Consider the following 72089-nt stretch of genomic DNA (forward strand, 5'->3'; position numbering starts at 1 on the left):
CATGGCTTGTGTCCTTTTGGCCCACTGTTGTCTTGATGCTTCATGGCTCCTGCTGCCTTATGGTCCCACATTCTCATGATATGAGGCCCCCAAAGGCCAAAGGCAAGCAAGGAGGGTAGCAGGGGAAAAAAAGGTAGCAGTAGTACCAGGAGGAGTATAAATACGGCCAGGAAGTTGAGTTACCATTTTGGGAAGCACTAGAGAAGGGAGCAACAGATGCCCGCAGCTGAGGAGGTGACAAGATAAGCCAGGCTCTAGAGCTGCTTTGGATCATGAACGATTTTCAAGTTTCTGTTCTTCTATGAGGCCCTCTATGTAGCTGACTTTGTCCTCCTTATTTCCCTGTGAATGTTTCAATAAAACTCCATCACTCAAAATGAAGAAATAAATAAATTAAATAAAAATAAAACCAATATATTTTAATTTCTTAATAAAATTTCTATTAGTTTCTTATTCTTTCTTTAGGTATTTTATATTGCAACTGTGTGTAACAAATTACCTTTTCCCCCTAATAGTTTGCTGCTGGTAGTAGAAACTTTCAATTTTGTTACTTAATTTCTGACTGCCACTGAATTCTTTTTTTTAAAGATTTTACTTTTTATTTGACAGAGAGAGAGAGCGAGAGTGAGAGAGAGAGAGCAAGTAGGCAGAGTGGCAGGCAGAGGGACAGGGAGAAGCAGACTCCCTGCTGAACAGGGAGCTTGATGTGGGACTCGATCCCAGGACCCTGGGATCATGACCTGAGCTGAGAGCAGACACTTAACCAACTGAACCGCCCAAGCACCCCATGCCACTGAATTCTAAATAATTCTAGTTGTTTTACTTGGCATTCTTGTTTCTTTTTTAAAAAGATTTTATTTATTTATTTATTTGAGAGAGAGAGAGAGAGAGGGACCATGAGAAGGGGGAGGATCAGAGGGAGAAGCAGACTCCCTGCTGAGCAGGAAGCCTGATGCCGGACTCAATCCTGGGACTCCAGGATCATGAACTGAGCTGAAGGCAGTCATTAAACCAACTGAGCCACCCGGGTGATTTTTTTTTTTTTTAAGATTTTATTTATTTATTTGAGACAGAGAGAGAGGGCTTGCACAAGCAGGGGGAGCAGCAGAGGGAGAGGGAGAAGTGGGCTCCCCGCTGAGCAGGGAGCCTGATATGAAGCTTGATCCCAGAACGCTGGAATCATGACCTAAGCTGAAGGCAGACACTTAACGAACTGAGCAATCCAGGTGCCCCTGTATACTTGTTTCTTAGAAAAACAAGACTATCAGAGGCATGATAAATATGACTTTTCTTTATAATAATTACTTATTCCTTGATGAAGAAACATTTAGCACTTTTACTGTGAGTCCTTATATGTGGGAGCTTATTAAACATTCAGGCAGGGTCAGAGTTACATCAGCAAGATGGTGGAATAGTAAGTTCCAGCCCTTGTTCCCCCATAGAAACATTACTTAACAATGCTATTTGGACCAAAATAGCCTAATGAGAGTTCCAGAAAACAGCTACGAAGTTGCAGTACCCCAGGCAAGCACAAAGCTGAGAACAGTTACATTAAAATCTGTAGGAAGAATAATTTCCCATTACCCATGTCAGCCCCTCCTCCAAGCTTGCACAGATCAGCACCTAAGAGAGAACCCCCTGGCTTACAAATTCTACCTAGAGGAGAAAGGGGAGTGAAGCATGCATTCAAAATTCTGGCTTTGGAGGGCTGCCCAAGGCACTGGTTTCTGTCTTGTCTCACTAAATGTGCTGATGGAATTGGCATAGTTTGGATACTTGTGGACCACTGAGAACAGAGAAAATTGGTGAGAAGCTTGCTGTTGCTGGCACAGCTCAGTGTGATCAGAAAGTGTACAATTTGAGGCTTCTTCCTTGGTAGGGAGGGAGTAGAGTGGAACATACGTCCTGTGTTCTGGCTCTTCAGAGGGCTGCCAAGAGACTGGTTTCTGTCCAGCTTCATTCTCAAGCACTTAATAAAACCAGCATAGTTTGAATCCCTGAGGGCTGCTGAGAACAAAGAAGACAGGTGCGGGTCCCCTGAGTCGAGCTGGATAGGTACCAGACCAACCTGAACATCCACAGAAACAGCCTGAGATGCAGGAAGATACATCTGGATCTCTACAGATGAACATCTCCAGCGCTGAGTATTGAGGTACGAAGCGGGGAGCCGTGAAACCGCGCACAGATATCGGAAGATAAATGGAAGGGGGAGGGAGCCGCCGCGTTTGGGCACCGGGAAGCGGTAGCCACCTGCACGGGGGAGCGGGTGGATTCTCGGACCTTCACCTGTGAGAGAGCAGACTGAGACCGTGAGCCGGGGAACGCGCACCACCAGACTGAAACGGAGCTGCGGTGTGCTCACTGGAACCAGACTAAGACCGGGAGCTCCGGGAGCGCGCGGGGGTGGCTGGCGGCTGGCGGTGTTAGAAACAAAGGACAGAGACGCACCAGCCCTGGAAGTGAGGGCTGTGACGCCGGGTGTGGGGCGCACATCCCGGGACGCTGCAGGGTTGAGCAGCACCAACAGAAACAGAGTTAAAGTGGCCAGAAGACCCCAGTGGAGAGCTGTCTGCGATCCCGCAGTTCTGAGACAGAGGCTGAGATTCAGCCACTGCTGCTCTGACTCTCAGAAGAGGCACAGCAAACCGCCAGGGAAAGCCACCAGAGAACAAAAGCCTGGAAACACCGGCTCACAGTGTGCCCATCCCCATCCCCATCCCCCCTCGCAGGGGACACGGAGACTCTACCCAAACAGGGTTGCCTGAGTATCAGCGCAGCAGGCCCCTCCCCCAGAAGGCAGGCTGAAAAATCAAGAAGCCAACATCCCTAAGATCCCTATAAAACAAGAGCACACGGCCTGGGTCCCGGTCAATAATTTGGGCTCTGGACAACCCCGCAACCTCTCAGAATGACGAGAAGGAGAAATCCCCCCAGCAAAGAAAAGACAATGAGTCTGTGGCCTCTGCCACAGAACTAATGGATATGGATATAACCAAATTATCAGAAATGGAATTCAGAGTAACAATGGTCAAGATGATGTGCAGACTTGAAAAAAGTATTAATGAAAATGTTAATGAGAATATAGAATCTCTAAGGGCGAAATGAGAGCGAATCTGGCAGAAATTAAAAATTCTATGAGCCAAATGCGGTCAAAACTAGAAGCTCTGACGGCCAGGGTCAATGAGGCGGAAGAAGGTATCAGCGAATTGGAGGATGGGGTAGTAGAAGAGAAAGCTAAAATAGAATCTGGACTCAAAAAAAAATCCATGCTCAAGAATGTAGGTTACGGGAGATTACTGACTCAATGAAAAGTTCCAATGTCAGAATCATAGGCATCCCTGAGGGGGTGGAGAAAAACAGAGGTCTAGAAGAGATATTTGAACAAATTGTAGCTGAAAACTTCCCTAATCTAGCAAGGGAAACAAACATTCGTGTCCAAGAGGCAGAGAGGACCCCTCCCAAGCTCAACCACGACAAACCTATGCCATGTCACGTCATAGTGCATTTCGCAAATATTAGATCCAAGGATACAGTATTGAAACCGGCCAGGGCAAAGAAATTTCTCATGTACCAAGGCAAAGGTATCAGAATTATGTCAGACCTGTCTACACAGACCTGGAATGAGAGAAAGGGTTGGGGGGGGCATTTTTAAAGTTCTTTCAGAGAAAAACATGCAGCCAAGGATCCTTTATCCAGCAAGGCTGTCATTCAGAATTGATGGAGAGATAAAGACCTTCCAGAATCGCCAGTCACTGACCAATTTCGTAACCACGAAACCAGAACTACAGGAGATATTGTGGGGGGTTCTATAAAAGTAAAAAGGCCCCAAGAGTGACACAGAACAGAAAGTCACAATGTATAGAAACGAAGACTTTACTGGCAACATGGCATCATTAAAATCATCTCTCTCAATAATCAGTCTCAATGTAAATGGCCTAAATGCTCCCATGAAACACCACAGGGTTGCAGATTGGATAGTAAGACATGACCCATCCATTTGCTGTCTACAAGGGACTCATTTTGAACCTAAAGATACATCCAGACTGAAAGTAAAGGGATGGAATACCATCTTTCATGCCAATGGACCTCAAAAGAAAGCTGGGGTAGCAATTCTCATATCAGACAGATTGGATTTTAAACTAAAGACTATAGTTAGGGACACAGAAGGGCACTATATTATTCTTAAAGGATGTATCCAACAAGTGGATATGACAATTATAAATGTCTATGCCCCCACCAGGGGAGCAGCAAGATACACAAGCCAACTCTTAACCAGAATAAAGAGACATATAGATAAAAATATGTTAATAGTAGGGGACCTCAACACTCCACTAACAGAAATAGACAGAGCACCTAAGCAGAAAATCGACAAAGAAACAAGGGCTTTGAATGCCATACTCGATGAGTTGGACCTCATAGATATATAGAACACTACACCCCAGAACCAAAGAATACTCATTCTATTCTAATGCCCATGGAACATTGTCAAGAATAGACCATGTTCTGGGTCACAAAACAGGTCTCAACCAATACCAAAAGACTGAAATTATTCCCTGCATATTCTCAGACCACAGTGCTTTGAAATTGGAACTCAACCACAAGGAAAAATTTGGAAGAAACTCAAACACTTGGAGACTAAGAACCATCCTGCTCAGGAATGATTTGATAAACCAGGAAATCAAAAATCAATTTAAACAATTTAGGGAGACCAATGAGAATGAAAACACAACGGTCCAAAACCAATGGGATACTGCAAAGGCAGTCCTAAGTTGGAAATACATAGCCATCCAAGACTCACTCAAAAGAATAGAAAAATCTAAAATGCAGTTTTTATATTCTCACCTCAAGAAGCTAGAACAGCAACAGAGGGACAGGCCTAATCCACGCACGAGGAAGCAGTTGACCAAGATTAGAGCAGAAATCAATGAATTAGAAACCAGGAGTACAGTAGAGCAGATCAACAGAACTAGAAGCTGGTTCTTTGAGAGAATTAATAAAATTGACAGACCACTGGCAAGACTTATCCAAAAGAATAGAGAAAGGACCCAAATTAATAAAATTATGAATGAAAAAGGAGAGTTCAAAACCAACACCAATGAAATCGGAAGGATTATCGGAAACTTTTATCAACAGCTATATGCCAATAAATTAGGCAATCTGGAAGAGATGGAGGCCTTCCTGGAAACCTATAAACTACCAAGACTGAAACAGGAAGAAATTGATTTTTTAAACAGGCCAATTAATTATGAAGAGATTGAGTCAGTGATAAACAACCTTCCAAATAACAAAACTCCAGGCCCGGATGGTTTTCCTGGGGAATTCTACCAAACATTCAAAGAAGAAATAATACCTATTCTCCTAAAGTTATTTCAAAAAATAGAAACAGAAGGAAAGCTACCAAACTCATTCTATGAGGCCAATATTACCTTGATCCCCAAACCAGGCAAAGACCCCATCAAAAAGGAGAATTACAGACCGATTTCCCTAATGAATATGGACGCCAAAATCCTCAAAAAGATCCTTGCTAATAGAATCCAACAGTACATTAAAAGGATTATCCATCACGACCAAGTGGGATTCATACCTGGGATGCAAGCGTGGCTCAACATTTGCAAATCGATCAGTGTGATACATCATATCAACAAGAAAAGACTCAGGAACCATATGATCCTCTCAATTGATGCAGAAAAAGCATTTGACAAAATACAGCATCCTTCCCTGATTAAAACCCTTCAGGGTGTAGGAATAGAGGGTACATTTCTCAATCTCATAAAAGCCATCTATGAAAAGCCTACAGCAAATATTATTCTCAATGGGGAAAAGCTGGAAGCCTTTCCCTTAAAATCAGGAACACGACAAGGATGCCCACTCTCGCCACTATTATTCAACATAGTACTAGAAGTCCTTGCAACAGCAATCAGACAACAAAAAGGGATCAAAGGTATCCAAATCAGCAAAGAAGGAGTCAAAATGTCTCTCTTCGCAGATGACATGATACTCTATATGGAAAACCCAAAAGAATCCACTCCCAAACTATTAGAAGTTATAGAGCAATTCAGTAACGTGGCGGGATACAAAAATCAATGCTCAGAAATCAGTTGCATTTCTATACACGAATAATGAGACTGAAGAAAGAGAAATTAGGGAATCCATCCCATTTACAATAGCACCAAAAACCATACATTACCTTGGAATTAACGTAACCCGAGACCTAAAGGACCTATATTCTAGAAACTACAAATCACTCTTGAAAGACATTGAGGAAGACATAAAAAGATGGAAAAATATTCCACGCTCATGGATCGGAAGAATTAACATAGTTAAAATGTCCATGCTACCCAGAGCAATCTACACTTTCAATGCTATCCCGATCAAAATACCGAGGACATTTTTCAAAGAACTGGAACCAATAGTCCTTAAATTTGTATGGAACCAGAAAAGGCCCCGAATCTCCAAGGAACTGTTGAAAAGGAAAAACAAAGCTGGGGGCATCACAATGCCAGATTTCGAGCTGTACTACAAAGCTGTGATTACAAAGACAGCATGGTACTGGCACAAAAACAGACACACAGACCAATGGAACAGAATAGAGAACCCAGAAATGGACCCTCGGCTCTTTGGGCAACTAATCTTTGATAAAGCAGGAGAAAACATCCGGTGGAAAAAAGACCGTCTCTTCAATAAATGGTGCTGGGAAAATTGGTCAGCTATATGCAAAAGAATGAAACTTGACCACTCTCTCACACCATACACAAGATAAACTCCAAATGGATGAAAGTCCTCGATGTGAGACAGGAATCCATCAAAATCCTAGAGGAGAACATAAGCAGCAACCTCTATGACATCAGCCAAAGCAACCTTTTTCATGACACATCTCCAAAGGCAAGAGAAACAAAAGATAAAATGAACCTATGGGACTTCATCAAGATAAAAAGCTTCTGCACAGCCAAGGAAACAGTCAAAAAAACTAAGAGGCAGCCCACAGAATGGGAGAATATATTTGCAAAGGATGCTACAGATAAAAGACTGGTATCCAAGATCTACAAAGAACTTCTCAAACTCAATACACGAGAAACAAATAAACAAATCATAAAATGGGCAGAAGATATGAACAGACACTTTTCCAATGATGACATACAAATGGCTAACAGACACATGAAAAAATGTTCAAAATCATTAGCCATCAGGGAAATGCAAATCAAAACCACACTAAGATACCACGCTACGCCAGTTAGAATGGAAAAAAAATGACAAGGCAGGAAACAACAAATGTTGGAGAGGTTGTGGAGAAAGGGGATCCCTCTTACACTGTTGGTGGGAATGCAAGTTGGTACAACCACTTTGGAAAACAGTGTGGAGGTCCCTTAAAAAGTTATAAATTGAGCTACCCTATGACCCAGTCATTGCACTACTAGGTGTTTACCCCAAAGACACAGACATAGTGAAGAGAAGGGCCACATGCACCCCAATGTTCATAGCAGCATTGTCCACAATAACTAAATCATGGAAGGAACTGAGATGCCCTTCAACAGATGAGTGGATTAAGAAGCTGTGGTCCATATATACAATAGAATATCCCTCAACTAACGGAAAGAACGAGTTCTCAACATTTGCTGTGACATGGATGGCACTGGAGGAGATAATGCTAAGTGAAATAAGTCAAGCAGAGAAAGACAATTATCATATGATTTCTCTCATCTATGGAACATAAGAACTAGGAAGATCAGTAGGGAAGAAAGGGATAAGGAAAGGGGGGGTAATCAGAAGGGGGAATGAAGCATGAGAGACTATGGACTCTGAGAAACAAACTGAGGCCTTCAAAGGGGAGGGAGGTGGGGGAACGGGATAGACTGGTGATGGGCAGTAAGGAGTGCACGTATTGCATGGTGCACTGGGTGTTATACGCAACTAATGAATCATTGAACTTTACATCAGAAACCAGGGATGTACTGTATGGTGACTAACATAATATATTAAAAAAAAAACATTAAAATTAAGAAGAAAAAGAAAAACCCCTGGGGGGGGCGGGAAAGACAGGTGGGGAATAGTTTGCTGCAGTCAGTATGCTTTGGTTTAATCAGGAGGAGCATAACCTGAGGCTTTTCCCTTGTAAGGGAGGGAGAGAAGTGGAGCATGTGTCCAGCTCCATGCAATCCAGAAGGCTGTCTGACAGACTGGTATTTGTCTTACCTTAGGGCACTAATGGGGAGCCAGCATACTTGGGATGCCTCCTGGCCATTGAGAACAAGGGAGAGAGGATAGCTTGCTGCTATAGAACCAGACAACTTGCAGTACAACAAACATATACTAGAGTGTGTAATACACTCCTATAAAAGAAACTGGCAAGCCTCTCTAATTGAGAAATTGCACACATAGTCCCAGAGAAGTTGCACACCTACAAAAAAAGATTTCAGAGGACTCCAGAATCTCTCCCCAGGCTTATTGGCGATGGTCTTCTATATGAAGCCAGTCCATAAAGACTGGAAAAAGTGGTTGTCTTTTGAAATCATAGATCTGAACACAAAGTTATGATACATATAAAGAAATAAGCATGGCTCAAACCCAGGAGCAAAATAAACCTCCAGAAATTGATCCTAAAGGAATGGAAGTATATGACTTACCTAAAAAATAATTCAAAATAACCATCATAAAGACGCTTTACATGCTCAAGAAAATGATGCACAAACAAAATGAGAATATCAACAAAGAGGGTTATTAAAAAAAAAAAAAGAACCAAACAGAAATCTGCAGACTAACGAATATAATAATTGAACTGAAAAATTCACTAGAGGGATTCAACAGGTGACTTGATCAAGCAGAATAATCAATGAATTCAAAGATAGATCACTTAAAGTTATCCAGTCAGAGGAATAAAAAGAAAAATGAAAAAAAGAGTGAAGAAAGCCTAAGGGACTTATGGAATACCATAAAATGGACAAATATATGCATTATGGGAGTCCCAGAGAAAAAAGGAAAGAGAAGGGGGCAGAAAACTTATTTATTTATTTTTTATTATAATAATATTTTTTTATTATATGATGTTAGTCACCATACAGTACATCCCTGGTTTTTGATGTAAAGTTCCTTGATTCATTAGTTGCGTATAACACCCAGTGCACCATGCAATACGTGCCTGCCTTACTACCCATCACCAGCTTATCCCATTCCCCCACCCCCTCCCCTCTGAACCCCTGTTTGCAGAAAACTTATTTTAAAAAATAATGGCTAAAAACTTCCCAAGTTGGGGGAAGAAAATGGATGGCAGATTCAAGTAGCCCTGTAGATTTCGAGTAGGATGAATCCAAAGAAGCCCACACTGAGACACATTATAGTTGAGCCTTGAACAATGTGGGGATTGGGAGCACTGATCCCATCTTATCAACATACAGTGAAAAAAAAATCCATGTATAACTTTGACTTTCCTTTAAACTTAATAGCCTACTGTTGACCAAAAGCATTACTGATAACATAAACAGTGGATTAACAGATATGTTGTATGTTATCTATATAATATACTGTATTCTTACAATAAACTAGAGAAAAGAACATGTTATTAAGAAAACCATAAGGAAGACAGGGGTGCCTGGGTGGCTCAGTCAGTTGAGTGTCTGACTCTTGATTTCGGCTCAGGTCATGCTCTTGGGGTGGTGGTTTTGAGCCCTATGTTGGACTCTGCACTCAGTGGGGAGTCTGCTTGGGGTTCTGTCTCTCCCTCTCTCCCTGCTTGTGCACTCTCTCTCTAAAATAAATAAATCTTTTAAAAAAGAAAATTATAAGGAAGACAGAATACATGGACAGTACTGTACTGTATTTATAAAAAAAAAAAATCTATGTATAAGTTGACCTGTACAGTTCAAACCTATGTTGTTCAAGGGTCAACTGTATAATCAAATTGTCAAAACTCAAAGATAAAGAGACAATTTTGAAAGCAGCAAGAGAAAAGCAGCTTGTCATGTATATGGAAAACCCTGTAAGACTCTCAGCAGATGCTTTGCAGACCAGAAGGGAGTGGGATAATATATTCAACATGCTGAAAGAAAAAAATGCCAGTCAAGAACTAATATATCTGGCAAAACCATCCTTCGAAAATGAAGGAGAAATAAAGACTTTCCCAGAAAAACAAAAGCTGAGGGACTTCATCACTGCTAGATCTGCCTTACAAGGAATGCTAAAGGGAATCCTTCGAGTTAAAATGAAAGAATGCTAATTAGTAATATAAAAGCATATGAGGGGTGCCTGGCTGGCTCAGTTGGTGGAGCATGTGATTCTTGACCTTGAGGTTGTGAGTTCAAGCCCCACATTGGGTGTAGAGATTACTTAAAAAAAAAAAAAAAGCAAACGCAAGTATAAAGCTCACTGTTAAGTACATAGACAAATACAGAATATTATAAAACTGTAATGGTGGTACATAAATCACTTTTAATTCTGGGTATAGAAGTTAAAAGACAGACGTGTAAGAAAGTAAACTAAAATGTGTTAATAGATGCACAATATAAAAAGACACAATTCATGACATCAATAACAAAATGTGAGGGGAGAGAAAAGTGTTGAGTATCTCTATGCAACTTAAATTAAGTAGTTGTCAGCTTAATACAGATGGCTATAACCACAAGATGTTTTATATAAGCCTCATAATAACCACAAAGGCAATACTGATAGAAGATACACACCAAAAAAAAGGAAAGGAATCAAAGCATGACACTACAAAAAATAATTGCTGAAGCATAAAGGAAGATAGTAAGAGAGGAAAAGAGGGAGAAAAAAGACACAGGACAAATAGAAAACAACAAAATGTTAACAGTAAGTCCTTCACTGTCAATAATTATTTTAGATATAAATGCATTAAACTCCCCAATCAAAAGATAGAGTGCTGAATGTATAAACATAATCCAACTATATGTTGTCTATAAGACACTCACTTTAGATTTAAGGACACATATAGGCTGAAAGTGAAGTATGGAAAAAGACATTCTATGCAAATGGTAGCCAAAAGAAAGCAGGGGTGTCCATAATCATATCAGACAAAATAGACTATGTAAAAAATTCAAGCAGGACATAAAAATATAAAGTGAAAACACTTGAAAGCCTACTATCTTGTGATAATAATTCTTAGTATTTTTAAAACCATCTTTTATTTTTTTTACTTTTTTATTTTTGAGTTTTTAATTTATCTTTTATTGAGGTATAATTGACATACAACAGTATATTAGTTTCAGGCATACAACATGATTCAACATTTGCATGTATTGCAAAAGATCTAGTTAATATCCAAAACGTCCAGTTAATATCCATCACCACAGTTACACATTTTTTTTATTTTAATGTTTTTTATTATATTATGTTAGTCACCATACAGTACACCCCGGTTTCTGATGTAAAGTTCGATGATTCATCAGTTGTGTATAACACCCAGTGCACCATGCAATACGTGCCCTCCTTACTACCCATCACCAGTCTATCCCATTCCCCCACCCCCCTCCCCTCTGAGGCCCTCAGTTTGTTTCTCATACTCCATAAACCATCTTTTAACACATATACATGTAAATAACAGAGATGTGTGTATGTATTTTATACTTTTAACAAGAACTATACTTTTAACAAGAACTTCATTGGTTACCTATCCGTTTCTCCTTTGTACATACACCTTCACAAGTACCTACAGTCCCTCAATGTAGAACATGTTAAAAATCCGATGTACATATCCCACATCTTTCTCCACGTTTATAGTCACATATTTAAAAATACACACAGTTACATATTCAATTCCTATATTAAAATGTTTTTAATTTCATCACTGATAAACTAATACTTATAACTGACGAGGAATATATCAAAGTAACAGCAAACAATTGTGTAAATATAATCCAGTTTAAGAAATACAATACATAAAATAACTTTTTGTTGTTGTTAGAACAACTCAGCAAAATAAAATTCTGGTTTATTGTTGGATAACATTGTTCCACATATACATCAAACAGACCAAAGAAAATAAACAGAAACTTCATAGGCAAAAAAAGAAAAAAAAAACTTTTACCTTTGGCCTTTTCAACCATCTCATAGAAACCAACTACTTACAGTACAGCTAAGTACATACACACAAAAAAATTACTAGAACACTCGGAATAAGATTTTTTGCTGTTGTTTTGCTTTTTTTTTTTTTTTACAAGGTTTTATTTTCACCTTTGAGATTATAACGAATAGGGTCACACCACAAGAAAGTCAGAAGTAGGGCAGAGGGCGCTCACAAGGCTGGTTTGGCCATCTGAGATCACTAAAAATGGCTGACCTCTAACAATATGTACAAAAATATAATTATAAAATACAAATTTCCCCTTTTGAAATGCTTTTAAGAAAAAAAGCAGGGCCGTGGAAGTTTTGGTTCTTTTTTTCTTCCCTGTTGCAGATTCCTGTTGTGGTTTTGGGTGGGTGGTGGAGTGGTGTGTCATTTGTAGGTGGCACTGACCACGTGGGGCATGGGTGTGTGGGACTCTCCCCTTGAAAGTGACCACGTTCAGAATCTGAGATGGGGGGGGAGGGGTGAATAGGTTATGGTAGCCTTTGTTGTTGTTAAATTTAACTTTTCCTTTGTTGCTGTCCAGTCATCCTCATAGGTCTTCTTCATTTTTTTTTTAAAAGATTTTATTTATTTATTTGACAGAGATAGAGACAGCCAGCGAGAGAGGGAACACAAGCAGGGGGAGTGGGAGAGGAAGAAGCAGGCTCATAGCGGAGGAGCCTGATGTGGGGCTCGATCCCATAATGCCAGGATCACGCCCTGAGCCAAAGGCAGACACTTACCCGCTGTGCCACCCAGGCACCCCCCTCATAGGTCTTCTGTTTCTTGGTGTCGACATCATCATCCTCATCATCTACTGCTTGTGTGTCCGTAGCTGCCTAAGCCTCCCCATCTTCCTCTCCATCCTCTTCCTCGCCATCACCTTCCAATTTCTCCTCCTCTTCCTCCCGCCCCCTTTTACCTCTTCTTCATCTTGTTGGCCTCCTGCTCCCCATTTTCCTCATGAGCTTTTCCATTAAAAGGTGTGTCTCTTCCATTCTCTGCCTCCTCCACAATTCTCCTGTAAGTCCTTGGTGGTGATCTCGGAGCTGGTGTCCACGGCTGTCTCTGACATGACGTGGCACACCGGTGATCCGATGCAGCTGATTAAAAAGAAAGCAAGAGTTGGAGGACTCTGGCAATAAAGTTGCCGGAGTGTGTGGTGGTGGATGAGGTGCGCAGCAGAGGTGGTCACAGCAAACCGGGAGCTGGACACGGGAACAATGCAAAGACGGCTTTTCAGAGCAGCCAGTGGGGTCATGAAATAACTTTGAATCCCTTTGCAATCGTATCTTTTCATGTTTCCTCCTCTCTGAATTTACTACATTCCTGAATTTATTTACCACATCCTTGTTTTCCATTACCTTCCACTTAAGCACAAAGTATCATTTATTTTGCTTCTTTCTAAAATTTTATGAGTGGAACAGTATATATATATTTCTATGGCTCATTGCTCATCATATGTTAGATTCAGTAATTTTCACTGCTGTGTACTATTCTAGTGTAAAAGTATTCCACACCTAATTATCCATCCTACTTTTGATGGGCATGTTTCATTTCCAGATTTGTTACTACAGTGATATTAGTGAAACCAATGTAACTATGTTTTATGACAGGGAATTTCAAGGATTTTTACTTGTGATGAAACTAGTTAGGATGAAGCAAAAGAGAGACTTTTGGAGGAGAAACAACAACAAAAAAGGTCAGGAAAAAAACCTTTTTTTTCCCCAGGAACATTCGGGAGTTTCTTCTGAAATTGTGATAGAAAAGGAATTTTATCTTCTTCCCTAATACTACATCCATTAGCTCTTCATCTATTTTTATCTACCATTTCAGATCTGAAGAAAAAGTGTCAGAAATGTCAGAAGAAATACAAATATTTAGGTTCAAAATTGCCAACTGCAACAGAGGAATCAGGCACTGTTCAGGATATGGTAGCCTGGTTTTTGTTTACTCAGAATATGACAAAATGTAATTATCACTTTTTGAATAAGACAAGTAGTGTTCTGATAGACTATGCAGTCTCAAACAGGTTCCTTTCCTTGCATGACCTATAAACTAGGACATCTGATTCCCTAATTCTGGGGTCTGCTCTAATCTACCTGCTTCCATAAGTAGGAAATTATTTCCTTAGTCTAGGGTTTTCAAAGTTACCTGGTTAAGTACCCTGAACATTACAGAAGATCGGAAACCTACAGCAGCCACTCCATGACTGGACGTTACTTTGATTACTTCTTTCTTTTAAAATGTTGATTTGCATTCTTTCTGATAAAACAGCATTGATTCATGATAAAATATCATTTTAAAATCATATGGCAGATAAATTGCAAATATTTTTCTGCATCTTAAATCTGATACTCCAAGAAGATGTAATAACACTACTCTATTTTATAGATAATGAAACTGTGGAAATAATGAAACTCACTATCCTAACATAGTCACAATTATTCAGGCACATATAGTGACTGGCAGTCAGATAATCAAACTAACACATACTAAGCCAGATAACGCTGCACTGTTTTGTGTGTTTTTTTTTTTTTTAATCTCAGCTGGAGAGTGATCCCCTTTCATAATCACCATAGTATGCACACAAAAGAGAAGTCTATAAAAAAATCTCACAAATATTAAGTCGTCCTCGATTACTGATATTCACACACAATGTCATAGATCTCGTCTTTCCGTCCAAAGAGACCTTTGCATATGATCACAATATCAATTCACGACCACGTATTGTTGCTTTTCAACAGTGGTATATAATCTCCAACACAAACCGCCTTACACCTAAGGAAACAAAGATTCACACTAGCACAAACATCGCATGAATATAAACAACTCCATTTAAGGTCCCACTAACCGACCTGGACCCACAAACTCACCCAGAGGAAGACGCACCCATCTGTCCAACTGCCAGACCCTGCTCCAGTCTCTCGTAAACGAGGTAAGCTGGTGGCCTAGCTCAGGGTTATTCTCATGGACCTTACCTGAGATGTTCCCGCTCACTAAAGCCTAAGTCCCTGGTCACCAACTCCCCCCACCCCCTTTCCCATCTCCACCTTCTCTGGAGTCCAGAATGCGTTCCTCAGCCTTCCTTGAGAACCATTCATCAAAGACTACAACCATTCATCAAAGATGTTGTTTGACAGCAGCATAAAAGACAACTGAGCCGCGAGGCTCGCCGAGGCGGGACCTACTCTTGCAGCAAAGACTAGAACGAACTCCGGGTTGACTTTGGAAAAAGCGCTTTTGCTACGCGTAGCCGAGTTGGATGCTGGGAGCATTCTGAGAGTCCAGGGTCCCAGCTTCCGGGGATTTGCCAGCCGTGGACTACATTTCCCAGAAGTCTCCCGGCACAGTCTTTTTCTGGGCGGGGCGAGTTTGCCTCGCGGAGAGCTCTTTGGATGGCCAGGTTCCCAGCCTCCCAGGACTTTCCGGCTCTTATTTCCCATAAGTCTGCGGGTCCGTTTCCGGTGTCCTGAAGGTTCCTGGACTCGGCGCGGTGAGTTGCTCATGTCGGAGGAAGTAATCAGCGTCGGGTCAGAACCGGCAGCGAGGGTAGGGGTGTCTCCTGGAGGCGCCCTAAGTGAGGAGGCCCGGGGTGCGGACAGGGCGTGTCGCGTTCGGAGCCTCCAGCCTGTGTGCGCGCGAGCGGCTGAGAGGGATGGTGTGTGACAGACGGCGTGTCAGGGCCGGGGTGTGTCTCCGTGATGGTGTATGCAATTGGGAATGTGTGACGGGGTGATGAGGTGCGGGGCCTTGTGGTTTTGCTTTGGCGGTGTGCTCCAAGTTCCCTCTAGACTTTCTCTGGGCCTGCCCAAGTTAAGTGACCGCAAGAGAAGGAGTCATACACTAAGCCCTAGAGTGAACGTTTCACGCAAGAATGCATAGGTCCAGTCTTGGGATGAGCATTGTACATCCGGAAGTGTCCTCTTGACATGCTCCTAGGAAGACGTGATGGGGAGGTCCCGGAGGTAAGATTCCTAGAAGGGGAGCGTCTAGGAGCTCCTTGAGAGCCAGCTACCTGTTTCAGAGCCACTGCAACCAGACCTCTGTCCCCAGCAATTGCTGTTAAACTCAGATTCCAGCCTTCCTTTCAATTCCATTTGGTTTTGCGTGGATGAAGGCAGATACGCCTCTAGACGGCGTTTTGGTTTTCCGTTTTCTTTCTTTCTTTCTTTCTTTTCTTTTTCTTTCTTTCTTTTCTTTTCTTTTCTTTTTTTTTTTTTTTTTAGTTAGGTCTGTGTTCCAAGAAATGCTGGTGTGTCTCATGATTCTTTTTTCCCCCCGCTACTGCTGCCGGGTTTCTAAGAAGGACCCTGAGGAGGAGGAAAGAATTGTTGCATATTTTGAAATCAAGGTTCAGGTGAGTGGTTTTTTTTGTTTTGTTTTGTTTTTTCAGGCAGTTACTTCTGATTTTAGATCATGAGAATATTTGCTTTCCTTGGCCTGCAGTATCATTGGTAGTGTCTATCCTGGGTTTTCCTTCTGCTGAATGACCCACTCTGCTGATGTATCTCTATTCTTAGTGACCCTCTATTGCCCTTATTCTCAATGGCTAGCTAGCTATTCAAATGGCAAATTCTTCAAATCCTTCGGTGCATTCTCCTTTCTAAGTATGCTGATGCTGTAGAAATACACCTCCTAGAGATTAGTGTTAGAGTTTTACTTTAGACTATGATCACTTGAGGAGATTGGTATTTAGGTGCTATCATGTGCAGACTATTTTCTGTCTTCTAACGGTCGTGATTTTTAAATCAAGGCAAGGTAGAAGGATTGTTTCCGTTAATAAATGACAATGTTTTAAAGCTTTTAGGGGCTGGGAATGTGATTGGGCTTTGAGCATAGGGGTTTGCAGTTTGCACCAACAAGAACAGAGACTTTCAGATAATCTTTAGGTAGAAATCTGTAACATTGCTAAACATGAGTTATTTCAGGTCCCACTTTGTGAGTATTGTAGAAGCGGTGCTGTGTTATGGTTAAGAGTAAGGCTCTGGACCTAGAGCATCTGTATTCAAATCCTGGCTCTACCTGTCACCAGCTCTGTGAGTTTAGGTGACTCGGGCTCTTTGTGTCACATCTACAAAATTAAGACAAAATAATTCATACCTCATGGGGCTTATAAAGATGTAAAATGAGTCAATGTGTGTAAAGGTCCTTAGAACAGGGCCTGCCCCATGATACAGGCTTAGTGAATATTAAGATTTGTTGTTACATGGTGATTCTGGATCATTTCACATCAACTTTTTATGATTGAAATTTGAAGAGAAATATGAAGATGATTGAGATGGATGCTTGCAAGTTTAAAAAAGTAACTAGATGCTCAAATGGTCTAGTACAGGAAATCTTAACCTGAGGTCTTGTTCCATTTCTGAGCTTCCAGGTGGTCACAAACCCCTTGAAATTGAGGCAGAATTTTTGTAAATATTTGTAAATTTATTTTTTTAAGTGAGCAAAAGGTCTGTAATTTCATGAGATTGTCAGGTGTACCTGACCCAGAAAAGATCTAGCTTCATTGTTCTGGAATTAAGATTTAATAGCTGGGAAGGAGCTTTTGTAAAATTAGGGTCCAGGGATATGGAAACAGTTAAGTAAATTGCAGTATATCCTGTAATGGAATAATGTGTACCTAATAAAAATTATGCTTATAAAGAATCAGAAGAAGGAAAAATGTAAATAATAAAATATTAAGTAATAGTTGTAGTTATGAACAAAAGTCCCCAAGATTATTATGAGTTATATAAGAATCCCATTCAGTAAGAGAGAGTTTTGAAAGACATTTTTCAAGGATTGTATCCAAAATGTTCTTTAATTGATTCTTCAGTGAAGTAGAGCAGTGTAGCCACACTTGTGGAGCATCTGTTCTGTACCAAATATTGTTCTGTTTGTGTGCATATATTTCCTTCCTCCAACTTTGAAGGTGACTTACATAATTGGTGTTCATTATGGGGGAATCTTTTTTTTTTAAGATTTTATTTAATTATTTGGGGGTGGGTGTGAGCATCAGCCAAGGGGAGGGGCAGAGGGAGAAGAAGACTCCATACTGAGCAGGGAGCCCAATGCAGGACTTGATCCCAGGATCCTGGGATCATGACCTGAGCCAAAGGCAGACACTTAACCAACTGAGCCACCCAGGTGCCCATTACGGGGGAATCTTGATAGTGAAAGTGTCTCAGTGTAGTGGTGAGCTACAGCTACGATGTTCTTCAACAGATGGTGGGTGTACTTTGTTTCTGGCCCACTGATTTTCAGTGTTGGGTCTGTTTTTTCAGTTTTCTTTTTTTTTTTTAAGATTTTATTTATTTATGCGACAGAGATAGAGACAGCCAGTGAGAGAGGGAACACAAGCAAGGGGAGTGGGAGAGGAAGAAGCAGGCTTCCAGCAGAGGAGCCTGATGTGGGGCTCGATCCCAGAACGCCGGGATCACGCCCTGAGCCGAAGGCAGACGCTTAACGACTGAGCCACCCAGGCGCCCCATGTTTTTTCAGTTTTCTTAATGACTGAAATATGCCCCTTCCCTATCATTCAGTTTTTTACACTTGGAAATATCTTTATATTTCTGATTATGGAATTAATACAGGTTTGTTGCAAAAAATTAAACAATCCAGGAAACATATAGAGAAGGAAGTTAAAATTACATCCTCTAAAGTTAATCATTCTTAATATTTTGGTGTGTTTCTGTTTAAATTTTTTTTTTTTTAAGATTTTATTTATTTATTTGACAGAGAGAGACAGCCAGCGAGAGAGGGAACACAAGCAGGGGGAGTGGGAGAGGAAGAAGCGGGCTCCCAGCAGAGAAGCCCGATGTGGGGCTCGATCCCAGAATGCCGGGATCATGCCCTGAGCCAAAGGCAGACGCTCAACGACTGCGCCACCCAGGCGCCCCTCTGTTAAAATTTTTTTTTTCCTGTGAGCCTGTCTGGTTTTGTTTCTGCAGAATAAGGTAACAGTGATGGGTAATACAATTGAGTTGAAGACCCTCTAGCTCTTATTTTGAAGAAGAAGAAACCCAACCGAGATGTGGGTTTTATTTTAATCTTGAATATGTAGAAAGAAGAGGGAAGTGTCAGTGATTTCTTATTTAAAAACCTGAAGTATGCACAACTTTTAGGAATATAGAAACACCATTTAAAAATCAGTTACAAGGGCCACGAAGACAGACTTTCAGAATTAGATTATTTTAAAGGTTAGTTCCATAGAAAATAGTGATAATTTCCAATGTATATGTTCTGTCTTATGAAAATCTATTTTAGAGGGACACCTGGGTGGCTCCGTCGGTTAAGCATCTGCCTTCGGCTCAGGTCATGATCCCAGGGTCCTGGGATTGAGTCCCACGTGGCGCTCCCTGCTCAGCGGGAAGTCTGCTTCTCCCTCTCCCTCTGCTACTCACTCTCTCTCTACCAAATAAATAATAAAAATCTGAAAAGATGTTTAAAAAAAAAAAGAAAACCGGTTTTTTGTTTTTTTTTTTTAAAAGATTTTATCCATTTATTTGACAGAGATAGAGACAGCCAGCGAGAGAGGGAACACAAGCAGGGGGAGTGGGAGAGGAAGAAGCAGGCTCATAGCGGAGGAGCCCGATGTGGGACTCGATCCCACAACGCCAGGATCACGCCCTGAGCCGAAGGCAGACGCCCAACCGCTGTGCCACCCAGGCGCCCCAGAAAACCGGTTTTATAAATAATATTTGCAAGGACAGATACTAATACCAGAAGGTAGAATAAGAAGATTATAGTTATCAATATTCAAATAAACCACCAATTTGCACAGAACAAGATTGAGCCTCTAGTTATCCGCAGCTTGTGGGGGTGGATATCTCCTATATGTCTTCCTGAGAACCTGTTTTGGTTATGTTGTTATTTAGGAAGAATAGCAGGCTCAAGGCTGGACTATGAAACTTTAGTTAACTTTGTAAGAAAATAAGCCTGAGAAGCACAGATTTTATTATGAAAAAATGAAAAGCAGCATTAACTTTATTATAATAGAATAAGGGACAGTAATCTTTTCCATCTTCAATAATGGCTAAAACTTACATTAAGTAATTGTTGTACACCTGCTGTTGTTGTTGTTGATGTTGTTGTTGTTTTAAGTAATCTCTTCACCCAACATCAGGCTCAAACTCATAACCCTGAGATCAAGAGCTGCATGCTCCTCTGAAGGAGCCAGCCAGGCACCCCTATTGTATGCCAGTATTTTACGTGGATTTTCTTACATAATCTTCAGTGCATCCATCTGTGGTGGCAATGTTCCTATCCCTCTTTTATTGACAAGGAAATAGAAGTGTTGAGAAATTGCTCACTGTCAAGCCCAGATTCACATCCTGAAAGTCCAACACCAGAGCCTTTATCTTAATTTCCTATACACTTCCCACATTGTGTGTACTTTACAAACCTGCCTGCCTCCCTAAGGAATTGATGATGTGTGTCTTTCTTCATCAATTAATATGGTCCAATACCATCAAACTAATGAGGAGGTAGCAGGCCACAGTCGAGCAAACCATCTGTTTACTGTTACGTAGTTTCTAATTCTTGGTTATCATAAATGATTTTTGGTTGAATATTCTTTTTTTTTTTTTTTTAAGATTTATTTATTTGAGAGAGAGCGGGCAAGCATGAGAGGGAGGGGCAGAGGGAGAGGGACAGAGAATCTCAAGCAGACTCTGCTGAGTGTGGAGCCCGAGGTGGGGCTCGACCCCATGACCAGGAGATCACGACCTGACCCGAAACCACGAGTCGGACAATTAATCAACTGCACCACCCAGGTGCCCCTGGGTGAATATTCGCGTATATACATCTATACTTCTCTAGCTGTTTAAGGATACATTCTCATAAGGGAATTTTGGGTAAAAATTTGCCCCAGTTTTAAGAACCCAAGATCGTACTTGGGAGGTAATACAACAACTGAAAGACACAGTTGTCACCTTTAAGACAAGGAAGACTAAATATACACAGGAATAACTAAGGCCGACAACAAAGGCCAATAAGCAATTCAGGCAACCTGTCTTAGGAGTTCATAGGAAGGTAATTATAGGCAGTACTTTTGGGTCATGACCAGCTTTGCGGAGGCAAATGGAATTTGTCCTGAGCTTTTTTTTTTTTTTTTTTTTTAAGATTTTATTTATTTATGTGACAGAAAGACAGCCAGTGAGAGAGGGAACACAGCAGGGGGAGTGGAAGAGGAAGAAGCAGGCTCCCAGCGGAGGAGCCCGATGTGGGGCTCGATCCCGGAACGCTGGGATCACACCCTGAGCCGAAGGCAGACACTTAACGACTGCGCTACCCAGGCTCCCCTGTCCTGAGTTTTATACCTTATAGGTTTTATCCTACTAATGTTTGTTGCTAAGTGAGACTAACAGGATCAGGTGATTCAGCAGTTACCGGGAGAGTATCATGTCTAAAAAGACAGGTCAGATACAAAATAAACCCATGTGTCAGAAGACGTGAAAAGAAGCAGGCTTGCAGTCTCCTCAATATATCCATGACATTTCTTGGGGAATTTTAGCCATTTTTTTCTAGGCAGGACATGAGTGTATATAGAAATTATATAATTAGTATAATGCATGGCCATAGTTACAACAACTCTGCAGAATTAAACAAAAAGAACAGTATGACCACAATAAAAACTTGACTGTATACACATGTATAACTGCCTAAACACTTTTTTCATCTCTTGACATCTGATTGTCAGTCTTTTCTATATTGATATACACATATAATTTGTAAATAGAATCGTACATCCTGTAAGCTGTATTTTCTATTGACAATATATCTTGATTATTTTCCCCAACTTAGCATAGTTTTATAGCGTTCCATTGCATGAATGTTCTGAATGCATTAAGAGGTCAGCTTTTGGGGCTCAGGCAATGGTACATCCTGTCCACTCCTGTGTCTTGACCAACTTTCCTCAGCCCCAAGCCCACGAAGGATGTTCTGGCTTGGACCATGTGCCTCTTTCTCAGCCCTGAGAGGTGGGAATGGTGGGAGGAGGATCCAGTCTGGGCAGCATTCAGTAGTCCAACCTCCGGCCCATATCAACATCCCCAGAATCAGGCACTGCCAGAAACCTTCCTACTGAAGGACGTTTGGGTTTTAAGTGAGTTTAGATTCCACAGATGGTTGTGGGGGTGTGGAGAAGCAGGAATGGAAGAGATAAAAGCTTATATTAGCTTCAGTCAGGATGGGATCACTTAAGCACACCCGGTCTAAAGCTTTCTTTTCCTTCCCCAGCTCTGGCTTTTCTGGATTCTGTGATTCACCAATAGAGGAACCCCATGGATTATTAATTAGTTCTTGCAATTCTAGAACCATGACTGATGTAAGTTGGTATTTCTCTGTCCTTGAAATATTGTGATTTTTAGGTCATGTGAATCTTTTCCTTAGTTGTCCTAAAGCTTTCTACATAACCCAGTCCTGACCTTCTTCTCAGTTCCTATTCCAGTAAAGGATAATGCCAAATAGCCCAGTGTCCTCCCTGGGTGCCTTTCTAATCAGTGTCATCATGTCATTGAACACATTATCCAACATCTGTGTGCTCAGTCTTCTATCAAAAGCAGCAAAGGGATAGTAGTCTTTTGAGGGAAATACTTGAGCTCCTGTCAAAGAATAACTCAAAGAAATATAATTAACAATTAGTACGTTTTTACTTAGATACAAGGAAAACCAGTAGTAGATTGATTTCATCTATCAAAGCACAAATAGGATTTCTATAGGGGAAGGAGAAAAAAGAGAATGAAAGACTGTAGACATTTTGAAAACAACAGTTATTCCTTTTCAGGTTAAGGTGCTGATTGGCAGGCATCCGGGAAAGAAGCCAGTCAGGATACAATGACCTTAGACAACTGGATGGTCACTCAAGAGGACGTTTTCAGTTGCTTGTGCCTTCTCTGGAAGAGCTTTGGTGTTTACTTAGGACATATCCACAATAGGCTGCCCTGGGTAGTGCTCTTTATTATCATCTCTGTTCCACTAGGGCTGCACCACTTCCCTTATCAGAATTTCTCATTCCTGTGTCAGGTCTGTGGGGTGGTGATTCAGTGGTGAGCGTCTACTTGACCACACAGGCAGACTTGGAACTTCTTCACACACCTGAGTTTCCCAGAGAGAGAAGATGGAATTTGGGTTTTCTTGGTCGCAACCTCAATTTCTGTGGGGCTTTGCAAGGCTTTTAGGATGAGGGGGCTTATGAGTGGGTCTTTCCAGGGGAAGTCGTTCTGTAATCGATGAACACCAGTGTCAAAGTTCATTTGGACATTGACCAGGATGCACAGATCTTGGGTGACATCTGTGTCATATATGTTGTGCCCTTTCGGTGGCCTCCAGCTCAGGAATGAGGAAAGTGTTAGGTGAGGGGTGGTTGATGGTAACAAGTAAGAATGTGACCTGGATTTCTAAGTACTGGATGATAGTAGATTCCTAGAATGAGGAAAATAGAATTTTTGTTCAACCTAAAGGTATATAGTAGAGATATTAATCTCATATATCTATATGGTGAACTGAATTGCAGCTAATAAAAACATCTTATGTATTCATCATTATAAGAGAAAAGACTTAGGATGTAATGAAACAGAGTGATTTACTTGAGGCTTAATGACAAGCCTTAATTTAGTGGAGATCATTTTTGTAAAATAGAGTTTGGAAATAAAGTTTTCTCATTTGCTTTTTGTATTCCTTAAAGGGAAAAGTTGGTGTAGGAGTTCACGTTAATAAAGAATTTATGAGGCAGGCACATAGCCGGTTGTGTGTATGTGTGCGTACTCCTCAAAAGCCTCCCCCCACCCCCACTGTTTTTATTTAATGGAAGAGAAACTGGGATTATTTTATAGATTACCAAACAGGTCTAGTTATTTCACAATATCCAAGAAGTTTTTTTCTGCTGTAACAGGATTCTTCTAGAACATGTGGACACTCTGCTTTAGTCGTACTGATTTCTTTACTTTTCCCTACCTTTACATATCACAGGCTTCCAGCCTACTTGACTGTTACATTTTCCTCTTCTTGCAGTTTATCCTCCACAATTCTTTTTTTCCCCTCTTGGAAATATTTTCTTAAATTCTTAAATTTCTTGAATTTCACAAGTAATATATGGGTTTTTGGTTTTAGGGCTTGGTGACTTTCAGGGATGTGGCCATCGACTTCTCTCAGGAGGAGTGGGAGTGCCTGGACCCTGCTCAGAGGGACTTGTACGTGGATGTGATGTTGGAGAACTATAGTAACTTGGTCTCATTGGGTAAGGTCATCTGCCTGAAATACTTTAGAGTCTTTTCTCTGCACCATCGGCTTTTGCTATGGGAATTATAAGGCTGTCTTTGAAGAAACCAGGTGAATTTCTTCTCCCTGTGCTCAAAGGGATGTTTTGATATTTGTTGGATTTGAAATGGGTTCATCGCGCTCCTTCCTCTTCCCATACCTTCCTGCCTTCTTCTGGCTTTTCCTGCAATGGCCTCTCTTCTTTAATTACTGAGGAGCTGGATTTGCATTATGGGGCATTTAATTCGTAACCATTGTCAAAGAAACAGGTTTCATACTGCATTTAACTTTAGCATATCTTAGAGATGATCTGTGTCCTTGCTACTCAGAGTGTGGTGGTTTTGTTTGAGGACCCATAGGAAGGCCAGAGCAGAGTTAGTGAAGGAGAGGATACCAAGAAGTTAGTGAAGGAGCTAGGCAAGGCACAGGTGATAGGCAGTTTTGTTGGTTTGGGGGAGCAATGTGGATTGTTTTCTCAGTGATTAGAAGCTTTCATTTGGTTTATGTGGGGTTTTAGGTTTTTTTATTGTTAAGTATTTGCATATCTAGCATTAGCTTCTCCTGGGGCTCTTTAGGTCCCACCCTAGATCTGCAGAACAGAGTCTGCGTTTACACAAGACCCCCAGGTGATCTTTATACACATTAAAGAAGCACTGTTCTGTGTTATTTTTTGACCCATATGTGGGGAGTATAGCTAGAAACAGGGTCCTGATGTACTGTGACTTTGAAAAGAGCCTCTCCACTTTATATAGAGGAGGATCGGATAAACAATTCATTTTTATACTAAGTGAACACATTCCTTTACTTTCAACATATTTGAGCTTGGAAGTTGCAGTCTGTGAACTTTGCATTTTACAAAGTTAAGTTCAACACTGAATTAAATCCTAAAAATGTCTCATGAAACTTCTTTTCCTGTTAGCAAAATAACAGCAGTAATAATGCTAATACTAATACTTAACACTGTGCTTAACTATAAACTAGGCTGTGTTCTAAGCAGAGCAAATACTTCAGCTTGTTTAACTTTCACAACATCCCCGTGAGGCAGGTAATGTTTTTATCAAATCCTTTTTTTTTTTTTAATGTTTTTTTATTACATTATGTTAGTCACCATACAGTACATCCCTGGTTTCTGATGCAAGGTTTGATGATTCATTAGTTGCGTATAACACCCAGTGCACCATGCAATATGTGCCCTCCTTACTACCCATCACCAGTCTATCCCATTCCCCCATCCCCCTCCCCTCTGAAGCCCTCAGTTTTATCAAACCCTTTTTATAGATGAGAATACAGAGACGCATGCAGTGTAAGTGACTTCCCAGGGTCACACAGCTAGTGGGAGGAAGTAGCAGCAATAGAGCCTGTAAGGAGGTCTGGCTCATGAGTCTGTGTTTTCAACTACTGTTTTCTATTTGCTCCAAAAAGAAGGAGATGGAATGAATCTAAAACAAGATCATTTTCCTACTGATGTAATCTCATGTTTTTTATTTCCATCATACTTGTCTTCTATGAAGTCTTTATCAATATTATTTTAATTTTTATTGCAAATTTAACCAAATGTTTTGAGCTTATCATTAAAAAAAAGGTACATACCATTTAGCATTTCTTTTCTTGCAAGCAGACACTCCATTTCTCAGTTGAATGTGACCTTATGGGAGCAAGGACAAGAGTCCTGGATGGTTGTGAGGTCAAGAAGTTGGAACCCAGGAAGGCAAAGGCAGGAGGGAACATCATTGCAGAGGACCAATCTCACAGGTCACACGGGAGGAGGAGAAACAGTGGGAAGGTGTTTGGAAAGCTCCCTACAAAGGACCAAGGCCTGTGGAGGGAGGAAACTGAGATCTCATTTTGGGCTATCCAATGAACTTCAGTCTGACCTCATTTCTTCCTCTCTTTGTTTTTCTTCTCATATTTCCCTTCCATTTCAGCAAGGAAGGCATTCTCTTTTAAGTTTCTGGTGCAGCCATTTTACTTCTATGTTAGATTCAGCCGCTTTCCAGCCCTTTTGCATTTCTGCATGTGTATGAATGAACAAATGCCTTCATTCATAAGTTCTGCAAATATTTTGCCTGCCTGCTCCTGGCCAGGCATTGTACTGGGCACTCTCAATACAGTCATGAACAACGTTGATAACTTGCCCATTCTCAAATGCAGTTTTTGTGTAGTCAGGAAGAAACTGAAAATAAGTAAATAAATGAATAGATACATAGTGTCATATAATAAAACATGTTGGTCAAGGAAGGTAAAGAGCATAAAAGAATAGAAAATGATAGAAATCGACAGGGCTAATGTAGATAAGATGGTCAGGGAAAGCTTTCTTGAATAGAAACATGAAGACTGGGATCAAATTATATGAATCTCTGGGGGAGGACTGTATCAATCACAGTGAACAGTAAATGCAAAGGCTCTGTGGTTGCAAAGAAACTGTTGCAATTGTAAGAAGGCCAGGGCAGAGTTAGTAACGGGATGTAAAGAAATTAAGTTGGTGAAGTAGATGAGGGCCTGACAATACAGTGTTTTTGTTGTTGTTTTAGGGATTTGGGTTATGTAGCCTTTTCAGTGTGAAACAGTTCACACATCTTTCCTTGGCTTGCATTCCTAGCTATTTTTGAAGATTATAGGTCAGTTATTTTGTAGAATGTCCCTCATTTGGGTTTGTCTGCACTTTTCTTCATGATTAGATTTAGATTTATGCATCTTTGGCAGCAATATCACAGAATTGGTGCTGTGTTCTTGCATTCTGTCCGGTAATGCAAATGGTTTGTCATTACTGATGATACTTTGATCATTTGATTAGGTTAGTGTCTGCTGGCTTCCCCCCCGTAAAATTAATAATTTTTCCTTTAATGGGTATTTTGTGAGGAGGGCCTTGGAGACTGTTAAATATATTCCTCTCCAAATTTTCAGTTTATTCATATATTGGATCTTTATTTTGGTGCGTTGTAATCTGTTCTTATTTATTTTGAAATATTTGAGCTTGTCCCAGATTTGATCTGTGGGAACCCTCTCCTGAGGCTTCTGTGTCCTTTGGCACATCTCTATCACTCATTGAGCATCTTCTTCTTATTTTCTGTCACAACCACAGGTTGTGTCAGGTTCATGTTGTACTTTCCCTGCTCCAGTCCTAAAGTCAACCATTTCTTCAAGGCGCCTTGGTTCCTTTTAGTGGAGAACGGTAGTTAGAAGCCAAAATTTGCATACCAGGGTTGCTCATTGCTGCTGGGCGATGGCTGCTCCCAGGTCTCTGAGTGGTCAGAACTAGGGAATATATGCATACATGCATGTGTACACACACATTTACATCTGTGTATTGAAAACCACAAGATAATACCCACCATGCCTCCAGCAACCCTCAGTTTGTTTCCTATAGTTAGCGTTTCTTATGGTTGGCCTCCCTCTCTGTTTTTAATCGTGTTTTATTTTTCCTTCCCTTCCCCTATGTTTATCTGTTTATTTCTTAAATTCCACATGAGTGAAATCATACGGTATTTGTCTTTCTCTGTTTCACTTAGCATAATATCCTCTAGTTCCGTCCATGTCATTGCAAATGGCAAGATTTCATTCTTTTCGTAGGCTGAGTAATATTCCATTGTATATATATATATACCACATCTTCTTTATCCATTCATTTGTCAATGGACATCTGGGCTCTTCCCATATTTTGGCTGTTGTGGACATTGCTGTTATAAACATTGGGGTGCATGTGCCCCTTCAAACCACTACGTTTGTAGCCTTTGGATAAATACCTAGTAGTGCAGTTGCTGGGTAATAGGATGGTTCTATTTTTAACTTTTTGAGGAACTCCATACTGTTTTCCAGAGTGGCTGCACCAGTTTGCATTCCCCCCAACTTATTTGCCATATTTCTAGCTCCCTTCTCTGACAGTGAAAAATTTGGCTTCCATTTTCCTTAATATATTATTTGCTCAAACTCTCTGTATGTAGCCAGTCTTCCATTACCAGCACCACCACTTTGGTCATGTGATTGCCCTTCTCATCCTACTTGGGCTGTGACAACCAGGTCACTTATACACAGACACTTGTCTTTAACCTGCTTGCACATGGGACAACTCTTTTATACTGACATCCCTCACAGAGGGTATCAGTATTGGTTGACTTTCAGTATCCTACTCTGGGCTTCATTTTATTAAGTCTTGATCCTTGAGTATGCATTTAAAAAATATTCATTGTGGGGCATCTGGGGGGCTCAGTTGGTTAAGTGTCTGCCTTTGGCTCAGGTCATGATCCCAGAGTCCCAGGATCGAGCCCTGCGTCGGGCTCCCTGCTTAGCGGGGAGTCTGCTTCTCCCTCTCCCTCTACTCCCGTACTTGTGCTGTCTCTCTCTCTCTCTCTTGCTTGCTTGCTCACTCTCAAATAAATGAATAAAATCTTTAAAAAAAATAAATTAAAAAAATTAAAATATTTATTCATTGTGGTGAAATGGGAAGTATTCATTAAGCTCTTCTGTTGTATACTGAAGTGTGGTGGCTCCCTTGAGGAAAACCAGTTGTGCAGTTGTTTGAATTGAGAGTCAACTAGCTGTTCTTTCCACAGAGCACCACTTTGTTCTTGAAAGAATGCCTAACAGACAAACTATTATTATTATTATTTTTTAAAGATTTATTTATTTATTTATTAGACAGAGAGAGGCAGCCAGCGAGAAAGGGAACACAAGCAGGGGGAGTGGGAGAGGAAGAAGCAGGCTCCTAGCAGAGGAGCCTGATGTGGGGCTCGATCCCGGAATGCCGGGATCACGCCCTGAGCCGAAGGCAGACGCTTAACGACTGTGCCACCCAGGCACCCCCAGACAAACTATTATTATTCAGACTTAGGTAGTTGGAAAATTTTTCTTATAAGCAGGCCTGTCACTTCGAAGACAAATAACAGTATTTGTTGCCAATGAGAAATTCAGACTTTCAAGTAAAAATTAGAATTGTGTGAAACAGCTACCGTTTTGAGCTTTACAACTTCCCAACACATAAACATTTTTCTGACGAGATAGATGCTAATCTTAACATACGATTTTTAATATATTGTGTAATGAAATACGTCAACATTTCAAAGATCTGCATAACTCTGAACGCTATTTTTCAAATGACCAGTGCATGATATTACAAAATTATGCCTGGATAAAAGATCATCCATAATGCAGTGGATTTTAAGGTAATATAATATGAAAAGTTCATGGGTATAGTTGCATATTTTACATTGCAACTAACCTTTAAGAGACTATCCCTTCTCAAGTTTTACTGTAGTATCAAAGAATAACATTTATAGTATCAAAAAATAACAATAGATATATGTAGGAAGCTAGATTTTCTTCACATACTTCAAACAAAATAGCATTTTGCCACAGAGTGAATATAAAAGCAGATACAAGAATCCAGTTGTCTTTTATTAAGCCATATATTGAAGAGATTCACAAAAAGTAAAATAATACTTATTTTTTGTTGGTTTGGAAAATATAATTTTCACAAAATTGTTATTTGTGTTATCAGGCAATGATTTATTCAAGTGAATTACTTAAATATCTTTTATTTCTCAGTTTTGATTTCTAATATGGTAAATATCAAAAATTATAATAAACAGAAGCTCTTTTGAGTCCTCAATAATTTTTTAACATTTAAAAAGAAGTTAGGGACACCTGGGTGGCTCAGTCAGTTAAGTGTCTGCCTTCGGCTCAGGTCATGATCCCGGGGTCCTGGGATCAAGTCCCATATCAGGCTTCCTGCTCAGCAGGGAGCCTGCTTCTCCCTCTGCCTTCCGCTCCCCCTTCTTGTGCGCGCGCGCTCTCTCTCTCACAAATAAATGAATAAAATCTTTTAAAAAAGCTTAAAAAAGGAAAAATAAAAAGAAGTTAAACCTATATTCATTTACTAGCATTGTTAAGCATTACTTACAAGTAATTGTAATACAAGTTCTTGCATGGCAATTCAGATTGGTTGAACTAAATTCAAGTTTACTGAACTATTTATTGATGCTAGACTGCACAGAAGTGCACTCCTTTTAGTTTACATTTGACCATCTCAAAGTAGTTGTAATCTTAGGTTGGCCAGTTTAAATACCCTGGCTTCCTTTTGGATAGACACAGTCCTTATACGCAAATGTTAATGTATACAAAGCAATACAAAGCAATAAGACATTGTTAAGTAAAACAATAGTTACTGCAGTTTGGCTGTGACCAACTGGCCATGACTACGATTACTTCCCACAAACACATCCATAGTACTTCTCTACCCTTTCGTAAATCAACTAAAATATTATAAAATCACCATTAGATAAAAATACTAACCTTATGTATTTTGTATTTGAAATAGACTTATACATGAGCAAGCAAAGAATTCACCAATAATTTTGAAGAATATAAGGGATCCTGAGACCAACACGTTTGAGAACTACTACTCCAGATGATGGGTATTTCAATATATGGTCTTTGTGAGGCCTCAAATGAATGCCTCTTTCCATTCAGGCTGTGTTACTCCAACCACCTTGTGGAAAGTCACTGTATGGATATAGAAATTAGTATTTGTTTACAGATCCAAGGGGGGAATCCCTGCATAGATTTCTGGGACTCTGTTGCATGGCTCCTTTATTTACTAAACCTTGAACTACAAATTCTAGCCACCTTAGCAGCCCTGAACTCAGATCCCAGTATCCTTTGCCCAGTGAGACCACTGCTCTCTATTTGGAGAACATTTTCCTTTACCTTGTCTTGGAGGAAGCAGCCAGGCATAAAGGGTGAATATGAAGTTCTCCTGATAATCTTCTCTAAAGGTTTCTCAGCCCTGTGTCTAGTATCCTATTTTGTAGCTTTTGGTTGGTTGTGGTGTGAGAGTTAACTCTAATACCAGGTTTTTCTTCATGGCTGGGGCTGGAAACCTCTCACCTTCATTTTGAAGAATATTTTTTGCTTTATATAAAACTCTGGGTTTTCTAGCTTTCTTCCTTAAAGGTATCATTCCGTTGTCTGGTAGCTTCCATTGTTACAGGTGTGAGATGAGCCATAATGTTTAGTTGTTCCTCTAACTTTAATGTCCCCCTCCCCCCTGCCTTCTTTTACTATTTTTCCTTTATCTTCAGTTTTCAAGTGTTTGATTATGTTCTCATTTGTTGCTTTTCTTTGTATTTATCCTGCTTGCAGTTTGCTAAAAATAAGTTGATTATTCATACGTTTTCATACATTTTGAGAACTTTCAACAATCTTCTCAAGTACTCATTTGGTCTTGTCCTCTATCTAGAACACTGTTGCCTGAGGTTGGGTTGTTTGATGTCGTTGCACAGATCTGACACTGTTCTTTTCTCCTTGTGCTTCAGTTTGGGTTTTTTAGTTGTAGAATTTCCATTTCACAATTTTAGATTTCCATTTCTTTGCTGAAATTTCCCATCTGCTCACTGCCCATCTTTTCTTCTAGAATCTATGAGATACTATTGAATGGCCTTGCCTACTGATTCTAATATCTGTGTCATCTGTTCTCTGTCTCTTTTGTGTGGTTTTTTTTGGGGGGTGTGATTATATATGTCCCACTTTCCCTGTTCCTCACCTATCTCATAATTTTTTATTGTCTGCCAGACATTTTGAAGAACAGTAAAGCATGGATGGTTTCCTGCCTGTAAAAGTATATGCTCCTTTCTCAGTTATTTAGGGTAAGGGGGTAATAACTCAGATCCCACCAACCATGGAGCTGAGCTGGGACCGAGTCATAGCTTGTATTAGTTTCAGTTTATTTCTGGTTTCAAATTGGATAAAAAAGTGTTTGCCGTTAACTTCCTACATGACCATGCACTTAACTCTTTGATTGTATCAGGATTTGAGTTAAATGGAGGTTGTATTATAGTTTTAGTTAGTTTTGTTTCACATGTTGCATCTCCATTAGAGCCTTGGAACTTAGTAACTGCTTGGCTTGCAGAATTTGTCTGGTTTCTAGCCCAACACCAATCACTCAGAAAAATTCCTGTGAAGAAGTATTATGTAGCTTAATGTTTTGTTTTGTTTTTTGTTAAGTATAGTTGACCTACAATATTAGTTTCAGCTGTGCTTGATTTTGTTTTTGAGTTTGGGGATCTTCTAGATTCCAGTTCTTCGTGCCAGCCTACACAGTCATTAAAAGTTTGGCTGAACCACACTTGGGCACATAAGGGCTTGATTGCTGGAAGGGCACATTTGGTTTAAGGGGTCAGCCACATGGGAAGATAAGGAACTTGTTAAAGTGATCTTTGTAGAATCCTCCAGAAAGCTGTTAGATCAGAACATTAAGATCATAAAAGCTGAAAAGTCAAAGCTGAGATTGTTGTTCAACAGGGTAGAGATGTGATGCTTAGCAGTGAGCTTAATAAGTCTCCCAATTCACTTATGGGTGTTTTTTCCAGTTTGCCTTGTATTTCTCTATTGAGGGTTTTTGTTTGTTTGTTTGTTTGTTTTCTGGTAAAGTTTTCTGGTAAAGGAAATAAAATATGTGGTTTTCTTGTTTTCTTTCAGATTTGGAGTCAACATATGAGACCAAAAATACAATTTCAGAAAAAGACATTTTTGAAATAAATTTTTCCCAATGGGAGATGAAGGAAAGAAGTAAAACTCTTGGCCTTGAGGCATCCATTTTCGAAAATAATTCTAAGTGCAAAAGCAAATTTGAGGGACCACAGGGACATCCGGAGGGATTCTTTAGTCAAATGATAATTAGGTATGGAAAAATGCCAACTTACAGAAAAAGCAAATCTTTTAGTGTACATCAAAGAATTCATAATAGAGAGAAACGCTATGTTTGTAAGGAATGCGGGAAGGTCTGTAGTCATGGCTCAAAACTTGTTCAACATGAGAGAACTCATACAGCTGAAAAACATTTTAAATGTAAAGAATGTGGGAAGGACTTTTTTAGTGCCTATCAACTCACTGTGCATCGGAGGTTTCATACTGGTGAGAAACCCTACGGATGTAAGGAATGTGGGAAGACCTTTAGTTGGGGATCTAGTCTTGTTAAACATGAAAGAATCCATACTGGTGAGAAACCCTATGAATGTAAGGAATGTGGGAAGGCCTTCAGTCGTGGCTATCACCTCACTCAACATCAGAAAATTCATATTGGTGTGAAATCTTACAAATGTAAGGAATGTGGGAAGGCCTTTTTCTGGGGCTCAAGCCTTGCTAAACATGAGATAATTCATACAGGAGAGAAACCTTATAAATGTAAAGAATGTGGGAAGGCCTTCAGTCGTGGCTATCAACTTACTCAACATCAAAAAATCCATACTGGTAAGAAGCCTTATGAATGTAAAGTTTGTGGAAAGGCTTTTTGTTGGGGCTATCAACTTACTCGACATCAGATATTTCATACTGGCAAGAAACCCTATGAATGTAAGGAATGTGGGAAGACTTTCAATTGTGGCTCAAGCCTTGTTCAACATGAGAGAATCCATACTGGCGAGAAACCCTATGAATGTAAAGAATGTGGGAAGGCCTTCAGTCGTGGCTATCACCTCACTCAACATCAGAAAATCCATACTGGTGAGAAACCTTTTGAATGTAAGGAATGTGGGAAGGCCTTTAGTTGGGGTTCAAGCCTTGTTAAACATGAGAGAGTCCATACTGGTGAGAAATCCTATGAATGTAAGGAATGCGGGAAGGCCTTTGGTAGTGGCTATCAACTTACTCGACATCAGATATTTCATACTGGCGAGAAACCCTATGAATGTAAGGAATGTGGGAAGGCCTTTAATTGTGGCTCAAGCCTTGTTCAACATGAGAGAATCCATACTGGCGAGAAACCTTATAAATGTAAAGAATGTGGGAAGGCCTTCAGTCGTGGCTATCACCTCACTCAACATCAGAAAATCCATACTGGTGAGAAACCTTTTAAATGTAAGGAATGTGGGAAGGCCTTTAGTTGGGGTTCAAGCCTTGTTAAACATGAGAGAATCCATACCGGTGGGAAATCCTATGAATGTAAGGAATGTGGGAAGGCCTTTGGTAGTGGCTGTCAGCTTAGTGTTCATCAGAGATTTCATACTGGTGAGAACCCTTACCAATGTACAGAATTTGGAAAGACCTTTGTTCATGGCTCACACCTTGTTCAACATGAGAGAACTCCTAGTAATGATAAACCTTATGAATATAAAGGATGTGGGGAAGCCTTTATATGGACAGCTTATTCAAATGAGACAATTGATATGGGTGAAACTTTATGATTGAAGAGATGAAAAAAAATTTTTTTATGTGTATAAACAACTTAACATGAGGAATCTTAATCTTGAGAAAGCTTATGAATGTAGGGAATGTGCAAAAGCCTTACCTGTGTGTGGACAATTTACCCGATATCAGAAAATTCATACTAGTGAGAAATACTTTGAATATAAGGAATATGAAAAGGCCTTCAGAATTTTATACAGTCTTACTGAATATCAGTTTATACTGATGTGAAATTTAAATGTAAGGAATGTGTGAAGATCTTTATTCATGGCACAAAAGTCTGGTAAGCATTGGGGAATTTGTAGTCATTAGAAACACTCTAAGAAATACAGGAAGAACCAAAACCTAATTCAGTTTCTGCTGTACACATTAGAGAACTCCTACTGCTGTGAAATTTTATGAATGTAAGGAATTTGGGACGGCTTTCAGATGTGATAAATATCTTAGGGTACATCATAGAATGCATCCAAATGAGAAACCCTTTAAATTGGGATGAAGGAAGGCCTTTAGACAAGTACTATTAAAATTGTTGTCTAGAGACTAGTGCCAGTCCACAAAATTGTTACCTGTCCATCATGAGATTAATGTGGAAAATAAGAATTAATGTTTGGAAACTTATAGCAACTTCATATTGCCATAACATTATCATTGTATTTTATAAAAGTATCAATCAGCTCATGAATGATTAGAAGTTAAAAAGTTTGCCCTTTCCCAGAAATAATTTGAGAGACAACATTCAGTTTTAAAAACATGAGACAAGTCACGATATAACTTAATTAGAATAAAAAATGCTTCACTTGTCACCTGTCTGATTAGAATAGCAGAATATTCACACTATAGGAAGATTTGGCTAATGTGTGAGTCACAACTTCCTTGTGCCTATAAAAGCATAATTTATAACAAATGTGCTCATTTAATGAAGGTATAGAAGCCTTCCAAAACTATTCAACCTTTGTTAAACTTCAGTGAATTCATCCTAGAGAATAATGTTATCAAGGTAACAAATACAGGAAATCTCTCACACGTGGCACAAAGCATACTTACTGTCCTCACCATTCCACTGCCTTACTACCTATGGGATGTTGAGGGAAAGGCTTATCTCCTCTGGGCATCATCGTTTCAATGTTGGTGATGGTACCTATCTAATAGTCCTATTTCAGAGAATGCATGGATTCAGTATGCATCAGATCCTTGGAAGAGTATCTTGTATGTAGCCTATGCTCAGTACATGTTTGCTATTGTTCTTATCCTCATCATTAGTGTTTACTAGTGAATTCTTATGGAAAGAATGCTCATTGGTGTAATGAATTTAGAAAAGCTTCCATAACCTCTCCATTTGAATTTCAGTAGTTCATTATGGATAAAATCTAGAAAAACACAAAAAAACTTGAGAGGATTTTTATTCAGAGTTTATTCCTGAAGCCGCATAAAAAATGAAGGCTGAAAAGAACTGTGGATTTAATAAGTGTTAAGCTGTTGGGAATATACCTGTCGAAGAACAGGGAGAGGTGTGAAGCAATTTGCCTGTAATGAATTCAAACAGAGAAGTAGCCAGTGATTAAAATTCTCTGCTCATGTAGAGATAAATTGCCAAGTTAAAAAGAAACAAAAAATTGTCCATTTGGGAATTCTTTCCCGAAATTTTATTATGACAAATTTCAGATACTCAGAAAAATTTAAAGTACTGTATAGTAAACATCCATATACTCTATTTAGAATCAGTAATTATTAACATTTGATCATATTTGCTTTCTCTCTGAAATTATAGGTATGTATGTGTACATATACTCACTTACCATTATGACATGGAAGTGGTACTTCATTCCTGAATATATTAGCATGCATCTTTTCAGAATAAGAACAACCTTTAATACCATGGTCACACAAGAAAATTATCAGTAATTCTGTAATATTCTTTTACACTCACTTCATATGTCCCAGGACTCCCAAGGTATCCTGTTGCTATTTATTTTCTAACCCACATCTTTTCTATATTCATGCATTGCATTTGGTTATCATATCTCTAGATTTTAATCTTGAAAAGACTTTTTGAAATGCTAAGGAAAGCTGTTTTATAGAATGCCATGCATTCTAGATTTGTTTCTTCCCTCATGGTGAGATTTAATTTGTGCCTCTATCCTTTGTATCTCTCATGAAGTCAAGTTAGAGCCAGAGACTTAAACATTTTTGTTCGGAATACACCATATTTGGTGATATATACTTCATGTTGCAATACACCAGAAACACATAGTAGCCATTTTTCTCACTATTGCCAATGCTAAGTTTGGTCATTTGATTAAGATGATGACCCCAAGAACTCTCCAGTATAAAGGTCCATTATACAGCTAGTAAGATTGGTGAACTACTTTTGAAAAGGTAGTTCTATCATATGTATATATAAGTTCTGAATCAAAGAGATAATTGAAACAATTACAGATTGTTCAAAAAGGAATGATAGTTAAATTGTGTATCAGAAGTTGTAGAATGTGCCTGAGGCTCTATTCAGTGGAAAATACCTTTTATAAATGTCCTGGAGGAAACCAAGATGCATCTGGCCAGATGGAGGGCCAGAACTATGCCTTGTTCTCCCCCCATATCTACACGGTCCCTGTCACACTGATTTAAGAAGAACAAACCGTAAACCAATATACAGAAGCATTTTATACAACTAAAATTGTCCCAGAACTTCTGAAATTATGTCTCAAGAATTACCAGAACTGAATAGTACTTGAGAAACTGGGATTCTCTGGTTAGTGAAGCCTATGAAGCAGAACCTACTAAATCCCCTCTTCAGGAAGAGTCAGAAGCACCCTGTCAGCTTAGGCAACTGAAGAATATTCTGGTGAATGAAATTGTTTGACCTAATTTAAACTTGTAATCTCCAAGTTTACCATGGAAATACTGATTCCCATTACCTATTTCCATCTTAGGGTTATGAAACTGCATTGGGGAATGCTGCCACAGCTAGGAGTCCCTAAAGTTGGATATTTCAGTCACTAAGTCTGCTTGTTATGATGGAATGGTAGTTAGCATCATGCTGGCAAGCGATTGCCTTCTAATGTTTTCTTTTATTCGTGAGTAAAAATCTTTGTTGTATCTAAGTTGAAAGGGCTCCTGAGTTATCAAATGTCATTTCATCATCTCTTCCTGCAATTGTATAGTATTTAATTTGTTAATGTGATAATTTATATTGACAGATTGTTTTGATTTTTCGCCCATTCCTGGATATACCCAGGTAATTATTGGTGTATGTATGTATTCTGGTGCACTGCTAGATTTCATTTGCTATTACTTAATTTAGAATTTTTACACCTCATGAGTGAGATTATATAAAAGTTTTATTTTTGAGGTATTTTTGTTTGTTTTTTTTTATTGAAATTACCTGTTCTTTAAAACTGTATGACTGTATTGGGTTGTTTTGTTTTGAATTGGAGATCCTTAATCACTTTTCTAGTTCCATCTGTTTATTTTCTTGTCTTTGAAATTCAACTTTGGACACAACAAATTCAGAGTGCCCAGCACAGTTCTTTTAAAGAGGCTTCGCAGCCATGTAGTACCAGCCAAGATCCACATAAAAGGAGCATTCCAACACTGAAAATTCTTCACTATGTGTTCTTGGGAATACTCTGTTGGGAAACCAGAGCTCCTTATCAGACTCTTATGATCATACTTGTGCATGTTTTTCTGCATATACTGAAAGTGGAGTTGCTTGGGTTTGGTCATGGGTATGCCTATGTTCAACCTAGTAAGTTTTAATTTTTCTAAGTAGGTTTCCAAAAATACCAACTGGCACTTCCACCAACAGTGTACGAATGTTCTGCTTTTCTCCATATCCTTGACAATATTTGTCATCAGTTAAAAAAAAAAAATGTTTGCTACTCAGGTAGGTATCATGGTTTACATTTCCATTTTTTTCTGATTATTTATTAGCTATTTGGATATTTTTTCAGTATCTATCCACTCCCTCCTCCTGACGTTGGATGTATTAGGTGTGTCTGGTTTCACAAAGCATTTGTAAAATTTGTAAGACAGCATTTAAGGCCTAGGCAGTGCCTGTGTGTGTGTGTGTGTGTGTGTGTGTTTCATCCCCCACCAGACAGGAGCTGGTTGATGGCTGTGATGAAATCAGTTTTATCTCTGTATCTGTAGCTTCCAGTATGAACTATGACCTTTAGTGATTTGATATAGTTAAGATACACTCAGCAAAAATCAAAATACCAAACGAGCCAAAGCAATGAGGAAGTATATTGTCATGTAACAGGCTTTTGGGGGGAAGGGAGAAGAGGTTCTAGAGACTTTTGGTTCATCAGCAAAATGAAATATTCAGAGACTCAGATTCTCTTATTTTTCATTATGTATTCCCCAGTGTTGGCTGGGGTACCATGATAGCTGACAGACTTCTAGGCATTATATATAGGCATGACAATATTTAGGGAAAAGAGTAGGAGAGATCATTTTCTGTGACTCTTAGGAGCAAGGAACATTTCCCATTAGTTAACAGTATGTCTGCTCTTAACCCTAATTGGTCACTTGGGTCATAGGTAATTTCTGAAATAATCACTGATACACTTTAAATTAATCACAGACTCTTGAAGGTTTTATTTAAATAAATGTAGCAGGCTCATAAGTTTTACTTCTTATGCACGTATAAAGAAAGAACCACTAAAAAAAAAAAAAAAAAGAACCACCGATCCTTTATTTTACCAACAAAAAATTTTACATGTATACATTTCATAAAACATAGATGACAATTTAAATTAAATGTGTATATTAAGACCATCAAGCATAATTACAGACTAATCAGAGGTTAGTGTTTATTTTAAAAAGGCAGCAAAAATTCTGAAGTATTAAATTCAGTATTGAACATTTACTAGGAGTTTTTTATTATCTTTTTTTATAGCTGTGAGAGATGGGAAATATTTTTATTTTTTATTTTTATTTATTTTTTTAATTAAAAAATTTTTTTATTATGTTAGTCACCATACAGTACATCCTTAGTTTTTGATGTAGTGTTCCATGATTCATTGTTTGCATATAACACCCAGTGCTCCATGCAATATGTGCCCTCCTTAATACCCATCATCGGCCTATCCCAATCTCCCACCCCCCTCCCCTCTGAAGCCCTCAGTTTGTTTCCCAGAGTCCACAGTCTCTCATGGTTCATTCCCCCTTCTGTTTACCCCCCCTCATTCTTCCCTTCCTTCTACCGATCTCCATGCTATTTCTTATGTTCCATAAATGAGTGAGACCATATGATACTTGTATTTCTCTGCTTGACTTATTTCACTTACATAATCTCCTCCAGTCCTGTCCATGTTGCTGCAAATGCTGGGTAATCGTTCTTTCTGATGGCTGAGTAATATTCCATCGTATATATGGACCACATCTTCTTAATCCATTTGTCTGTTGAAGGGCATCTCGCTCCTTCCACAATTTAGCTGTTGTGGACAAAGCTGCTATGAACATTGGGGTGCATATGGCCCTTCTCTTCACTACGTCTGTATCTTTGGGGGAAATACCCAGTAGTGCAATTGCTGGATCATAGGGTAGCTCTATTTTTAACTTTTTTTTTTTTTTAAAGATTTTATCTATTTATGTGACAGAGAGACAGCCAGTGAGAGAGGGAACACAGCAGGGGAGTGGGAGAGGAAGAAGCAGCCTCCCAGAGGAGGAGCCCGATGTGGGACTTGATCCTGGAACGCTGGGACCACGCCCTGAGCCGAAGGCAGATGCTTAACGACTGCGCTACCCAGGCGCCCCCTATTTTTAACTTTTTGAGGAACCTCCACACTGTTTTCCAAAGTGGCTGTACCAACTTGCATTCCCACCAACAGTGTAAGAGGGTTCCCCTTTCTCCACATCCTCTCCAACATTTCTTGTTTCTTGCCTTGTCAATTTTTGCCATTTTAAGTGGCATAAGGTGGTATCTCAAGGGGACAGGGGAAATATTAATGGTTTAACCTTGTAAAAATTTTTTGTTCTCCCAGAGTCAGAGAAGCCTACTCTTTTAAGTTTAATTCCTGGAATTCTGTTAGCTTCAAAGATGAGAAGGCCAAAATTAACAATGTGGAAATGAAACAAAGGTGTGATTAGAATTTGGGGGAATATATTTTACTAAGTTTATTTTTATAGCACACAAACATAGTGCTAAATTTGAAAAAAATAGTGTTATTCTCTCCCCTTTTCTCAATCTATACAATGACTCTTTAGGGACAACTACGTTTTTCAGCATCTTCTGTAGTCTTGAGCAGATAGTCTATGTAAATTAGCAGAATTTATGGCCTCAGAGTAGACATTCAAGATTTGAAAATATTCCATGAATGCATCATAGTTCAGTGACATCCATATACCATTATTATGGATTTCACAAATAAAATTTTTTATTCAGTTTACCTCTATTCCTGAGTATTTACTGTGGAGAAGAGGGTCTGCATTATCTTTGGTCACAATAATTTAATATGATCCATCCTAACTGGTTGCCTTCTATGCCTGATGCTCAAGAGATGTGGCCTCCTCTACCATCATCACTATGGGGATTTTCTTCACTTCTCCCCTTTATTGAATTTTTTATTTTTTATTCATTTAGCTGGCGGAAAACCTCTAGTTGATTTCTTGGAAGGGGTGATTTTGAGATAATTCATGTGGTTGAAAAAATTACCCATCTGATTCTAATGTCTCCTTATTTGGGCCTTATTGTGTTAAATTATTTATGACCAGGTATAAGTGATTGCTTCTTGAAACATTTTCTAAAAAGATTTTATTTATTTATTTTAGAGCAAGCAGGGGGGAGGGGCAGAGGGAGAGGGAGAGAGTGTCTCAAGCAGACTCCACGCTCAGCATGGAGCCCAGAGCCCAGGGTTTGATCTCAAGACCCTGAGGTTATGATGTGGGTTGAAACCAAGAGTTAGCACTTAACTGCACCACCCAGGCACCGCTAAGTGATTGCTCTTAAAAGTCCAGCCCTTGAGGTAAATGCCCCATGTCTAAGTGATACACCAAACTTGGACCAGTAGATTCCATTATCTGCCAGGTATTGGTACTCCATACTGAGTATAGTGCAGGAGTTGGCAAATTTTTTCTGTAAAGGGCCTGACGGTCAATATCCTAGAGTTTGTGAACTACAGGGTCTCCGTCACAACAACTGAACTCTGAGGTTGTATCTTGAAAGAAGCCGTAGATAATATGTAAGTGATAGAGTGTGGCTGTGTTCCAGTGACATTTGCCATGACACTTGAATCTCATAATTTTCTCTTTTTAAAAATTTTTTTTATTGTGTTAGTCACCATACAGTACATCCCTGGCTTTTATGTAAAGTTTGATGTGAATCTCATAATTTTCAATTACCACAAAGGACTGTCCTTTGATTTCTTCCAACATTTGAAAATGTAAAAGCCTCGCCTCCCTCAAAAAAAAAAAACCCTGTAAAAACCATTCTTATTCTTTGCTAATTGGCAAGAGCCACACAAAAAAATTCAGCAGGCCAAATTTGGCCCATAGGCCACGTTTTCTGAGTCCTGAAGAGTCAACAGTCATGCTGTAATGGACATTTTATTTGACCCATGGAGATGGACATAAGAAAATCCAAATATAGATAAACATAAAGTTACATATGATGAATGATAAGAAAAAGAAGAGGATTTTGAGAACCAGTGATGGATGATCTTGATTTAAATCAATAGGGATATAAGGAAGGCCTGTAAGAGAATAAATAAGCAGCAGTTTGAAAGATGGGAGTGAATGCTTATGGCAAAGACAGGGAGAAGAGAATTGCTGGTATTGCAAAGGCCCCAAGAGAAGAAAGTGCTTGAGACTTTTGAGAGGAACTGGAAGAGGTTCAGAAGTGTGGGAACATCACCGCTGTGTGTTCACTTCATCTCCCCTTCGTGAAATCACGCTTAGTTCTGATTTAAATGTTTAAATGTTATTTGGCTGGATCCCCTTTCTTAAAGAGTTCCCTTAGACAGCTTATGTGGGTCACTTCAGTAAATGGCAAAATTGCTGAGCCCTTGTATGCCTAAAATTTCTTTCTTTTGCTCATGTATTAGTCCGGGCTCTCCAGAGAAACAAAACCAATAGAATGGATGGATGGATGGATGGATAGAATCTATAGAGCTCTCTCCATATTTATGTATATATCATCTATTGAACCAATAGGACATATATATATATAGAGAGAGGAGGGAGACAGGGGCGCCTGGAAGTCCCAAGATCTGCATTTGACAAACTGGAGACCCAGGAGAGTCAACGGTATAGTACCAGTTGGATTTTGAAGGCTTGAGAACCAGGAGAGCTGATGGTGTAAGTTCCAGCTGGAGTGTGAGTCAGAAGGCAGGAGACTGATGTCCCAGCTTTAAGATAAACACAGAAAGCTTTCTTATTCAGCCTTTTCATTCTGTTCAGGCCTTCCATGGATTGGGTGAGGCCTGCTCACATAGGTGAGGGCAATCTACTTTACTCATTCCCCTGATTCATATCATAATCTCATAAAAAACACCGTGACAGACACACCCAGAAATGGTGTTTAACCAAATACCCGAACAGCCATGGCACAGTCAAATTGCCACATAAAATTAACCATCGCAGCTCTCACTTGATAGGGGGATTTTGGCTAAAGAAGTAGATGCTGTTGGTGTTCAACCCAAACAATCATTGTCTGTTTTTTCCAGCCTATCCCATGGATGGTGACTGAGTAAATTATGTTTATGCTTAACATGTGTCTGGTACAGTGCTAAAAGTTTCACATAATTAACCAATTATTTTGAGAGAGAGAGCTCAAGTGCGGGAGGGTGGGTGGGAGGGAGAGAGAAACTCAAGCAGGCTTCACACCAGCATGGAGCCTGACATGGGCCAGATCTCACAACCCTGAGATCGTGACCTGAACCGAAATCAAGAGTCAGATGCTTGACTGACTGAGCCACCCAGGTGCCCCCCTAATTAACCGATTTAAATCTGGCAGCAAAACCCTGCATATATGGTAATGTTGCCATTATAACAATAAGGAAAAATAGAGCTTATGAATAGTAAGCAACTTGCCCAAGGCCCACCATTTCCAAGTGGGATGGTATGGATTTGAGCTGTATTGGTTGTGTTTCAGGGCCTTCAGGGCTTAACCACTCTTTATTATACAAATATTAAAAAAGGAATTACCTTAAGTATGAAGAAAATTGAATTTCAAATTTTTATCAACCAGTTAGAATTAGCCAGTGTCTCATATCAAATGTACCTTTAAAAATACTGTTTATATTACACATTTGTATTTTACACCACATCTATAACTTTACAAAGTTGGGGAGACCTATTTTTGTATGTAACCCTTTTTTTTCTCATTTCTTCAGATCTTGCATCAGTCATTATAATTCTACATAATTATTATTAATACCTGCCCAGATTTCCATTTTTTGGAATAGAATACTTTGCCTATTCATAATTGTTGATTGTTTCCAAACTTTCCTAATGTAAATAATCCTATGGAAAATATAATTTTTCAGTTTAGTTTAATCATTACCATGAAGTATATTCTTTTTTTTTCTTTTTTTTTAAAGATTTTATTTATTTATTCGACAGAGATAGAGACAGCCAGCGAGAGAGGGAACACAAGCAGGGGGAGTGGGGGAGGAAGAAGCAGGCTCATAGCGGAGGAGCCTGACGTGGGGCTCGATCCCGTAACGCCGGGATCACGCCCTGAGCCGAAGGCAGACGCTTAACCGCTGTGCCACCCAGGCGCCCCTACCATGAAGTATATTCTTTTAAATGAGTTGCATTCAAGAACATGCTTATTTCAGGGACACCTGGGTGACTCAGTTGGTTAAGCAGCTGCCTGCAGTTCAGGTCATGATCCCAGGGTCCTGGGATCAAGTCCTGCATTGGGCACCCTGCTCAGTGGGGAGCCTGCTTCTCCCTCTGCCTTCTGTTCCCCCTGCTTGTGCTCTCTCTCCCTCTAATAAATAAATAAATAAAATCTTTAAAAAAAATGCTTATTTTAAGTAAGGGCATAAAATACCCTCTAGGAAAGTTGTATATGAATTTTTTTACACCAAATTAATTTGGGATTAATAGTGCATAAGAATTGTGGTACAATGGATATGATTTTTTATAAAATTTGGTAGTTTTTAGACCAATATGGAATACTTCATGACATTTCTATATATCTCATAAATTTAGATGTATTTTCACATACACATTTATTTTTATTAAATCTCCATTTATATCCTTAGCTCATTCTTTTTCACATCAGTGTGTTCATCTGTATATTGATATATAAAAACTGCTTATTGGGGCACCTGCTTGGCTCAGTTGGTAGAGCACATGACTCCTGATCTCAGGGTTGTGAGTTTGAGCCCCATGTTGGGTATAGAGATCACTGAAAAATGAAATCTTAAAAAAAATTGCTTATTAATTCAGCCAAATAATATTTTGCTTCTCATACATGGAACAAAAATTTTCTGCTTAGTTTGCTTTTAACTTTGCTCAAGGGGGTATTGAAACATGTTATTTTCACAGATAAACCTGTTAATTATTTACTTTATGATTTCGCTTGGATGTCATGCAGTCAACATTAAGAATTATAATAGTCTTAATTTCTGTTTTGTAAATACATTGGTAGCTATGTATTCTTATTTTTCTTACTGGGTTAAAATATATAACACGTTTACCATTTTAACAATTTTTAAGTGCACAATTCAGTAACACTAAGGACATTTACACTGTGCAAGCACTACCACTATCCATCACCAGAACTTTTCACCATACCAAACCAAAAGTCTGTATTTGTTACATAAATCCCTATTGCCACCGCCTCTGCTCCCTCAAACCCCTGGTAACTACTGTTCTACTTTCTGTCTCTATGGATTTGACTTTTCTAGGTACCCTATATAAGTGGAATCATAACAATACTGTCATTTTGTGTCTGGTTTATTTCACTTAGCATTACATTTTCAAGGTTCATTCATATTGTAGCATATATGAAAATTTTCCTTCTTAAGGCTAAATAATATTCCAAAACATATATACATATATGAAAACATACATACATACGTATATGTGTGTGTATCACATTTAGTTTATCCATTCATCTGTTGTGAACATTGGATTTTTACTACCTTTGGCTGTTGTGATATAATGTGAACATTGGAGTACAAACATCTGTTGAAATCCCCGCTTTCAATTTTTTGGGGATATATACCTAGAAGTGGAATTGTTGGATTAAATGTTAATTCTCTATTTAAAATTTTGGGGAATCACTATATTGTTTTCCACAGCAACTGTACCATTTTACATTTCTACCAGCTGCACAAAGGTTTTAGTTTCTCCACATCCTCACCAACACTTGTTATTTCTTTCTTTTTTAAAATAGCCATCCTACTGGGTGTGAAGTGGTATCTATTTGTGGTTTTGATTTGCCCAGTTTCCCTAATGATTAATATTGATCATCTTTTCATGTGCTTATTGGCCATTTGCATATCTTCTTGGGAGAAATATCCACTTCGTTTGCTTATTAAAAAAAAGATTTGTTTATTTATTTGAGAGACAGAGCACGAGCATGGGGGGGAGGGGGGAGGGGCGGAGGAGAGGAAGAGAGTCTCAAGCAGATTCAACACTGAGCACAGAGCCTGACACAGGGCTTGATCCCACAACCCTGAGATCACGACCTAAGTTGAAATGAAAAGTCAGATGTTCAACCAACTGAGCCACCCAGGAACCCCTATTTGCTCATTTTTAACTGGGTGGTTTGTTATTTTGTTGCTGAGTTGTAGGAATTTTTATATGTTCTGGATATTAATCCTTTTTTTTAAAGATTTTATTTATTTATTTGACAGAGAGAGAGGCGTCGAGAGAGGGAACACAAGCAGGGGGAGTGGGGGAGTGGGGGAGGGAGAAGGAGGCTTCCTGCTGAACAGGGAGCCCAATGCGGGGCTCGATCCCAGAATGCTGGGATCATGACCTGAGCGTAAGGCAGATGCTTAATGACTGAGCCACCCAGGCACCCCTGGATATTAATCTCTTGTCAGATAGATAATTTGAAATATTTCCTCCATTTCTGAGGGCCACATTTTCACTTTGTTTATAGTGACTGCTGATATACAAAAGTTTTTAATTTTGATGAAGTCCAACTCATCTATTTTTGTTTTTCTGTGCTTTTGGTGTTATATCTGAGAAATCACTACCAAATCCAATTTTATGAAGATCCCCTCCATGTTATCTTCTAAGAGTTTTTTTTTTTTAAGATTTTATTTATTTGACAGAGAGAGAGAGACAGCCAGCAAGAGAGGGAACACAAGGAGGGGGAGTGGGAGAGGGAGAAGCAGGCTCCCAGCAGAGCAGGGAGCCCGATGTGGGGCTCGATCCCAGGACCCTGGGATCACGCCCTGAGCCAAAGGCAGACGCTTAACAACTGAGCCACCCAGGTGCCCCTCTTCTAAGAGATCTATAAGCTCTTCCTTTTAGGTCTTTGATCCATTTTGAATTAATCTTTTTTTTTTTTTTATGACGTGAGTTAGGGCCCAGCTTCATTCTTTTGCATGTGGGTATTCAGTTTTCCCAGCACCATTTGTTGAAGAAACTGTTCTTTCCTCATCAAATGGTCTTGGCCTCCTTGTCAAAAATCAATTGACAACATAGTGTGTGGGTTTATTTATGGTCTCTCAATTCTATTCTATTGATCTGTGTTTCTATCACTTATGTCAAGAACAGTTTTGATTATGATAGCTTTGTCATAAGTCGTGGAATAGGATGTTTGAGTTCTCTAACTTGGTCAGGTTTTTAAAATAATCCGTATGCACTTCAGCATGTATTCAGTGCATGTTAAGTGCATGGCTTTTATAATATGCTCATAAGATCAATATACTCATCATGCAGTTTTTATCTGCTTGAAGTATCATTTACTGAGTGATGTGTTAAAAATCTCCCATTATGTGTTTGAATTTGTTGCTCCTTGTAGCTTCTATCATCACTTTGTCTCCAGGTTCATTCATTTTGTAACACCCCAGGTAGCCCCAGCATTATTGACTTTTCAGTTTCTGTTTTCACTTTTTCCCCCAATGCAGATTTCTTTAATATTCTTAGATACTCATCTATATAACCACTTGATAGAATATCTGTCAGCATTTGAGATAATTCTTCTATTTTACTGAGCATTTCTAGGTAGTTTGTAGGATTTTCGTGCTCCAAATAGATGTCTTCATATTATTTCATGAAGTCTTGCCAGATTCTGTTTGTTTTCGGTGCCTACCTACCTCAGCCCCCTTTACTGTTATTTCATAGCTCTTAGTTGTACTGCGTTATAAGTGTCATATTACTGGTCTACCGTTCTAACTCAACAGGCAGATATATTTCAGATTCATCTCTGTGTCCTCAGTAGAAGGACTATCTGTAGGTTAAAAGAAGGTTCTTGGTTCCAGCATCCTGATGGGAAATGAAATCACAAAGTGTTAGAGGTCATGATTGGAACTTAATAGAGGTCATGATTGGAACTTACACAATTTTAGTAAATGCTAGACTGGTGGAAGAAGGACTTGAAATATTTGTTTCTGGGCTAGGTGGGAGAAGGATCAACCAAATGTCTACAGGGGATAATTTGGGTCTAAGAATTCACAGGAGTATTTACTTATTCCAGGTCCCAAGGCAAAAACCTGCATTCTTACAGTGTCAAGGGTGTAAGTTGTGTATCTATTTCTCTCTGTCAGGAATTAAGCTCAGGACAGATTAAGGATAAACATCTTAGCCTAGACCTTAATCCTTAGACTCTTCTCTGTGGGTCTAGTTTCAATTCTACCCTTTTAAGAGAAATTGTAACACCACTCTGCAAACTTTGAATGAATCAGTGTATGTCATCTCTAATAGGCTGGAGTACTATCTCCGCTCTTGAAAGAACCCAGGGTTCCCAAGGTTGGAGGTAGCAGTTCAGATTTATTAAGTCTGAGTATAAGAATGGAACTATTGTAAATTGGCTAGTTAGGAGATACAAAACATGACTGTTCATTCATGGATTGTAGCTCCTCTTTCTCTACCTGCCTCAGTTTCCCGAAGACAGACATGGGGGAACAATCAGTTTAAAAGCCAGGTATAGCAGGCTTTGATAATTCCACGAACTTCTGCTAATGCTCATTGCTTGTGTTTCCCAAGCATAGAAGAATTTATTTTGTTTAAGCTCCTATCTTACAATATTCTATAAATTAAGTTGGCTCCTCTTCCCCAAGGGATAGTCTTAAATAATAGCCTCTAATGACTTTTCTTCCAAAGTTCATGTAGTCTTTAAAAAGGTCATTTGGCACTATTTGATTTCTGCTAGAAAAGCAGAAAAGCATGTCCTAGAAGGGAAATATAAATGTCTCCCCTTTGTTGGTATTCTGAATTTTTGATGAGGTGGGAATGAATACTTACATGGGAATATTCATATAAAATCCCTGCTCTGTTCTTGATTGAGATGAGATAGGAACATGTGATGACTGTTCTTAGTATACAATAACCTGAATGAATCAGTAAAGATTATGATTGGCTGTAAAAATGACCCAGAATGACTGGTTCAATCAGGAAAATTTTTCTGTCACATAAAATTCTGGAGGTGGCAGTTTAAGCCAGGTGTGGCTCTGCTCCAAAGTCCTCCAAACCATCTTATTCAAATCCAGGCAGTGGAATGGAGGCATGGGGGAAGGAAGAAAGGGAGATAACCAGGTGTGTTTAAGGTAGATTCCTTCAAACTGCCACACAATTTCAGTTATCTCCGGTTGGCCATAACAGAGGATCCCTGAACGAATAAGATGGGGGAATCATCATCCTAGTGGTGCACATAAGGAAATAAAGAAGTGATTGCTCTTTTTAAAAAAAAAGATTTTATTTATTTATTTGATAGAGAGACAGCCAGTGAGAGGGGGAACACAAGCAGGGGGAGTGAGAGAGGAAGAAGAAGGCTCCCAGCGAAGGAGCCCGATGTGGGACTCGATCCCAGGACTCTGGGACCACATCCTGAGCTGAAAGCAGACGCTTAACGACTGAGCCACCCAGACACCCCTGATTGTTCTTTTATTATGGAAGAAAGGGAGATCGATATGGGGGGTAATTAGCAGACTTGGCCCTAATTCAAATACCAACCATGGAACCCAACTTCCTGGACACCAGTATTGAACAAAAGATCTAGTAGGCTGGAATTAATTTATTGAAATGGGGGTTTACTGGTATACTTGCAGTATTTGAGGATCTTTCTGGAATTTGGGGTCTCTCATATCCCATAATGTCCTGCTGATTCTACTTAATATATGAAAAATATAAGCTGTAGTGAATCTTCCTTATGTCCAATCTGGATTATTGCAATGCCTAGTAATATTGGACAGATACCTCGTATTCAGTTTTTTCTCATGCTCATCTCATTCCCACCCTACATCTAATATATTCTATATGACCACCAAATTGAACTCCCTAAGACACAAGGCTACTGTGACTGATAGATTGACTTAAATTTCATCTAATTTTAATTAATTTAAATATAAAAACAAAAGCAGTGTAAAATATTTTACCATTACTGACAACTTTATTGTTTTGGTAGGACTACATTTCACTTCAACCATTGCATTGCATAGATCTTATTTTTGTATTATAGTGTGCATGTCATGTATATGTTGTTTCTAGGGTTACACATAAACACATCACTGACCTAGCTGATGTCAAGCAATTGATGTGTTTATTTGGATATTTAATGAAGACCACATGAGTGACAGTGATATGAAGGAAATAAAAATTGGTAATTAAATACACCTATTACTTTAGTTATAATTAAATTACTATTCTAGGTTAAATAAGTGTGTACCGATTTTAAAACTTAAAATGAAAGCATATTAATGATGCATAGTCAACTAGAGGCTAGTACTATGGCCAGAATAGTAAAAAATAAGAGATGGAAGAAGTACTGTGAATTTTACAACAAATGCCAATTGCAATTTGCTGTGAATAGAGCAAAATAAAAAAGCCGTGAGATATTTGCAACAAATTTATAACACATTTGATGAGAATGTTCCTTTTGATAACCAAAAAGGAATAGATAAAATTAGTTGCCTGAAATCATAATTAAATGGGCAACCAAAATTTTAAATAACTTTGAAACATAATCTGAGCTTATAACTTTGTGTAGCTATAAAATGGCTTTGTGTCTTATACAAAAAAAATCAAATTTTAGGTGGAAATACAGGAAGACAAATTATTACTGTAGTTATGGAAGTTTTGTTAGGATATTATGAAAAAAGAATAAAAATATTTTATAAAAAGTAAAAAAAAAAATCTTAAGCCACCAGTCAACTGCCCATAAAAAATCTTTCTAATAGTATCAAAGACTAATTCAAAATTAGTAAAGCTACATATATTCTTCTCTAGCTTTAGATGAGCTGTACAATATGAAATATTTCCCATTTAATACTCTGGGTACATTTTGCCTCAAAAAACTTCCACATCAAATAGAAATGTTGTCAATTTGCAGCCTACAAAATCAGATTCATAGCATAGATATTTTAAAATCTTTTATATGTCAAAAAAGAATTTCCACTAGGTATGAAAAAATTTCTATTATAATTAACCAGATATGCCAAGTTAAAAATGTGAATTCCATAAATCTTAAAGAGCTTGATGTCTCCCTAATTGATTTACTCCACAGTATGAAAAGTATGATGGTTTAGTAGTACATACATGTAAATATTTTGAATCATTTTCACTTTATGGAACTATTGAAAGAAACAGAAAACAATGAATTTATTTATCTTATGTTCTTTGCCAGTGCTCATTAGTTGAAATGGTTGAAGAGTTTTACAGATCTTTTGCAAAGATTTACTGTATTTTGAACCCCAAGGCATGCTTAAAAAAAAAAAAACTTGGCAAATATTTCATAATCAAGACTCCCAAAATGACAGTGTGATTTGTTTTCTCACCAGTATCACACTACATATAAACAAACGAAATCTGGAACGCCAAGGAAAGGAAAAGCTGTTGTTGTGACCTAGCCAAAAGGGTAGGAATATTTCTTGAAACTGATACTTTTCGTAAGTTAAAAATAATTTACTTATTTTCCTATCATGAATCAATATATGAAAGATTTTCACTGGAATCAAAAGCACTGTCAAAATATACAATGAAGAAAAGGAAATCTTAATAAAGAAATAGAAACTATAAAAAAAAGCACTACATGAAGATAGTAGAACTGAAACATGCAATATCTCAAATCAAACATTTGATAAGCTTAACAGAGTAATTGAAATGACAAGGAAAAGAGTCAGTAAATTTGAAGACAGAACAATAGAAATTATCCAATCTGAAAAAGAGAAAAAAGGTTGGAGATAACAGAGCCAGTGACTGTGGGACAATATCAAAAGATTTAACATGAGTACTTGGAATCCAGAAGGAGAAGCAAGGGCAGAAAAAAAATACCTGAATATGGACAAATTTGGGGAAAGGCATAAGTGCACAGATTTCAGAGGCTCAGAGAACCTCAAACAGGAGTAACATAAAACTACACTTACACCAGCATACTCAAATAGATGAAAACCAAAGGTAATGAAAAATCTTGAAAGCATGCAGAGAGAAATGACACATACAGAGGAAAAATAATTCAAATGACTTCTCATAACCTATGGAGGACAGAAGTCAGTGTCTATCTTTTGAAAAATACACACAAACCCCAGAATTCTATAGCAAGAAAAGCAATCCTTCAAGAACAAAGGCATTTGGTTAAAAAAACTGAAAATTCACCACCAGCAGATGTGCACTCCAAGAAATGCTAAATTAAGTTCTTCAAGCTGAAGGAAAATGATACCAGTTGGAAATTCAGACAATTGGGAATTGGGAATTGGGAAATAAGGAAGAGCATAAGAAAGGGTAAACATATGGGTAATTATAAGATATGAGGGTTTGGGGAGGTCTTAATTTCTTTAAAATAATAGCCTGCTTAAATTTCTGAGTGGAGTGCCAATATGACTTTACATGGATTACTAGTTGCAAAGAAAAAAAATGTACCAATACAATGGAGAGAACTGGTGGTCAATACATGAATCAAGAGATCAAACATAGGGGTGCCTGGGTGGCACAGCGGTTAAGCGTCTGCCTTCAGCTCAGGGCGTGATCCCGGCGTTATGGGATTGAGCCCCACATCAGGCTCTTCCGCTATGAGCCTGCTTCTTCCTCTCCCACTCCCCTTGCTTGTGTTCCCTCTCTCACTGGCTGTCTCTATCTCTGTCAAATAAATAAATAAAATCTTTAAAAAAAAAAGATCAAACATAGTTTCACTTGTATGCCACCTGATATTTTACATTAAATACACTATTATCTATGAAGTAGTCTTATAAAAAATGTTTAATCTGAAACTTAAGCCTCTAGACATAAACTTCAGTTCACAGTAAATACAAAGGATAGAAGAACAAGTTAAGCCCACCTTGAGAAAAAGCAGGACAAGTATGGAATTACATTATATAGGTTACTTCCTCTGAGTCTTCAAAAAATGAAAGGAAGTGGAGGGTAAATTCTAGACCAATTCTTATTAGACCCAATAAGCTGAAGTCATATAAAATATATGAGCTTAGTTTGGTTTTTGGCTTTTAAAGAAGCCAGCACTTTTAGAAGATATTCTTTAACCAATCAGAGAAATTTGTAAATGGGCTGAATATCGTAGAACAATATAGGGTTCTTATTAGTGTTTTTTAGGTAATAGTGGTTTAATAGTCATCTAGAAGATTATCCTTAATTCTAAGAGTTGTATGTTGACTTTTTAGAGGTGAAGTGATATCTAAAACATTCACTGAAAAACTCAGCAAAATGATATATGTAAAATATATTCAATATGTAATAAGAATGATATATGGTATATATGCATCTGTATATATACATGTTCATATTTATGAGAGAGAAATATTAGATATATTGAATCTAGGTGAAGGGCAAACAAACTTCATTGTAACACTGTTACCTGTAACAATTTACCTTTCATGTAAATTTGAAAATTTTCAAAAACTCAAGGAAAACCTTTCTAAGTCAACCAAGGTCTTTGGCTACCAAATTGTTAATTTATTTCAATTGTAGGGCATGTGGATTGTATGTTATCGGTATAACAGAATTTATTATAAGAAAGTTTCTTCAAACGACTCTCCACAACAGCTGAACTCTCAATATTTAATAAAGGCACAGGGTTTCTTAATATTATTATTAATCTTCAGGGGGTTGAGCTTTGAATAAAAGCTCAATAAATGGTCTTGTTTAGTATATTCTATGGGATTTTGTCCAGAATTAATTATCTGAAGAAAATATGAATGAGCACTGATCATTTTAAAAATATGCTTATAGGGTCTTCCTTCCACATGAATTTATGTATAGTAATAATAGTGATTATCATTAAAAAACCACAATATTTAGTAAGCAAATACTATGTGCCAGATGCCCCTTTAAGCATTTAAATTTTACATTAAATAATTTAATCTTGACCATAACATCATTAGGTGGTAGAATAGTGATAATGGTAAAGGATGTGCCAAAGCTAAATGCTTTCTGACTCTCATTACATCAGGAGTTTCTCACCACTATGAAATCTTTGATGTTGAGTAAGTTGATAGCAACGAGTAAAGGCCTTTCCACATTCCTTACATTTGTGTGGCTTCACACCAGTATGAATTCTCTGATGTTGAGTAAGTCGATCACTACGATTAAAGGCCTTACCACATTCTTTACATTCATAGGGTTTTTCACCAGTATGAATTCTCTTATGTTGAGAAAGACCTGAGATAGAACGAAAGGCCTTCTTACATTCTTTACATATATATGGTTTCAAACCAGTATGAATTGTCTGATGATAAATTAGTTGAGAATTAAGTCTAAAGGTTTTTCCACATTCCTTACATTCAAAGGGTTTCTCCCCTGCATGAATTGACTGATGTGTTTTAAGGTCTCCAACACGACTGAAGGCTTTCCCACATTGTTTACATTCATATGGTTTCAAATCAGTATGAATTATCTGATGTTGAATAAGGTATGAATGAAGCTTAAATGTCTTCCCACATTCTTTGCATTCATGTGGCTTCTCACCAGTATGAATTCTTTGATGTTGTGTCAGTTGAGAGCCTCTACAGAAGGCCTTCCCGCAGTCCTTACAGTCATAGAGTTTCTCACTACTATGAATTCTCTTATGTTTAAGAAGGCTTGAGCCCCTACTAAAGGCCTTCCCACATTCCTTACATTCATGAGGCTTCTCACCAGTATGACTTCTCTGATGTTCAATAAGTAGATAGCTGCGAACAAAGGCCTTTCCACATTGTTTACATTTATATGGTTTCTCATCAGAATGAATTTTCTTGTGTTGATAAAGACTTGAACGATGACCAAAGGCCTTCCCACATTCCTTGCATATATAGGGTTTCACACCATGATGAATTTTCTGATGTAGGCACATATGTCGGTACAATCTAAAAGTTTCCCCACATTCCTTACATTCATAGGGTTTCAAACCAATATGAATTTTTTGATGTTCGGTGAGGTGAGAATAACGTCTGAAAGACTTCCCACATTGCTTACATTCGTAGGGTTTTACACCAGTATGAATGATCTGATGTTGAATAAGCTGTGAATAAAATCTAAAGGCCTTTTCACATCCATTACATTCATAGGGTTTCAAATCAGTGTGAATTTTTTTATGTCTAATAAAATGCTGGAGAACTATAAAGGCTTTTCCACATTCCATACATTCATAGGGTCTCACACCATTATGGTCTCTCAAATGTTCAGTAAGGTGTGAATATTTTCTAAAGCCCCTCCTACATTCCTTACATTCATAGGATTTCTCTCTAGTGTGAATTCTCTGGTGTAGAGGAAGAGATATATGTTTTATAAATGTCATTTGATTAAAACACCCCATGTTAGGACCCTGTTCTCTCCCAAATTCAATTCTGCATTGTGGGTCATTTCTGAAAATAAACCTCGTAGGGTTGAAGATTTTACTTCTTTTCATTGTCTCCCGATGGTATGAATTTACTTCATAACTGCTTTTTTCTGAAGATAACTTGTTGGTCTCAGTTGTAAAATCAAAGTCTGAAAGAAAATAAGAAAAGAAAAAAAATGCTATTTTCCTGTACTGGGGATGAGGAGGGGCCTCTTAGAGTAAAAACAGTGATAAATTGAGAAGTATATTCACTAGAAGTAAAAGGGTCATAAAATCCTAAAATACTGTCATGAAATTTCTAAAAGACAAAAAGGCCTCAGAAAATTATGAAAGTTCATATTGAAAACTGTAAAGTTTGTGAGTAGGCAAAGAGAAAAAGTCAGTATTTCTCATATTTAGTGTGGACCAAAATTATAGCAGGAACTTCTTATATACACTACCTTTTAGATTTCCACTGAGACTGAGTGAATCAGAATCTAGAGAAGTAGATCTACATTTCTAATATTATCTATCAGATGGCTCTATGTAATTTTTTCAATGGTTTGTCTTTATTTTAGAGTAAAACCCTAAACACATAATCATGAATAAAAAGGATCTGTCTTATTTACACAAATTCCTCCCAACCCCTTGGCATCTTTTGTTCCCTATATACTATCCCCATGCATCCCTTCAGCTACTAAAACATACCATAACCTTTCCCATTTCCTGGGGCTTCACACAGGTGCTCCACCTTTCAGAAATCCTTTTACCTAGCACCTTTAAATTACTATCTTCGGGTGTTGCAGATTAGAAATCACTTCTTCAGAAAGGCTGCCTCTGCTAACTCTAAGTAAATTCATATCCTTTATTCTATACTCCAACACCTAATTTTTGTCTTCAAAATCCTTTTCTCTATTACATATTTATTTTCTCACTTGTTTTACTACTTATTTTCTTACTCTAAACCTCAAAACTCCTAACTATTACTGCAAAGCAAGTCCTTTGACCACAAGGTAAATATTAACTGTAGGATAAAATACTGAATTTTAAAAATTAACTTGGATGAAAGTAAAGGTAAATAAGAATGAAAATTAAGGTTACTGGGGAAGGCAGCTGAGTAAAATATCCATTTAGTTTCTGAAAATTATGCAACAGTTATCAACCATCTCTTCCTGGCTAATCTCTCATACCTTATTACAGTAAAATATGTTTTCCTCTATCATTTACCTTACAGGTGAGAAATATACACATCCAAACTAGCTCAGTCAAAAATATAAATGGAAACAGGTGACACCTGATCATTTTCCAATTGCTTATCACCTTAAATTGTTATACATGTCTCTACCACCATTGTTCCATCTTCCCTGTGCCTACTCATGATTGCTTTATCTCAATTAAGACAATCAGATGGTGTATTACCTTCATCAGCAGAGTTTTAATATTATTCATCCATCCTACTGATGCTATGTTTTGTTTCTCTAATGACATTCCCAAATTCTTCCTTCCATTCTTTTAAGCCAAGGCCAATCATTCTTGAATATCACAGAAATGTATTTCAGGAATTGCATAGTTAATATTATTTTAAAAGGCTTATGAAAATCTAAGAAACTTGAGTATGTTGGGAAAAAATAAATAACTAAGTGCTATGGGAACAGACTTTGGGAAACCAAATGCCTGGGACTCTACAACAAAGGATAATGTTGAATATAGATTAAAAATTGGCTATCTGGACAGTGGATCAGCCTTAAGAACTCTAATTTGCTAAATGGGTTAAGTATGAGTTGAAGGCAAGTGGGATTCTCCTATGAATGAAGTACAGTATGTTCAAAAAGTTGAAGTAAAGCAAACAATATTCTCTGAACTAATGAGAAATGAGTAGCAATCTCAAAAAGCCAAAACACTTTCTACTGATAGATAAAAATCAACAACTACTGTTAGAGAATGATAAATACAAACTGAAACCACAGAACTTCTTGAAAACAATGATAATAAAAATACAATACATCAAAATCTATGGCCTTTAACTATAGTGCTGCAAACTCATAGACTAAAAGGCTTACATCTAATGAAAAATTAAAGAATTAAGATGAATGAATTAAATACTAAATCCAAAATTAGGAAAAGAAAAAAATTAGAAAGAGAATGATAAAGTCTACTGAAGGAATACGGAAAAGGGAAATCAATATAATAAAAACAAATTTTTAAATAAAATTTTACAATTAACACATGCAAACAAACCGCTAGCCTCCCTATTTAAGGAACAAAAGCTAGGAGGAACATCCATTAAAGGCAACTATGCAAATAAATTTGAGATGTACATGAAATGATGATTTTTTAAAAAAATATAATTTATAAAAACTGACCCCAGTTAAATTTACTGACTTGCTTCTAACAAGATATGAAAATAAAAAAAATAATAACCTTTCAATGAAGAAAACTGGCAGACACCAATTTATATAAGTTTTTAAGGTTAGCACCCCAGTGATAAATCATGTTGATATCATGTACCCCTAACATACAATGAAAAAGGTATTCTCTGGTATTCTTCCCCCAAATCCATAATCTCAGTTTAATCATAAGAAAACACCAAACACACCAAAATTTGGAGGTGCTCTACTAAGTACCTGACCAAACAGTATCTTCAAAAGTATCAATGTCAAGAAAGAGAAGGAAAAACATAAACTGTCACATTTGGAGGAAACTAAGGACACAGGCTGACTAAAAGTAATGTGGTATCCTGAACTGGATCCTGAAACAGAAAAAAGACATTAGTGCAAAAACTGGTGAAATCTAAATTAAATATTTAGCTTATAGTATTATTATAAAATGTTAATTTGATAGCTTTCACAAATGTACCATTGTTATGTAAGATGTTATCATTATGGGAATGATATACTGGAACTCTTTGTACCACATTTATAACTCTTCTGTGAATCTAAAATTATTTCAAAATAAAAGTAAGGCCATAACAGAAACAGATTCCAGAAGAGATGGAAAATCTAAACAAACCAATTTCCACAGAATAATTCAAAAATTGTATATATTTTTTCCTTTTTATTTTTTAATAAAATTTTTTTATTATGTTAGTCACCATACAGTACATCCCAAGTTTTTGATGTAAAGTTCCATGATTCATTACTTGCATATAACACCCAGTGCTCCATGCAATACGTGCCCTCCTTGTATATTTATCCCACAAAAATGTGATTACAATTAGCTTCCTTGTTGTCCAGGTTTCAGTCTCTCTAAAATATTTCCCACTGATGTTAATGAGGGTGCCTTGGAGAAATATCTAATTCCTAGTCCAGGTCAGGGAAGATACAAGGTGAATCTAAGACCTCTTGTACTAAAGTGCAAAGAAGCTTTCAAAGACAGAGTTAATAATTTGTGCTTTTGGTCATGTAACATTAGGAGGGATCAAAGTTGCCCTCCTAACTTAAATAACTAGAAAACCAAACAAAATATATGCAACAACATCTTTCAAATATTGGAAAATCGATAGTACAGGATAGAACTCTCCCAAGGGAAGGGAAACAAATGAAGTGTGCCCCACAAGTACCACAGCTGACTGTCTAAAGAGAATTTCCAGAACAAAGCACACAGAGGGGAAACTAAAATAGTGCAGCTGTATCCCTGAGTTGAGAAGACAGAGTAGAGAATTAAGGGAAAGAAAGAAGTGCAGAACTTGCAAGGCAGAGTACTAGAAAGGAGGGAACTGCACAGAGAGATCTCTAGAGATCTGTAGAGGAATCCCCTTGAAACTGTGGCTGAACGTGAATCTGGACACCCGCGTGAGAAAACCAATGAGAACAAATAATGTACTACTAGATAGGAGTAGGCAGAACATCCCCTGGAAGTCACAAAGGGCAGGGGATAGTTCTTGTTTCCCCCAACCAGAGTGGAAAGGCCCCATAGCACTCAAGGCATCAAACATAGTCCCCAGAAGAATATTGCCTCAGTAGTGAGGCCAAGTTAGCCCTAGACTAAAAGCTGTTCTGGACCCACTCTAACAAAACTTCAAAGCAAACCATGAAAGGATCAACAGATTCCAAATTACATAACTACATCCCAGAACAAAGTCCCAAAATATGTATAAGAATATTAGAAATCCAGCATCCTAACACAGTAAATGTCACAATGTCTGGCACCTAATAAAAAATTATCAGACATGTAAAAGAGCAGGAAAATATGACCCTTACTAGGAGAAAATTAATCAAAAGAAACACATCAAGGAACGATACAGATAATATAATTAGTAGATAAGGATACTGAAAGAGCTATCATAAATATATTTCATGTTTTTATTTTTATTTTTTAAAGATTTTATATATTTGAGAGGGAGAGTGAGACAGAGCATGGGGGGAGCGAGACAGTTGGAGAGGGAGAGGCAGACTTCCCCACTGAGCAGGAAGCCCAGTGTGGGGCTCAATCCCAGGACCCTGGGATCATGACCTGAGCTGAAGACAAACGCTTAACCAACTGAGCCACCCAGGTGCCCTGTTTTTTTGTTTTTTTAGTTTTCTTGAGTGGAATTTTTTTGTAGATTAAAAATTTCTAATATTTTATTTCATTTGATTTCTCAAAGTTTTTGGCAAAATGTTTTTCAAAATATCATATTTTCAAGGCTTCATGGTTTGTAATGTGGTGCCTTTTTTCCTTACATAGATTTTTTTTCTTGATTCATGTTGATAGAGTTGCACTACTTTTATTCATTCTTTGAGATAACCAAATTTATAGTTGTGACTTGCTCTTTTGTATGTTTGGTTTTTATTTCATTAATTTCTGTTCTTTCCTTTATTATTTCCTTTCCTCTACTTCCTTTAAGTGTGTTGTGCTCTTCTTTTCCTGGCATATTAAATGGATGATCAGCTTATTAATTTCAACATTTCTTCTGGAATCAAAAGACCCTTTGGGAGAGGAAGCTTGAAATCAAAACAAATAAACAGTAAGAGCCATGAAGAAGTGTTGAATTGGCCCTGAGGATCTACCACTTTTCCCCTGCAGAAACTTACTAATTCTGAGTAAAGCTAGCAGTAAAGGCAAAGTGATTTAAAAAAAAAAGTAGCTGAGAATTACCAAAACTGAAAACCAGCACTGACCTAGTTCAATCCCTGATTATATTATAGTGATCAGCCTGCCATGCTATCAATTAATAGAGGAAAATGTAAATATTCTGGTGGAAGACACCATCATCTGGAAACCATTCAATTCTTTTTTTTAAAGATTTAATTTATTTATTTGAGAGAGAGAGAAAGCAGGGGGAGGAAAAGGGGGAGAGGGCCAAGCACAGAGCCCAATTGAGCAGTGCTCAATCCCACAACCCTGAGATCATGACCTGAGCTGAAACTAAGAGTCGGATGCCCAACGGACTGGGCCACCCAAGTGCTTCTGTTCAGTTCTTCTGTATTCAATATCCAGCATACAATCACAATTACTAGTAACTTGAAGAGGTATTACCATATGATGAATAACAAGAGAAAAGAAGAAATATAAGCATGCCCATAGATGAAAAACAGATGAAAAAACAGTAATGAAAAGAAGTAAATAAAGAATGAAGAATTTTAAAAGATAGATGTTATAAGGCAAATTGAATTTCTAGAACTGAAAAAGACAACATATGATATGAAAAACCCATTTTTAGGAGCAGACTCATGATAGCAGAATACAGGATAAGTGAGCTGAAATACAGGTCAACAGAAAATAATAGAGATAAAAGGAGATATATACATGATAGAACTGTGAGATACACACAAAAGATCTAACATAGGTATAATTGGAGTCCCAGAAGAAAGGAAAGAATGGTCAAATATTTTCCAAAAACTGAACAAAGACTTTAATTTCTCAGTAGAAACTAAGATACCACTGCAAGCCAACATTTCCACTGCTATAAGTATAAAAATAATACTAAAAAGATAATGTTCTTGATTCATTCTACACTGTAAAAATTACCAAGGTTCTTTGTAGAAAAGAGAAAACCAGGACCCCATGTTACCTGTTTTCCATATAGCTGGACCAGCAATTAAAATGGAATATTTGTAGATATTCCGAACATACACATAATATAAAATTTGTGGGTTTTTTTTTTTTTTTTTGCCATTGGTTATGCAGAAAAAGTCCTAGAATTCAAACCTTTATTTTAGAAAAAGAAGGAATTGCAGGATAGGGCAGAGGGAAGTAGGAAGAAGGTAAATGAAAGAAGAGATCCAGGTGCTGAATGGAGATGCCCATTTCCATCTAACAAAGGTCAAATTAGGCCTTTGAGAATAAGGAGAATATGAATATGAAGAAATTTATCTGGTTTCTCGGCTTACAGCATAAAATATACAGTGGAGAAAGTAGCTATTCCAGATGGCAGATTCTATATCCCTTCAGGCAGATGTCCTTACCCAGTGAGACTAAGTTAGTATAATTCTCCAACATCACATCTCTGTACAAATCCTTCTGATCGGAATTTAGGCATTCCCACTCCTCCTGAGAGAAGTCTATGGCAACATCACTGAATGTCAATGGCATCTGAAAAGACAAACCCATGTATTATTCATAACAGTAAAGAAAAAATGTTCAAGATGGAATGACTCAATTGCAATAAGGGGGCAATATAGAAAAACAAATAAGCTGAAGTTACAAGATCATGACGAGAATAAATACAGTAGCTTCTGAAGTAGGGTGCCAACACAGTCTTGAAGAATCCTGTTGGAGTGCACAAAATTTCTTTAAAAATAAAGGAAAACTTAAATACCTAAATGTATGAAAATGAATAAAGTAAACAGACTTTCCCAATTAAATGAAACAGTATATATAAGAATATTACCTACTATGTACCTGAATCACATACTATTAGTAAATACAAGTCCCTATATCTTTTCTCTTCAAGGAATCTGTAAAAATAATTGTTCATTTTTTCCCCAAAATGGATTATAAAATCTCTTATAGCTAAGATGGAGTAACATGGGTTGGATTTACCCTCCCATGTGAAATAACAAAAAACATGGACAAATTGTATGAAACGATGGTTTTTAAGACAGAAAATATTGGGCAGTGATCCCTGAGAGACAAGTAATGTATGAAGTGAGCCTTATGATTGCCATGGCTTACTGCAAGGATACAGTATCACTACACAATTATTAGAATGGCTAAAATTTAACAGACTGACCATTTTAAGTGTTGCTGGGGATGTGAAAAAAAATGGCACTCTCACATACCGACGGTGGGAATGTAAAAGAGTAAATCCTTTGAAAAATAGTTTATTGATCTCTTAAAAAGTTAAACATCCATATTCCTCAGCCATTCCACTCCTAGTGTTTACCCAAGAGACATGAAAGCATATGTCCACCCAAAGATTTGTGCATGAAGCAGCTTCACTTTTAACAGCCAAAAAGTGGAAAGAACTAAAAAATCCATCAACAGAGGAGTGGATAGACAAATTTTTGTATATACTGAGAATAGAATACTAATCAGCAATTAAATGGAATGCACTACTAATATATGCAACAATATGGATGAATCTCAAAATAAATATGCTGAGTGAAATAATTTAAAAAGAATACATGATGTATGATTCCATTTCTATAAAATCTAGAAAGTGGGAATTAACCTATAGCAGCAGAAAGCAAACAGCAGTTGCCTGGGCATGAAGGGCAAGTTTGGGGGCAGGTAGGAAGGGGCAATTATAAAGGGGCATGAGAAAAATTTTGGAATGACGGATATGTTCATTATCTTGGCTGTGGTAATAGTTTCACAGGTATATACATAAGTCAAAATTTACCAAATTCTACACTTTAAATATGAGCAATTTATTGTCAATTATATTTCAATAAATCTGCTTTAAAAAGACAAAATACATACACTTAATTATTTGTCAATTATACTTCAAAAAGCTGATAAAGTTTCTATCTCAGGAAATGGAGTTTGTGTAAAATTAAGTAATTTTATCAAGATGTTAATATGTGTCAGATAATGCATCATAAGCACTTCCTTTATTCTCACAAGTTAATGTTTTTATTTATTCCCTGTTAAAGACATCAGATTTAATCTTCCTTAAAGTATTAAGGTATCATTAATAATATTATTAAAATAATATTAAATTTAAAGTATTATACTATTATGATATGTAGGTTGGACACAAATCCTAACCTCTTCTCCACTGCTCGGTATCATCTACCATTTGCTGTTCTAGATGATCTTTCTTACTACAATCCCTTACTGAACTCATGCTCCTAGTTAGAACACACTAATGTAGGATGATCAGAACAACACTGATTTATTCAAGACCAGCAATTTCTCTTTCAATACAAAAGTCTCAGTGATTTCCATAGCCAGGGCCCTGTTGTCTGTCTGTCTGTCTGTCTGTCTCTCTCTCAGCATACACCAATACGATTTCTACCCAAACTTAAAAGCTTTTCAAAGCTGAGTTCTCATCTCACACCTGAGTCTGAGACCATTCGTAACCCAATTCTCCCTTATCTCCCTGGAAAACTAAGGAGAAAGTTTTCTCTCCTGTGATCAAATAAGGCCATCATTTATTTTTCTTTCTTTCTTTTTTGAGGGGAGAGGCAGAGGGAGAGGGAGAGAAAGAATCTTAAGCAGGCTTCATGCCCAGCATGGAGCCCAACATGGGGCTCGATCTCATGACCCTGAGATCATTACCTGAGTCAAAATCAAGAGTTAGATGCTTAACCAACTGAGCCACCCAGGTGCCCCAGGACCATCACTTCTATATCATAAAACCACAAACCTGACAAGGGAAGCTCAAATATTTCCTTCAAGATACTTCACTCTTGCACTGCTCCAACACTGCTCTTGAGAAAAGACTAAACACATAGAAGATAAATAATTGAAAATCAGTTAGAAAAAAAGGGAACAAATGAGGAGGACACCATCCTTCTCTGTAAGGGGAGAAATCATGAAATAGGGTCAGAGATACATCCTTCCTAGGTAGGAGATGTGGGGATAAAGAATGAAAGTTTTACGAGAGTTAAAAATCATAGTATTCCAGGTAGGAGATAGATATCCACTTACCTGGGCCATGGTTTTCAAACTGCTGATCTTCCTTGGGTTTCCTTTGTTAGAGAAGCCAATTGCAGAGAAGCCAGAGCTGGGAGAGGAAAAAGAGGCCTTGAGATCTGGTGTATCTTAGAACTCCAAAAGTTATTTAAGGTAATATAGCCTTTCTTCTTTCCTCTTTATTCCTGCTTCCCACTGTCCTTGCCCACTCTCCATCTTCCCAAATACATGAACACGTGTCAGGGGATATGGGAAGTCCAGACAAACCCAAGCCCTTCCCCATACCTATAGATACAAGCCACACACAAGAGTAGATACAGAACAGAGGCACTCTTGCACCAAAGCTGGGTCCAGACACCCACATTGCCTTATTTCTCATACTTATCAAGCCAACTGAACCCAGCCTTGGTTGTTCAGTGATACTGAATAGATCCTCATCCAGACCTATCTTCCAGAGTAAAGACCAAGCCACACAACACAAACTGCAACAACCTTCATGTCTTTGGGATGGACCTGGGCATGAAATCTTTGCACCAGATAGAAGACAGAAAGCAGTAGAGACCAACCTGGAAATCTTGACCACTGTAAAACCACCTACCCATGTGAAGCCTTTCCCCTAAGCCAGAACTATGACTCTTGAGATCCTCTGGGATAACTAACCTGGGTTTCCCTAACAGGATCTACTTTGCTGCCATGAGCCATTCCTTGTGCCTCAGCAACCAACCCACCCAGTACCCACTAGAGAGGAGTGAATTCCTTCTTACTGAAGCCATACAGCAACACATAGATTTTTTTGCAACCTTCTATGTGATAGGAAGTCTAGACACATTGACATTTAATTCCACAATGTAGTTATTATCTCAGTTCAACAGATGAAAAAATGAAAGTTCAAAGAATTAAAGACATTTCCCCATAACACAAACAATAAGTAGAAGTGATGTGTTTTGAATCACATTTCTATAGTTATAAGGCCAACTTATTTTTTACATATACTGCCTTTAAAACCTAGATTTTTTTGTTCCCTTGTGTGAAACCTAAGAACAGGTAATTAAGACATTATCTATCAAAAGATTTACTAAAGAGATGTTTTTAAGCAACAAGGTACTATCATTTATAGGTATCCAATTTTCAGACTTTAAAGGTTGATGATGCACCACATATAATAAGGTTGTAGAAAGGAGCACTGTTATGGTGTCCTGTAGACTTGTGAAAACTTAGGGCAGTTGAGACATGTAAGCAGAATTATGCATAAGAATTTAACCATGAAAGGTCATTTCTGAATCTCCATCCAAAGGAAGTAACTGTAAAATGTGCCTAGAGATGTAGAAAGGAGTATGATAGAAGCTAGTTAAAATTTTTAAAAAACTGGAGAGAAATCTAAAGGTACTAAATCTAAAGGTACTTAGATGGGTGGCTAATTAAATAAACTATAGTGCATTCACACAATGGAAAATGAAGTAGACTTTGAAAATGATTCTATAGACCACTGGTTCTCAATAGGGGAACATTCAGCAATGTCTGAAGACATATTTCATTGTCAAAATGTGGGAAGGGGTGCCATTGTTTCTATTACATAGAGAACCAGGGATGCTGCTAAATACCCTAAAATGCACAGGAAAGCCCCCCACAACAAAGAATTACCTAGCCAAAAACATCAACAGCACTAAGGTTGAAAAAACCCTGAAGTAAATTCTTAAAGAAAGATAACATAATCCAGAGTCTGTATAATAAATTATCCACAATGCCACCTAACAATAACAATTATTAAACATGCAGAGAAACAGGAAAAAGTTTACTGATAATCAAGAGAAAAAATCTCAGTAGAAACAGACCCAGAAATGACCTACATAGTTGAGTTAGCAGACAAGGACTTGAAAACATTACGATTAAGATGCTAAAAAAAACTAGAGGAAAATATGGGCAAAATGGAATGCAGAATGGGCTCAGTTGATAGAGCATGGTACTACTGATCTCAGGGTTGTACGTTAAAGCCCCATGTTGGGTATAGAGCTTACTTAAAAAGCAGGGGGGCACACCTGGCTGGCTCAGTCAGAATACAAAATGAAGCATATCAATAGAGATTTAGAATCTTAAAGATTCACATGAACACTTTATAATTTAAAAATATAATATTGAAAATTAAGAATGCATCAGGTAGTGTAAAACCAAATTAACAATAATCTTATGCAGAGAGAAAAAAAATGAAAGAACAGAGCAAAACATAAAAGAAGTACAGGAGACAGCCAAACCATGAAATTGAACACCTAAAAAAATAGGACAGAAAATTTACTTGAAGAAATAATGGACAAAAACATCACAAATCTCATGAAATGTTTTGATACATAAATTAAAAAACTCATCAAACCAACCAGATAAAATAAGGAGATCCATACCTAGGCACAGCATGGCCAAACTGTTGAAAAACAAAGTTTACAGATATATCGTAATAGTATGTAGTTTTAAAAAAGGATATCAGTTATAAGAAAACAACAATAAGAAAAAGTTCATTTCTCAGTAGAACCTATGGTGGCCTGAAGAATGGAATTCTATCTTCGAAGTATTGAAAGAAAAAAAAATGACAACTGTGAATTTTATACCTGGAGAAAATATCTTTCCTAAATGAAAGTGAAAGAAAGATCTTTTCTAACAAAAGCTTAGAGAATTTCTTATTAACAGACCTACAATACTAGAAATACTAAAGGAGAGCAGGCAGGCTAAAGGCAAATAATCCCAGGTGGAAGCATGTGCGAAAAGCTATGACATAGTAAATATATGACTAATATGACTAAACAAATGGACTGTTTAAAGCAACAAAAATAATAATGCTTGTGGGGCTTGTAATATAGGAGGAAGAAATGACAATACTAGCATAAATGGAATTAAACTATTAAAAGTTCTTACATTATTTGATATGTAGTAAAAGTCCTAATTTAAGGGAGACTGTCTTAAAGATGCATTCTATAATAGCTCAGTTAACCACTAAAAGAACTATACAAAGATGTACAACCAGAAAAACCTAACAGAAGAGATAAAATGAAATAATAAAAATACCTGATTAACACAAAAGAAGACAGGGAAAGAGGAATAAAGAATTAAAGAATGAACAGTACAAACAAAATATATTGCAAGATGACAGATTTAAATCAAATTGTATTGGTAATTGTAGTAAAATGTAAATATACTAAATATTGCAAATAAATCTAAGATTGTCAGATTAGATTAAAAAGAAAAACAGGATCAGTTATGATGCTTATAAGAAATATAGTTTAAACACAAAGACAAATATATTAGACAGTAATATGAAAAATGCTAGTATTAGTGTATTAATAACAGATACAATAGGCTTCAGTGCAAGAAGTATTAAAAGTAATAGAGACATGTCATACAATTCAAGAAGAATATAATGGTAGTCCTACATTTCTTATGTATCTAATAACATAGCTTTAAAATATATAAAGCAAAAGTCAACAGAATCAAAGGACAAAGCTATAATTGAAATTTGAGAGTTCAGTACCCTCCATTGGTAACCAATAATAGGAAGAGGAGGGGCGCCTGGGTGGCACAGCGGTTAAGCGTCTGCCTTCGGCTCAGGGCGTGATCCCGGTGTTATGGGATCGAGCCCCACATCAGGCTCTTCTGCTATGAGCCTGCTTCTTCTTCTCCCACTCGCCCTGCTTGTGTTCCCTCTCTCGCTGGCTGTCTCTATCTCTGTCGAATAAATAAATAAAATATTAAAAAAAAAAAAAAGCTTTAAAAAAAAATAATAGGAAGAGGAAAAAAAAAATCAGCAGGGCCATAGAAGTTTGAACACGATTAATCAAATTGACCTAATTGAACATTATACTCCCAAACTATAGACTATACATTATTTTCAAATGTTCACAATATATTTATCAGAATATTCTGGGCCCTAAAACGAGCATCTATAAATTTCAAATGATTAATATAAAAAAGAATGCATATATTCTGAAGCCCTTGGAACTAACTTAGAACTTAAAAACAGGTATTTCTCAAATGTTTCCAAAAATAAAAAGTTCACTTCTGAATAAGTATAGGTCAAAAACCAAATCATAATATGGAAACCAGAAAACATTTTGAGCTGAATGATCATGAAAGTATGACATAACAAATCTTGTGAGATGCCATCCAACCAATGCTTACAAAGACATTTTTAGCTTTAAATATGTTTTTGTTTTGTTTTTTATAAATGCTGCAGATAAATGCCACTCATTGTTTAATCTCCATCACAGTTGTTAGGTGTACTATAGATATATTGACATAGCAAGTAAATTAGTAGTGAAATTATGATAGAAATCCTTTGTCAAATTATGTCCATGCTAAGTAAATCTGGAATTTATTTTCTCCCAGTGGATAGCATGAGCATTTGTAATAATCGTCCTCTTATTTCCTTCTTTCTTTTAAATATTTTTTGACCTACTTCATCCAAACATAAATGTATGTATTATCAAAGTAGAAAGGTTAAAAATCAATGATCCACCTTTGAAAGCTAGAAAAAGAAAAGCAAATTTAACCTGTAGAAAGCAGAGCATACTAAAAGAAAGAAGTGACATTAAAAACCCAGATATACAACAAAGAAAAATCAATAAATCCAAAAACTATTTCATTGAAGAGATAAAATTGATAAATCTCTAGCTATAATAATCAAGAAAATAAATGCAAATATCAGGAATATGAAAGGAGCTATCACTACATATATTACAGACATTAAATTGGTAACAGAATTTCATGAGCTTTATGACAATGAACTTGAAAATATAGATGAAATTTAAAAATTCCTTGAAAACACAATTTAACTAAACTGATAGGAGAAATGGAAAATCTGAATACTGTTATTTTTAACTAAAGAAATAAAATCTTTATTAAGGACTTTCTCATAAAATGTCAGGCCTAGAGGCTTCAGTGGAAAATTCTCCCAAACATTTAAGGAATTAAAAATACAAGTCAAATTCAGTATCTTCTAGAAAACAGAAATAAATGGACCATGTCATGAAGCGTAACTGTGGTATCAAAACCTGACAGGGACATTAATTACAAGAAAAGAAAATTACAGTACATCTCTCATGAACATAGATGTAAGCACATTAAACCAAATACTAGCAAGGATATTAAACCATATGTTACAGGTGATATATAGAGGGCAAGAGAAATTTAGTCTAGAAATATAAAGGTCATTTAATTTTCAAAAAAATCAATCAACATAATCTTCCAACCTTAAATAAAAAAGGAGAAAGCCATTCATACATTTCATTAGATGCAGAAATTTTGATAATATTCAACCACAGTTCATGACAAAAATTCTCAGCAAACTAGGAAGAGAAGGAATTTCTTTAATTTGATAAAGGGGATCTCCAGAATAAAACTACAGCTATGATTACATGAGAGGTGAAATATGGATCACTGTCCTTCTGCATTCAGGAACAAGGCAAGGTTGTCCATTCTTACCACTTCTACTAAATTTTGTACTGTAAGATCTATCCAATACCATAAGGGAAAAACGTGAAATGAAAGGTACAAAGGTTGGAAAAAAAGAAGTAAAACGATCTTTATTTGCAGATAACATGATTTTGTACATTGAAAGAAATATCAGTTCTACAAACTATTAGAAAAAATGAATTTATTAGCAAGATTGTTGAATAAGAGGTCAAAGTATAAAACAATTACTTGTATTAAAGCAAAGTTATTAGAAAATTAAATTTTAAAATCCCAACAGTTTATTAAGAAATCTAAAAAGTATAACACTTTGGGATAAATCTAACAAAAGAGGCACAAGACTTTTAGACTGAAAACATCGAAACATTAAGGGACTAAAGAAGAATTAAATAAATGGAAACATAGTCTATGTTCATGAATTGGAAGACTCAGTTTTAACTATCAATTCTCTCTAAATTGATTTATTGATTTGATGCATCTCCAACAACATCAGCGGAGCTTTTTTTGGGGGGGATAATTAAAAATAACTTGCTCTGTAATTATATGGAAATGCAAGGAACCCAGAAAAGTCAGGGCAATTCTGAAGAACAAAGTTGTCAAAATCACATTAGATATTGAGACATGATATAAAGCTACTGTAATTAAAACAGTGATACTGACACAGGATTAACAAATAGACCAATAGAATAGAGAGTCCAGAAAGAGACTTGCACATATATAGCCAGTTTTCACCAAAAAAAGTCTGACTGCAATTTAGAGCAGAAAGGATAGTCAGTCTTTTTCAACAAAAGGTACCCGAGCAATTGGGTATCTGTGTGCAAAAACTGAGTTTGACTCTGATCCCACTACATACACAGATATAAATCCAAGATGGATCATACACCTACATTTGAAAACTGAAACAATAAACCTGGAAGAAGAAATAGGAAAACATCTTCATGATCATGTATATATAAAATTTTCCTTTTTTTTTTTTTGGTTTCATTTTTATTTTCACTTATTTTAGACTTAGAGAAAAGTTACAAGAGGAGTACAGACAGTTCTTTTTACCCGTCACCCTAATGTTAATATCTTACCTAGGACAATGATCAAAACCAGGAAATTAACATTGGTACAATACTATGGATGGCATATCTTATTCAAATATCACCAGTTTTTCACGCTAATGTCCTTTTCTTTTCCAGGATCCTATACATGATCCCACACTGCATTTAGCTGTTATTTCTCCTTAGTCTCTTCCAATCTCCACATTCTTCTTATGGTAATAGTTTTCAACTGCTGCCATAACAAACTACCACAAATTTAGCTTAAACCACACATATTTATCATCTCACAATTTCTGTGGACCCAGAAACTGCACACAGTTTAGCTGGATGCTCTCCTTAGGCTGATCTCATAAACTCTCAAACAAGGTGTTGGCTGGGCTGTGTTTTCACTCAGAGGTTCAACTGGGGAAGAATCCACTTCAGAGTTCATTCAGATTGTTGGCAGAATTCATTTCTTTGCAGCTATGGGACTGAGGGCCCCTTTTTGCTGGCTGTCCACTGGTGGACACCCTCAGGTCCTAGAGGCCACTTGCAGTTTCTGGCAACATGGGCTTGTCCAGCATTGCCTCTTACTTCCTCAAGCCCCCAAAGAGAGCCTCTAGCTCTAGTCTACTATAATGGGGTCCTACATGACATAACATAACCACAGCAGTGACATACCATTTCATTAACCGTATCAAGTAACCTGATCATGGGAGTGACATCCCCCTCATCTTTGCCATTTTCTATTGGCTAAAAGCAAGTAACAGGTTCTGCTTGCATTCCAGGGGTGGGGATTATACAATGGCACAGACAACAGCAGGCAGCAATCAGGTGGTCACCATAAAGTCTGTCCACCACACCTACCTTCATGACCTTTTCACTTTGGAGGAGTACCAATCATTTATTTTGTCAATTATCCTCCCGCTTGGTTTTTCTAATATTTTTGTAACTGGAATGTGGTTGTACAATTTTGGCAGTACCACAGCGGTGTTGTGTCCTTCTCTTTGCATGATAAGAAAGGGCTCATGACACTGATGTCTTATTATGGTGATGTTAACCTTGATGGCTTGATTAAACTTCTTTCTGCTGGGTTTCTCTACTGTAAAGTTACTGCCTTTCCCTTTGTAGTTAATAAGCATCTTGGGTAGTTGGAAATATTTGACACTATGCAAATCCTTTTTCTTCTCAAATTTTCACCCACTACTTTTAGTATCTATCAGTTGATTGTGTTTGAAACCACTATTACTGTGGTGTTTGCCTAAAT

At 37.7% G+C, this 72089-nt stretch overlaps 2 protein-coding genes and 1 long non-coding RNA gene across 13 annotated transcripts in view; 1 reads left to right on the forward strand and 2 right to left on the reverse strand.

Moving 5' to 3' along the window:
- Positions 1 to 11300: 11300 nt before the first annotated feature.
- On the reverse strand, positions 11301 to 15320 carry LOC130544106 (uncharacterized). Its single transcript, XR_008960092.1, has 3 exons — positions 15109 to 15320; positions 14675 to 14836; positions 11301 to 13158 (listed from the first exon to the last, which is right to left on the reverse strand). It is a non-coding gene; the product is annotated as an uncharacterized LOC130544106 (long non-coding RNA).
- A 187-nt stretch (positions 15321 to 15507) lies between these two features.
- On the forward strand, positions 15508 to 37823 carry ZNF283 (zinc finger protein 283). Of its 8 annotated transcripts, XM_044378139.3 has the most exons (6): positions 15508 to 15551; positions 16365 to 16415; positions 22277 to 22364; positions 22824 to 22984; positions 24149 to 24275; positions 32768 to 37823. In XM_044378139.3, exons 4-6 carry the CDS (start codon positions 22874 to 22876, stop codon positions 34468 to 34470), a joined length of 1941 nt encoding a protein of 646 aa, XP_044234074.3. In that variant the 5' UTR covers positions 15508 to 15551; positions 16365 to 16415; positions 22277 to 22364; positions 22824 to 22873; the 3' UTR covers positions 34471 to 37823. The 8 variants fall into 8 exon arrangements, with proteins under 8 accessions (XP_044234074.3, XP_044234076.3, XP_044234073.3 ...); XM_044378138.3 differs by lacking the exon at positions 22824 to 22984 and having other exon boundaries at positions 15519 to 16023; XM_026482136.4 differs by lacking the exon at positions 22824 to 22984 and having other exon boundaries at positions 15522 to 16023; positions 16362 to 16415.
- A 12089-nt stretch (positions 37824 to 49912) lies between these two features.
- Positions 49913 to 72089, reverse strand: part of ZNF404 (zinc finger protein 404) — a 24557-nt gene continuing 2380 nt past the window's right edge. For 3 of the 4 annotated variants that reach the window (XM_057314460.1, XM_057314459.1, XM_026482139.4), the window contains 3 exons: positions 64362 to 64437; positions 61730 to 61856; positions 49913 to 55513 (listed from right to left, as the gene is read on the reverse strand). In XM_057314460.1, the coding sequence (XP_057170443.1) occupies positions 53991 to 55513; positions 61730 to 61856; positions 64362 to 64370 (1659 nt within the window). In that variant the 5' untranslated portion in view covers positions 64371 to 64437 and the 3' untranslated portion in view covers positions 49913 to 53990. Of the gene's footprint in view, positions 55514 to 61729; positions 61857 to 64077; positions 64154 to 64361; positions 64438 to 72089 lie in introns of all 4 variants that reach the window. The other variant, XM_057314461.1, reaches the window with a different exon arrangement.

The sequence above is a fragment of the Ursus arctos genome, unplaced genomic scaffold, assembly GCF_023065955.2.
Source record: "Ursus arctos isolate Adak ecotype North America unplaced genomic scaffold, UrsArc2.0 scaffold_19, whole genome shotgun sequence".
Classification (NCBI taxonomy): Eukaryota; Metazoa; Chordata; class Mammalia; order Carnivora; family Ursidae; genus Ursus; species Ursus arctos.

What these genes read in the sequence shown, in the direction of transcription:
- ZNF283 (XM_026482136.4), top strand. An exon ending in ATTTTGAAATCAAGGTTCAG is followed by an intron (nt 16,416 to 22,276) that starts GTGAGTGGTTTT and finishes TTCCTTCCCCAG; the next exon opens with CTCTGGCTTTTCTGGATTCT. An exon ending in ATTCTAGAACCATGACTGAT is followed by an intron (nt 22,365 to 24,148) that starts GTAAGTTGGTAT and finishes TTTTGGTTTTAG; the next exon opens with GGCTTGGTGACTTTCAGGGA.